The following is a 72,089-nucleotide window of genomic DNA, read 5'->3' on the forward strand; positions in this document are numbered from 1 at the left end:
TCATTTTCCATATCATGCCGTTGTACGCTAAAACCTTTGGGGTGGTTGCCACCCCATCTCGGGGGTGCGAAGTTATTCTAAGAAAAAAATGTTTAATGTAAAACTAATATTTTTCGAGTTATTCGCGCTTGAAAATAACAGTTTTTCGTCGAAAAAATCGACTTTTTTAGAGGGTTTTTTGAGAATACCTTGAAAAATATGCATTTAATCAAAAAAACTATACATAGATAACAAAATTGTATCTTTTAGTAACAAAAACTAAATTCTTTTTCTATAATATCCTTACTACCAATACAAACCGAGATACGGTATGGCATGTTAAAGGTTTAGTTAGCTTATCTCGTCAAATGCATAATTTCAAATATTCAAAGCCACATAACGGGAAAACTTTGCATTTTTCGAGGAAAACTTAATTTATCTTTTTTCAATTATACAATTACCCCTTTAAAATAATAATAATAAAAAATTTCTAACATGAAAATAGAGCGACTTATGATCAAAAAAAGGTCGGTATGAAAAAAAAAATACCTGCTTTTATCTACGAAAAAATCAGTGAAAATAACCCCCTAACTACCCTCCTGATTAAAAATTGGTCTTTATCTGTCTGTAATTCCTTGTATATTTATATTGTCAATACACCAAGAAGTTTGACCTATTTAAAAGGGATAATGTTAGAAAAATTGAAGTTTAAAGGGAAAAAGATTTTTTGCAATTTAGTATTTTTTACCTTTTACTTCAAAATATCTCCGAAAATACTGGAGATACGAATAAAATGATAGACTACTAAATTGTAGCTTTTTTAATAACTAAAATTACATTGTACATTAATTTTCATTACAGTGAATCAGGGCCCCCGCGTGCGGGACATATTTTAGCGCCCTTTAAATCTACTATTTAAGTATAAAACTAATAAATATTTTTGAAAGATTTAAACGCAGAATGAAAGACTACATTATTACTGAGGCCGATAATCCCTGAAAGCTTCTTTAATGTTTATTTTAATAAGTAAGCGTCGGACTCCACTTGCGATTTGTAGTCGCGCGATTGTTTTGTCGCGAATATTGAACACATTGTTTCAAATACAAGTCAATCCATTTGCGACTAAATAATCGTGGATTGACTTGTATTTGAAACAATGTGTTCAATCTTCGTGACTACAAAATCGCAAGTGGAGTCCGGCGCTTACAGGGGTGAAAATAAAAGAGAAAATTTAGTGTGATTTTTAACCATTACCATTAACCATATTTAATCCAAATTCTGATAGTGTTTCTGATTCTGAAGTGTGATTGAGTTTTTCTGATAAGCCTTTTACATAATATGTTATTTTGTTCTCTTCGAATCCGTTCTTGTAAGTGTTTGAGGATGTTTTTAATACTTTGTTCCTCCACTTATTCTTCATGTAAAATTTTTGATTTGCAAGTGATAGTGAATGACGTTAATAAGTTTTTTCTTCCAAAAACGTTTTAGTGGTCAGTTACAAGATATTATCATAATCACCTTACCAGTATCCGTATCAGGTAGGTATACCTAATTTAATTGATCTCATACACAAAAAACGAATTACAAGGCTAATATAAAATAAAATCATGTAAAACAACTTTATTGTTATAGTATAGTATAAACTAAATTACTACAAATACTATTATATTTAGTAACATATATAAGAATCATTTGGGGGGTTCAGGTATCTCTCAAACGTTTCTTGATTAAACTGGATTAGGACGAGCTCATATGTAATAATTGAAGCAGCAATCTGAAAATGAATTATATTATGGTAGGGGAGCCCAAGCGGGGATTTTTGCAGTTACTTGAGCGCGTCAGATTATCATATGGGGAGAAACCTGGTACCCTGCATATGTACCTCTACCATATATTGGCTCTTAACACAGGGGAGTTCGTTAAGGGGGGCCCGAATAAAAAAATCTATCCCTAAAAAAACTCTAAATTGTCAGATTAAGATAAGGTAAGTTAAGTACATGCAAAAGAGTGTATATTTCAAAAATCTGACCATTTGACCCGGGCGTAAGGAAATGGGCGAGTCCCAAAGTTTCACAAGAAAAAAGCGAATATCTCGCGAAATGAATGACAGATCGAAAAACTAAAAAATACGTGCTCAATATTTTTTAAAAATCTATCGAATAATACCAAACACGACTTCCCACGGAGAGGGGGGGGGGTAAATTTAATATTTTAAATACGAATCCCGCGATATTTCGCGAAATGAACATCAGATCGGAAAACTGTAAAATACACTTATTTAATATTTTTAAAAAATCTATCGAATGGCACCAAAGACTACCCCCACGGAGGTGGGGTGGGGGGTTACTTTAAAATCTTAAATAGGAGCCTTCATTTTTTATTGGAGATTTGGATTCCTTACGAAAAAATAAATAACTTTTATTCGAAACATTTTTTCGAATTATGCATAGATGGCGTTATAATCGGAAAAGACGATTGTTGGAAATGGAAAATTAAATTAAAAAATGCCAAGCGCCCACTAAAATGGAAAATGTTACTTAACTTTTTTTGGTTTTAGGACCTACTCTTCACAACCCAATAGGTCTCCAAAGCGCTCGAGTGACTGCACATTTAGCATACTTTGCTCCCCTCCATATATTGTCATTCAAAAGTCAATAAAATTAAAAAAAGCTAAAATAATGTATTAGTTTATAGATTAAATCTGTAGTTGTGTATTGTGTTAGGTTCAAAATGTCAAAAATAAAAAGGGTATTCATTTATAGTATTTTCTGAGGACTCTACAGGTTACTCTAAAAATCGTGTCGTTTTCTGGACCAATATCAGTCCACTGACTCTTGAAGAAAAAGTTGTTAGAATTTTGAAATTTGGTATATGTGTACAATGAAAAACTCTATTAAATTTATAATTAGTCTCCAAGGCGCAGGCGTCAACGTAAACTTATCCTGGACATGTTCAGGATTTTATTCTTCGCGAACAATTTTCGGATTCGTAATGTAATGACGGGTTGCATACATTAAGGTTAGAGAAGGAAGCCTTTTCTTGTCCCTTTCTTATTTCGAAATTATTGTCAACAAAAAATGAAAATGCAACAAATTTGTATGGCAACAATAACAACGCAAAGAGAAAGAGAATAACAGCAACGGGCAAAAGCAATGGATTAACTTTCTATTCATTGCCTTTCTTAGAAGTTAGAAATTTGATTAGCGTCTTTTATTTCGACAATATCACACAATATAATTTGGTATTTCCACGCCAAAACCCGGCTTACATTTTTGTAGAGAGTAAAAGATTGTTGAGTTACTTGGAAATTGCAGCTTGTTATTTAGATATAAAAATTACCTTCAACTTCCAGGGGGTTGAACATAATCTGAAGGAAGGAATAATTTAGTAAAGCAATCATTTCCAATTTTGATATATTGAATTTGATAGGCTGTGGCATTTTGTTGTGGTTTATTACACCAGAAAAATATTGAAATATTATAACAAGACACAAGAAATAGTTTCAGAATAAGTTTGAAGTGTTGTTTATGTTTCATTATATTCAATAAGAGACTAATTTAACTCATAAATTAAACTGAAAAATAAACCACAAGATTATGTACTTAGGTACATATAAGCTCATCTAGATAGAAGAAATTAAGTAAAAACAGAGTACAATTTATTGTAATACAACCTAGAAAAGGTACCTACTTATTTATAAACATACTAAACCCAGATAGCAATATAAACTTGTTTCAAACTTGCAACAAGTTTGATACATCAAACATGAAAGCTTGCTGCAAGTTTGCCATGGCAATTTTGCAAGCTTGCAGCATGTTTAAATCAAACTTGCTAGTTGGAGTGTGACAAACTTGCATGAAGTTTGTTTTTTCAAACTTGATACAAACTTGCTTAAGGTTTGTTTTGACATACTAGTCACAATTTGAATAAAACAATGTGAATAAAAAATACAATACCATTTTATATAACTATTTATTCAGTAATCACTCAACTAAAATACAATCTATTGGCTAAAATTATTTATTGGAACTTGCATTAAACCCGCTAGCTTCAGATTCCGATGCTCAGTTTTGTCTCCGCTCTGAAACAAATAAAAGAAATTGTTATAAAAGTCTTGCTGTGTGAACAGAATTAATATTTGCTATTAAAAGAGATAAAAACATGTTAAAGTAACAATTTTACAATAAAACCTAAAACTTATTTATAAATAATATATTATAATATGTTTATTTTAGATAGTATGTATGTAACTACAGTTAGAAGCTACGAAAAATATAAAAAAACTTACCTCAATTTCACCAAAGCAAAAAGAATACCAATCTGTACCTAATCACCACAAGCAGGTGGGTCTATGAAAAACTGAAGTAAATAAGCTTCAGCTTAGTAATTAAAGTAATAGTCTCGGAGAATTGTACGGTAAATGTTGTAAAAAAATCAAATAAAAATATCAACATAGGACATACCTAACCACAAATTATCACCGCTTGGCAGGATGGCAGGTTACTTTTCCCGTGTTGCCAGCTGTCGAGTAAGCTTTTTCCCTCAACGTACCTTAAAAATTCCCACTTTTATGATAAAATTCCCTCCTATGCTCCCATTTGAAAAATCTGTGAAAATATGTTGAATTATTTTCAAATATTTTGATTTTTATAAATATTTTACAATTTTGACTGGAGCAAAGATTACCTTATAAGTTAACTTTTTCCCTTTTATGTTGAAAATTCTCGCAGAAAGGAAAATTTACCACGGGTGGCAACACTCTCGTTTTCGTAGGCGTGACATCAGTCAGGTTAACGAACGAAACCGAACCGACCGTAACGTGTATATGTAAAAGTCAACCAAATAGATGGCACGCGTGACGTGGCTTTGCAACTGTACGCTTGCAGCAAAGTTGTTACAAACTTGAACCATCATCTTTGTCATAACAATATTGCAGCAAACTTGACACAAACTTGCCTCGTCATATTTGACGCAGCAATTTAAAATCAAAGAAGAATCAAACTTGCCACAAGTTACATGTTATCTGGGAATGGAAAACATAGACAAAAACAACTAAAAAAGCTTTAATATAAAAAATATTAAAATTTGTTTGAAGTTTGAAGTATATTTAAATGATACAATACTTTACATAATTTCAAAACTTTAAAAACCAGAATCTGCATCTACAAGTTGTTCACCAAAACAATATTTTAGGTTAAGAATTGGAGGGAGTAAGAACAGAAAACAGAATGGTCAGAATTTCAAGTCAGGAAATTCTTCCCAAATATTTTGGCGCCTGTGCGAACTTAAAATCCGAAACAAAATCCTCGAACGTCGAGATCGTATCCCGGACACGTTCAGGATCTTTTTTCTGTACTATGCGAACACCGAATTAAAAATCCGGAGGGTGTTCAGAGGGAAAAATTCGACCTCCGCGAAAGCTCGATTTTGTAATACGCAGGCGTTCTCTCTCTGGGTAGGTTCAGGTTGTCCAGCGCGAATAGAGCTAATGAGAGGTCCCGCTCCCGGTCCCAGGTCTAAACATTTATCTGAAGGGCACGCCAGGCTTCCTCAACACGACTCTAGCTTATCGGCAGAGTCTAGGGATGGCGGTTTTTGACAAAACACCGGTTTTCGGTTATACCGGTTTTTTTGCTTACGGTTTAACCTGGCGGTTATAACCGGCCAAAAAAAACCGGTTTTTGGAAAAACCGGTTTTCGGTTTTTCTAATCCAATAGGTTACAAAGTTACATTTACAATACACTTTAGTTTGCGATACTCCATTCGACTCGATATCAATATGATCAAAATTAGTATTATACTATCGAAAAAACATGTATTACTTTTAACACGTTTGTATATTTGTAGAATAGGTACATTTTAACTCATTTAATACTTCCTGTATGAGTGTATCGTTTTGAAAACGTGGCGAAATTCTTGGAGATTCGTATTCGTAATCAGTAATTCGATATTCATAGTCAGAGCATTATTTTTGGTAATCAGAAAAAGTCATTCACCCACTTTCAATGTCAAGAGTTAAGTGTGGAAAATAGATGATGTTTGCGTCTAATTTAACCAGATCACTTCTTATGTAAATATTATGATTACAAATACCTTTTCAAGGAAATATAATAAAACTTAATAATTGTTTCTGGCTGATGTGAGAGTTCACTTTCAGTTTGCTTCTGTATTTTATAAAATAAAATAAAATTTGAATTATGGTTTTGTTTGGAATAATTACTTGAGAATAATAATCATGATTGGGATCCAAAATAATACCTAACCTAATCCTAATCACCGTAAAACCTAATAACCGGTTTTTACTTTAAAAATAAAAAACCGGTTATTACCGGGACAAAAATATAACCGGTAAAACCGGTTATTGCGAAGTAAAAAAACCGGTTTTAGGTTTAAACCGGTAGGTTTTTCCCATCCCTAGCAGAGTCTACGAGAAGTGTACGGTAAATTGAAGCTGTAATTACAAAAAAAGAAGTATGTCTTTGTACTCACTTTATAACGCTCAAAAGATGACGGGCTCTGGATTTCAATGCATATTTTTTTTATAATTCTCGGATCAAAGTTACGCCTGAAGTTAGTTGGAGAAACATGGGCGAACCAAATCTGAAACTTCTCGTGGAGAAACTTTCTCGTAAAATCCTTAATCTCTGTATTTACCGTTTATAAGGCAAGGAGACGACGAATAAAGAAGACGAAAGAGACTCTACAATATGCAGTCACATTCCGTCTATTCGTCTAGGAAAAATTCCAACAAATTCCTAGACAAATAGACGGAATGTGACTGCATATTGTAGAGTATATTTCGTCTTCTTTATTCATCGTCTCCTTGCCGCATAAATTGTAAAAACTTCTGTGCCTGACTTATTTTCTTGCCACTGCTTATATAGTTTTCTCTTCTTCGAAGTTTTTTCGATATCGTAATATCTATATATATAAAATTCTAATTCGCAGGCTTTGTTACCGTACTCCTCCGAAACCGCTTGACCGATTTTCATGAAATTTGGCAGGTGGACTCGACCGGACAGGGAGTAGGTTGTTATCTATATTTCATAGCCGTACGTTATAAGGGGGCTTTGCCCCCCCCTAAAATTTTTTTTATTTTTCGACAAACCGATTTTTCTTAATTGTATATGATTCACAAGCAAAAGATACATATAATCCTAAATTTTCACTTTTCTATCTTTAACCGTTATTTTTTTAAAAAAATTTCGTGGTTTAACATCTATATATATAAAATTCTAATTCGCAGGCTTTGTTACCGTACTCCTCCGAAACCGCTTGACCGATTTTCATGAAATTTGGCAGGTGGACTCCTTGCTTAACTGCGAAAAAAACGGCGCATACATCGTCTCTCTAGCTCAATTAGTTTCCGAGATAGCAAAACGAGGCCGTAGGACAACACGAGAGCACTAGAAACAACACTAAGCACACGAAACGAATGAGCGAAAATTGTACTAAAATCCGTGAAAATATAAAGTTTTTAACTTTACGATTACTATTTTTAATGTACAAAAAATATTTTAAAACTTTGCCGAAGGACCAGATCTCTGGTGTAAGAATCAAATTTTGGCGGAGGCGCAAATCTGGTATAATCAAAATTTTGGCGGACGCTTTTGGTGGAGGTTTGTAGTTGCCAAATTTAGTCGCGTGTTGGCTGCTGTACGATACGATATCTGAAATTTATGACGATTTGTCTTTTGTAATAAATGCAAGTTTATTTTATCTTATATTAAAGAAAAAAAGAAACACAGATATTATATACATCCCATCATAAAAGAACGAAATTATAAGGAATTTTGTTACACATTATATAACGAAATTAATATAATAAAGGCCCAGAAAAGTTTTTTAATTTTACAAGAATGTCTAAAAAATATTTTCAGGAGTTATTAGTAAGTATAAAAGAGCCGTTTTCAAGAAATAACACCATTATGAGGGAAAGCATATCACCTAAGAAAAACTATTTATAACGCTAAGAGGCTGTCCATTCAATGGTACGCCACTGAGCAAATACATGTGTTAAATTGATGCCCCTCTATTATACCCAATTTATTGGGAAATAGTGATGTTTCACAAATTATTATTAACAAAAAATTATTCAAATTAAAGGCACAGTACTTATCGAGAAAGACGAAAACCAGAATATACAAAACCGTAATAAGAGCAACAGTCACCTGCCGGATGTGAGACATGGGTGCTAAATAAAACAGAAGGAGAAATGATAAAGAGTTGAGAACGGAACGTACTGAGAGCTATTTTCAGGGAAAATATTACAGATACGGAAGACGGCTGGCATAGAAGCAGCAATCAAGAATTAAGGATGCATTACAAGGAACCAAGTATAACAAGATAAACAAAGTCATAAAGAATCAGATGGGCAGGTCATTTTGAGGGGATGGATAAGGAAATAATGCCAAAGATGGTACTGCTAAGAAGACCAGTTGGGACTAGGGACGAGGTAGACTAGGACTGCAAAAAAGTTTCAGGAATATAATAGTATCGATGAAAATTATACACTGGAAAGGAAAGGCGAAAAATAGGATATAGTGGAGAACTAGAGAACTGGAAAACTATTTTACATACCTAGACATCAAATAAAATTATATATAAGTTATTAGTATAAACTGTATTGTGTAAAATTTGAAAAAAAATTATTTTTAGTAGATTACTTTTTTCCAGATAGAAATATTGTACCTAATTAAGTTGCTCTTTAAGCTATAAGATAAAAAATTAAAAATAAAATGAGTCCCATATAAAAATAATTTGATATGGGAGTAAAAAATTCAAGGCAAAATATAGTTCAAGTCTGTAATTTCCATCATTAAACAAGCTTTGGTAACACTCACAACAAAATTCGCTAGAAAACAGCTCAAACGTCTGTGTTATACCACGATACACGCATTTATGATATGCCGTCGAAGTCGTAAAACCGATTGGCGACATTAAGGCGAGATATGGTTTCTAGGATGGGTCGCGGTAACGCCGCTGCAACGAAAATTTTAAGAGCGCCTGGTGTGTGTCACTGCATCAAAGTATAGTAAGGGATGCGTCGCTTTCGACATTTTAGCGGGAGTTCAGTCGACGTACGCCGTTCCGTCTGTGTTAGCGCATACTCCCTACTGAATTCCGAACATAATGGTACTATTTTTTTTTGTCTCTAGCGCCGTCCGTTTCCGAAATAGCGAACCGTAAGCAGTAGAAAAATTCTGAGCACAGAAGAAGAACGAGCGGGAAATTTTATAAAAGAAAAGTGCAACAGTTTAACTTTTGAACTCAAATTGAACAAAATATGAATTTCAAATAATTTGTCCTATTAAATGTACCTTTTCGTCTAATTTTTTTCTAATTTCCGAATATCATATAATTGTCCTATTAAATGTACCTTTTTTTATATACCTACAAATTTTGCATTATTGTGAATAAATATTTAGACATAATTTTATTTTTAATTCGAGGAATTTGTATTTCAATCAATTTTTATGTCGAGCAATTCATTTTCGAGCAGTTGATTTTGAGTAAAATTATGACACATTATCTAATTCTGACACACTATCTAAGGTGCAACGAAGTTCACCGGGTCATCTAGTAATATTATATTTTTAAATGATTTAACCAAATATTAACTTAGTTTAAGGAATTTGTAAAAATCAGTGATTTTACAAGCAATTACAAAAAGGCTTACACTAAGAACTAATCCTTTTGTGATAAAAAATAAATTACGGCCTGACAGTGATGGACTGTTGGTGTAGATCTGATTGATGAACATGGCGACCTGAAAAGAAACTGCGTCTTACAATCCAGAGCATCTTGATATTCTATTTTATTTACAAACAGAAAACTATTTAATTTCATTAATTATTTAATTAATTCAGTGAAATTGCACTTGCTTATTTGTACATATTTATTAATTATGTAAGCAAAAAACCTAATAGGTCTGATAGATTGATATCTTTATGAACTTTCGGTACTTCATAAAATCTGTCTCATATCATATAATTTAACTTCAAACGCTATTTCTTGAACTTTTTTATTTAGTTTAAAATAAAATTCAAGCGATTTAGGGCTGGTTGTTCGAACGCTAATCAAAAATGGAATCAACCGATCATTATCAAATATTTAATTACTGTCACGAACTGTCAATGTCAACTTTGTTTGGGTTAGTGAAAACATAATTGATTACAATTATGAGATTTATTAATCAATTATGTTAATAATTGTTATGTTAATTAATAATAAATTAATCAATCAATTATGTTAATTATCATAATCATAATTAACATAATTGATTACAATCAACTGATTGACGTACAAATGAGGGGTGTTGTTATTTGATGGTTGTTAAGGGGACCTAATTATAATCAACTTCTTTATTTGCGTTCGAACAACCGGCCCTAAATCTTTAAAAAATAAATTTTTATCATTGTAAAACAATGAGAAAGAAGTTTTAGATTTAAAAATCCAAAAGTTTTAACGTTGTAACCAAATTTCGGGTGAGAACATGAATTCGTGCCTTACAAAATTGTGAAGGCAAACGAACGATGAATAAAGCAGTCTAGAGTCTAGGGGAATCTTAAGATTTCATTCCACGACCCTTAAATTCATCTAGGCAAATTTCCATCGAATCTTGGTTCCTTTTTCTCAGATCAGATAGGAGTAAAACTAAAGGAAAATGAAAGATAGTTAATATTTAATTCCGTCTCAGAGGCAACCACCATACTCTGCGTACGTTTCACCTTTTTGGGGTCTTCAGAGAGGCCTGTGGTCTGTTCTGAATCGTAACGAAAACCAACTGTCTTACCAAACAATATTCTATGAAATAATTCGATGTTATGGCGTTATAGCGACATCTACTGTGACGGGTATTTCTTTTAGAAAAGACCTAGGAAAACACAGGTTCAAATAAAATAAATATATTAAGGATATTTATATACAGTTCAAAATTAAAAATAAAATATAATTCTATATTCGCCCCGTTCCGGAGAAAGCTCCCTAAGCGGACGTCTGCAAAAGAAAAATGAAATTGTATTTATAACTATCATCAAAAACATAATAACAATATAAGAATAATACGATACACATCTCAGTATATACAACAGCAATCGCGCTACAAGGAATCAATCTATCTACATAATTACACATTCAGACCCGTAGCTCATCACACTTCAATCCAGTGTGATTATAATTATCGCTCACTGCGGTTACAATTCCGGCGGAACGCCTCTTCACTACAGAGGGTGTCCACCTCGGTTGAATTACAATTCATTCCATTGCATGTCTGCCGTTTGATTTCTTCCAAATTCAGTACACCGCGAGGAACTGATTTCATGATTCTCCTTTCTCGTCTTAAATACACTCTCGGTAGCCATCACTCCAGATCCTCTGCTGTTGATGTCGATCTTGATCTGCAGGAATCATATCATTAGACTATTTAAAATAATAAGAAGTTTTACATCTAAAACTTCTATGGAACCAATTTTCTGGTGTGAACCTGGATTCCTGGAAGGCAAACGAACGATGAATCGAATTTTCGGATCTAAAACTTTTCATTGATTTATATGTCACTACAGTGCCTCATAGCGAATTATTTTATATAATTTTTCTTACTCAGACGGTTGTTTTCGTTACGATTCAGACCAGACCACAGGCCTCTCTGAAGATCCCAGTAGGGTGAAACGTACGTAGAGAATGGTGGTTGCCTCTGAAACGAAACGAAATATTAACTGTCTTTCATTTTCTTTTAGTTCCTTTTACTCCTATCTGAGTACAAGGAACCAAGATTCGATGGAGTTTTACATATATTCTGTTGGGGTGTATAAGACGGGTGTAAAATAAGTGTACCGACGAACAGTAATATATTTATTTATTTAGAGTGAACAAGCGGTGTGTTTGCTTATATCTCGAAAGAGGGTTGATTGTGCGAGCCGAGGGTTTGTCTGCATAGTTTGCATGCTGTGTAGAGACTGCCCTGCCAGACCACCAACTTTATGTCAACTAGTTTTGCGGTTTTGCTATAATGGCCAGATGGCCCATAAATTACTGCCTCTGCCTTTTAAGAGATGAGAAGCTTTTTTGTATTTTAAGAAGTTGACATAAAGAGTGTGGCGATCTGGGGCATCGTAACCTATTGGTATTTCCTTGAAAGAAACATTAATCTTACACAATCTGTTTAAGGGATAACCTTTCGTTTCTCGAAATCAACGGCATATGGTTTGTATATCACATGTGGATTTTAACCCAGGAAGATCACACCTAATTTTTTTTTAAATAAACCGCACACATGGGTGTCAGATACCCAATGATTTTTTGTGAAGAAATAAAAAAAAGTAAATATTTTATGATTTCCAAAGACTCTCTAATCACTATTGAATACATAAGAATAATTAAATCAATAATAGTATTTTCTCTCTCTTAATTGTAGTAACACAGAAAAAATATTAAAAATACCTAAAAATAATTAAAAAACATTTTCTAAAAAACCGGAAACATAATTCAAAATATTTTAATTTAATTTAACAACAAAATGGTCTTTCTAACTAAAATATAACACCTTTTGATTATAGAACTCATATTCATTCTTAGCCAGGTATTTCAGTTTCACTCATTTTAGTAACTACATTCATAAGACAGTGTGGCTCTATGCTCCATGCATTATGCTTTATAGCAAGCCGAGCGTGCACGGCTGCTTTGCTTATCCATCTTTGCCTTTGCAGAAATAACACCTATTAGTTTGTTTTGCTAAATTTGGGGGATGTTGTGTTGTTAGGTCATTAACTTGAACGCACACTTGACACTTGATCGCAAACCTCACACATGGGTGCTACATACCCTAGCCTGTATTCAATAAATTCTCGTGATTGGAAATATTGCTCAAATGAGACCGCAACTACACACTTGTCCTTGGCAGACTAGAGAATGAATTTACATAAAGCAGCATTACCATTGAAATGCAGCTGCGCAAGATACATGCAGTTAAGTGTCGCACGCAATGGGTATCTCACACCCAAGTGTGACCTTCCAGGGTTAAATGACCAATGCCGTTTCATTTTGAGAAAAGTTATCAAAAATTAAGAAAATAAAATTAGCAAAAATAGTAATTAAATCGTACCGCTATACCTACATAAATTGACGGGTTGTGGAATACAATCTTAGATTCTCCGTAGCCTTCTTTATTGATCGTTCGTTTACCTTGCAAATTTTAGAAGGTACGAATTCAAGTTGTTACTACCAAAAACTTGGTTCCAACGGTAGAAGTTTTAGATTTTCAAATCTAAAACTTCTCATTTTTTTAATAGATGTCGCTATAGTGTTTAGCAGCGAATTATTTCATAATAATTTTGTTTAATAAGACGTTTGGCGTTCGTTAAGATTCAGAGCAATGGAAGAATCAGAAGAATGGAAAACAGCTTTCATAACATCGATATATAAAAAAGGTAACAAATTAGACTGCAATAACTAACGGGGGCTATCAGTAACGAGTACGGTAAGTAGGATCTATGATAGAATAATCAGAGATATGATCGAAGACGAATACAAAAACCAAGAGGAAGAGGAGCAGAGCGGGTTTCGAGCTGATAGATCTTGAACAGACAACGTGTTCTTCTTGAAACAAATTATAGAGAAGAAACTAGCACGGAATATATCAACACACCTTACATTCATAGATTTAGAAAAAGCATATGATAACATACCTATCTCGAAACTATGGCAGGTACTCCAGGAAACTTCAATCAATCATACACTCATAAAGGCTGTTCAGAATATATACAAAAACTTGGAAGCCCAGATAAAATTAGGCAACAGAATATCGGAACCATTCAGAGTCAATAAAGGCCTACGACAGGGGTGCTGCATATCACCGACACTTTTTAAAATCTACATTGGTAAAGCTCTCCACCAGTGGAAATCGAAATGCAAAGGAATGGGCATACAGGTGGACGATGATACTTGTTTGTATTCCCTTCAATTTGCCGATGATCAAGTAATATGTGCAAATGACAAAGAGGATCTCGAGTACATGACGCGAAAATTGAATGAGGAATTTGAAAAATGGGGTTTGATAATGAACATGGAAAAGACGGTGTACCTCTGCGTAGGAGAGGAAACTACTGACCTGCAACTGGAAAACAATAAAACAATAAAAGGATGTAAATGTAAACGACTGTAAATACCTGGGATTAAATTTTAACAAAGAAGGAACGGGGGATGCAGAGGTAAACAGAAGAATAAATAAAGCTAGAAAATTAATTAAATCTCTGAATGGAATATTATGGAGTACTGAAATAGGAAAACAAAGAAAATTGAGAATATATGACAAAATGATAAAAAGCACACTGCTGTACGGATCTGAAACTTGGCGTCTGAAAGAACATCAAATAAGGAAAATAGAAGCCACAAAATGGATGCACTAAGAAGAGCAGCTAGAAAAACGAAACTTGATAGGGTTCGAAACAACACAATTAAGGAAGAAATGGGACTAAAAGAAACTGTGACCGACTGCATAGATATAAAACAGCTTATATGGTATGGGCATGTTCAAAGAATGCCAGAAGAAAGACTACCAAAGAAAGTAGCAAAATGAATACCACCGCGGAACACAAGAAACGCGGAAGATCAAAGAAATCGTGGATGGAAGAAGTTCGAAGATCAATGAGCCAACGAGGATTGACAGAGGACGCGATGGCAATTGGGCATCGGACAACGTCGCAGGACGTTCTGACCCGAATCTATATATAATTCAGAGACTACACGACCACAGGCCTCTCTGAAGATCCCAAAAAGATGAAACATACGTAGAGAATGGTGGTTGTTTCTGAGACGGAATGACATATTAACTGTCTTTCATTTTCATTTTATCATTGTATAATAAATTAGATATTGCAAAAGATCTGTAAAATACTGATAATATCGCTACAATACAAATAAATCTTTCTTTATCTTATCAAATGACTATTAAATATAAAAAATCACCTGAATAAAAATCCAACGGCTCATCGCTCAAAAATTGAATAGATGATTGAGGAATGATGTCGTTGTGATAAAAAAAATCCAGTAGATAAAATATATAGTGTCTTTATCAAGAAAAACATAAAATCCGAAGAGAAAAACCAACTGAGATTTATATAATCTCGACAGATATAAAACAAAAGTAAGCAACTGCAATATTTTAGAAGTGATCTAAATAGCCCTTTTTCCTTTTTATTTGATATTTCGCAAGACGCCTTCGAGTGTAGCTAAGAGCCTTTTGAAAATGTTTATGTGTGTTGGAGAGAGTAAAGTAACGATTATGAATTTAAATTGTGTAGAAATGTTTTTAGGAATTATTACTTTTTATGAATGAGCCCATTTTTTCTCAACTGTTCTCTTTCTCTTTTTTCTTTGTTTAATATGTAAGTGGATACTTTGAATTTCTGAAGCAAATAGTAGCACAACATTGGCAGCTCTTTTCTTTTTTATTATTTTTGTGCATTATTATTATCCAGATTTAGCCATACGGCTCACACTCCCTCTAAGGGGAAAATTGACTCATCCCAGATACCTACGGTATCAAAAGGATTGAGCTCTGGTGGGACTCTTTCCATGTTATCGAGCCCTAGGTGACTTGGTATGCAGGTGTATCTCCCAAAAATTTTCGTACACATCTGGCCGTTGCGAGTAGTACTGCTTTCTGCATTGTCTTATAAAGATGTTCATTAAGACCCAGCTTTTTTAAGCTTTCGAGGAGGGTCTTCGGAATGACTCCAGTAGTAGACATAATAATCGGTATCGTCTGGGTACTTTGCATTCTCCATTGCCTTCGTATTTGAATTTCCAGATCTCTGTACTTGGCGATCTTTTCAGTAAATTTACTACGTAGATTATTGTTGTTAGGTATCGCCACATCAATTAGTGTTGTTTGTTTTGTTAATTTATTAACTAGTACGAGATCTGGTCTATTATGTGCCACTGTTTGGTCTGTGAGCACAGTGCGGTCCCAGTATAGCTTGTAGTTGCCATCCTCAAGCATACTCTCAGGGACGTATTGATAATACGGGAGATGGTCCGTTTGGAGAAGTCCCAGCTTGATAGCTATCTCCTGATGAAGGATTTTTCCCACTGCGTCATGTCGTTCCTTGTATTCAGTTGCAGCAAATGCCTGGCAGCCCCCTGTAATATGTTGGATGGTTTCTTGGGCTTGACATCCATATCGGCATCTGTCGTTTTGAACCTGAGGGTCTTTGACGATATATTTCAGGTAATTTCTGGTTGGTATAACCTGATCCTGAATGGCCAGTAATGAACCCTCCGTTTCAGGGAACATCTTTCCTGATGTCAACCAATAGTTCGACGCTGTATTGTCGACATAGTCTTGGCTGACCTCATTGGGATGTCGCCCGTGCAGAGGTTTACCCATCCAGGTGCGCATTTTTTCGTCTTTAGTGAGGTGGTTTATGCGCATTTCTAGTTCCCTCAGTTTGATCGGTGTTGTGTCATCTACTGCGCAAATAGCGCGATGTAGAGTAGATGTCTCAGCTTGCAACTGAAAATAATTTCTTAAATTAGCAATTTGTTTATCTAATTGCTCAGCTATATCCATAAGTCCTCTTCCTCCTAGATTCCGTGGTAATGTTGTTCTTTCTACTGCACTTTTAGGATGGTGTTTTTGTGCCTTTGTGAGGTGTGTTCTTACTTTTCGCTGAAGATCCTCTATGTCCGTTTTTGTCCACTTAACAATGCCAAACGAATAGCTAAGCGCAGGTGTTTAGTGCCTTAAACAAATTTCTACTGTTAAGGTGTGAGCGAAGCAGCTGTTTTACCCTTCGCATAAACTCTGTAGTTATCTCTGTTTTCATTTGTTTATGGTCAATTTTCCGCGCTTGCTTTACTCTAAGATATTTATACATATCGTTTTCACCCATGGCCTCGATGTTCTGGCCATTTTGCATATCGAATCCTCCGGGCTGTACTTTTCCTCTGACTATATTTAAAATACGGCACTTGTCTAGTCCGAAGTGCATACTAATATCATTAGAAAAAGTTTCTACAGTTTTTAGCATCTCATCTAGTTGGTTTCGAGTGGAAGCCATTAATTTCAAATCATCCATGTACAATAAATGATTAAGCTTCGCCACTACATTGTTGTTATTTTTGATGCTAAAACCTGCGTCTGTGGAGTTCAATAGCTGAGATAGTGGGTTCATAGCTAGACAGAACCACAGAGGACTCAACGAATCTCCTTGAAACAGGCCCCGGCTGATTGCGATATTTTCAGTTTCGATGTTAATTTCACCAGGTATTTGAAGGTGAATTCTAGTTTTCCACTCTGTCATCGACTCTATATATTCTCAATATATCTATAAGCCATTCATGCGGCACTGAATCAAAGGCCTTCTTGTAATCAATGAAGGCAGTAAAAAGATTCCTCTTTTTGGAATATGCCTGGTTAGAAATGACCGAGTCGATGATGAGTTGTTCTTTGCAACCCATGGAACCCTTAGCGCATCCTTTCTGTTGAGGCTCTATGATATTGTTCAGAGCACAGTGTTGATAGATACGTCGGGCTACACAGGATGTGACCAATTTATACAAAGTTGGAAGACAAGTAATTGGGCGGTATTTGGCTGGATCTTGGGTGTTATTTTGATCCTTCGGTATTAAATAAGTGGTACCCTGAGTTAGGAATGCTGGTATATCCTGCGGATTAGAAATAACATGATTAATTAATGTTGATAAGCATTCATGAACACTCCAAAACTTCTTGAGCCAAAAGTTTTGAACTCCATCTTGTCCAGGAGATTTCCAGTTATGAAGCTCTTTGATGATATTTGAGACTTCTTCAGTAGTGAAGGGTTCGTAAAGGGTAGCAATGTAGTGTTGGCAGTTCTGTGTCGTATCTTCTATCCATCCAGCATTGTTGTTAAGAGCAGCTGGTGTGGAAAGTTGATTTCTCCAAAACTCATGAATTTCTTTATTATTATTATCCAGATTTAGCCATACGGCTTACACTCCCTCTAAGGGGAAAATTGACTCATCCCAGATACCTACGGTATCAAAAGGATTGAGCTCTGGTGGGACTCTTTCCGTGTTATCGAGCCCTAGGTGACTTGGTATGCAGGTGTATCTCCCAAAAATTTTCGTACACATCTGGTCGTTGCGAGTAGTACAGCTTTCTGCATGGTCTTGTAAAGATGTTCATTTAGACCCAGCCTTTTTATGCTTTCGAGGAGGTTCTTCGGAATGACTCCAGTAGTAGATATAACAATAGGTATCGTCTGGGTACTTTGCATTCTCCATTGCCTTCGTATTTGAATTTCTAGATCTCTGTACTTGGCGATCTTTTCAGTGAATTTACTACGTAGATTATTGTTGTTAGGTATCGCCACATCAATTAGTGTTGTTTGTCTTGTTAATTTATTAACTAGTACGAGATCTGGTCTGTTATGTGCCACTGTTTGATCTGTGAGCACAGTGCGGTCCCAGTATAGCTTGTAGTTGCCATCCTCAAGCATACTCTCAGGGACGTATTGATAATACGGGAGATGGTCCGTTTGGAGAAGTCCCAGCTTGATAGCTATCTCTTGATGAAGGATTTTTCCCACTGCGTCATGCCGTTCCTTGTATTCAGTTGCAGCAAATGCCTGGCAGCCCCCTGTAAGATGTTGGATGGTTTCTTGGGCTTGACATCCATATCGGCATCTGTCGTTTTGAACCTGAGGGTCTTTGATAATATATTTCAGGTAGTTTCTGGTTGGTATAACCTGATCCTGAATGGCCAGTAATGAACCCTCCGTTTCAGGGAACATCTTTCCTGATGTCAACCAGTAGTTCGACGCTATATTGTCGACATAATCTTGGCTGACCTCATTGGGATGTCGCCCGTGCAAAGGTTTACCCATCCAGGCGCGCACTTTTTCGTCCTTAGTAAGGTGGTTTATGCGCAGTTCTGCTTCCCTCAGTTTGATCGGTGTTGTGTCATCTACTGCGCAGATAGCGCGATGTAGAGTAGATGTCTCAGCCTGCATCTGAAAATAAGTTCTTAAATTAGCAATTTGTTTATCTAATTGCTCACCTATATCCATAAGTCCTCTTCCTCCTAAATACCGGGGTAATGTCGTTCGTTCTACTGCACTTTTAGGGTGGTGTTTTTGTGCCTTTGTGAGGTGTGTTCGTACTTTTCGCTGAAGATTTTCTAGATCCGTTTTTGTCCACTTAACAATACCAAATGAATAGCTAAGCGCGGAACAAGCGTAGGTGTTTAGTGCCTTAAACAAATTTTTACTGTTAAGCTGTGAACGAAGCAGCTGTTTTACCCTTCTTATAAACTCAGTAGTTATCTCAGTTTTCATTTGCTTATGGTCAATTTTCCGCGCCTGCTTTACTCCAAGATATTTGTACATATCGTTGTCGCCCATGGCCTCGATGTTCTGGCCATTTTGCATATCGAATCCACCGGGCTGTACCTTTCCTCTGACTATATTCAAAACACGGCACTTGTCTAGACCGAATTATTATTATTATTATTATTATTATTATCCAGATTTAGCCATACGGCTCACACTCCCTCTAAGGGGAAAATTGACTCATCCCAGATACCTACGGTATCAAAAGGATTGAGCTCTGGTGGGACTCTTTCCGTGTTATCGAGCCCTAGGTGACTTGGTATGCAGGTGTATCTCCCAAAAATTTTCGTACACATCTGGCCGTTGCGAGTAGTACAGCTTTCTGCATGGTCTTGTAAAGATGTTCATTTAGACCCAGCCTTTTTATGCTTTCGAGGAGGTTCTTCGGAATGACTCCAGTAGTAGATATAACAATAGGTATCGTCTGGGTACTTTGCATTCTCCATTGCCTTCGTATTTGAATTTCTAGATCTCTGTACTTGGCGATCTTTTCAGTGAATTTACTACGTAGATTATTGTTGTTAGGTATCGCCACATCAATTAGTGTTGTTTGTCTTGTTAATTTATTAACTAGTACGAGATCTGGTCTATTATGTGCCACTGTTTGGTCTGTGAGCACAGTGCGGTCCCAGTATAGCTTGTAGTTGCCATCCTCAAGCATACTCTCAGGGACGTATTGATAATACGGGAGATGGTCCGTTTGGAGAAGTCCCAGCTTGATAGCTATCTCTTGATGAAGGATTTTTCCCACTGCGTCATGCCGTTCCTTGTATTCAGTTGCAGCAAATGCCTGGCAGCCCCCTGTAAGATGTTGGATGGTTTCTTGGGCTTGACATCCATATCGGCATCTGTCGTTTTGAACCTGAGGGTCTTTGATGATATATTTCAGGTAGTTTCTGGTTGGTATAACCTGATCCTGAATGGCCAGTAATGAACCCTCCGTTTCAGGGAACATCTTTCCTGATGTCAACCAGTAGTTCGACGCTATATTGTCGACATAATCTTGGCTGACCTCATTGGGATGTCGCCCGTGCAAAGGTTTACCCATCCAGGCGCGCACTTTTTCGTCCTTAGTAAGGTGGTTTATGCGTAGTTCTGCTTCCCTCAGTTTGATCGGTGTTGTGTCATCTACTGCGCAGATAGCGCGATGTAGAGTAGATGTCTCAGCCTGCATCTGAAAATAAGTTCTTAAATTAGCAATTTGTTTATCTAATTGCTCACCTATATCCATAAGTCCTCTTCCTCCTAAATACCGGGGTAATGTCGTTCGTTCTACTGCACTTTTAGGGTGGTGTTTTTGTGCCTTTGTGAGGTGTGTTCGTACTTTTCGCTGAAGATTTTCTATATCCGTTTTTGTCCACTTAACAATACCAAATGAATAGCTAAGCGCGGAACAAGCGTAGGTGTTTAGTGCCTTAAACAAATTTTTACTGTTAAGCTGTGAACGAAGCAGCTGTTTTACCCTTCTTATAAACTCAGTAGTTATCTCAGTTTTCATTTGCTTATGGTCAATTTTCCGCGCCTGCTTTACTCCAAGATATTTGTACATATCGTTGTCGCCCATGGCCTCGATGTTCTGGCCATTTTGCATATCGAATCCACCGGGCTGTACCTTTCCTCTGACTATATTCAAAACACGGCACTTGTCTAGACCGAACTGCATACTAATATCATTAGAAAATGTTTCTACAGTTTTTAGCATCTCTTCTAGGTGTTCTCGAGTGGAAGCCATTAATTTCAAATCATCCATATACAACAGATGATTGAGCTTCGCTACCACAGTATTATTGCTTTTAATGCTAAAACCTGAGTCAGTGGAGTTTAATAGTTGGGAAAGGGGGTTCAAAGCTAAACAGAACCACAATGGACTCAACGAGTCTCCTTGAAATAGGCCCTGGTTGATTGCGATATTTTCGGTTTCGATATTGTTTTCACCAGGTATTTGGAGGTGAATTTTAGTCTTCCAATCTCTCATTATATGCCTTAAAAAGGTCACTATGTTATCATCTACTTTGTATATTTTCAATATATCTATTAGCCATTCATGCGGTACTGAATCAAAGGCCTTTTTATAGTCAATAAAAGCAGTAAAAAGATTTCTTTTTTTAATGAATGCCTGGTTAGAAATGACTGAGTCGATGATAAGCTGTTCTTTGCAACCCAGGGAACCCTTAGCGCATCCTTTCTGGTGAGGCTCTATGATATTGTTTAGAGCACAGTGTCTTTATTATTATTATTATTATTATTATTATTATTATCCAGATTTAGTCATAGGCTCACACTCCCTCTAGGAGGAAAATTGACTCAGCCCAGATACCTACGGTATCAAAAGGGTTAAGCTCTGGTGGGACTCTTTCCGTGTTATCGAGCCCTAGGTGCCTAGGTATGCTGGAATATCTTCCAAAAATGTTTGTACACATCTGGCCATCGAGAGTATTACAGCTTTCTGCATGGTCTTGTAAAGATGTTCATTTAGAATTTAGACCCACAGACCTACAGTATTAGTAGATAATATGTATCGTCTGGGTACTTTGTATTCTCCATTGTCTTCGTATTTGAATTTCCAGATCTCTGTAGTTGTGGTAGGGGAGCCCAAGCGGGGATTTTTGCAGTTACTCGAGTGCGTCAAATTATCGTATGGGGAGAAACCTGGTACCCTGCAGATGTACCTCTACCATATATTGGCTCTTAACACAGGGGAGTTCGTTAAGGGGGGCCCGAAAAAAAATATATCCTTAAAAAAACTCGAAATTGTCAGATTAAGATAAGGGAAGTTAAGTACATGCAAAAGAGTGTATATTTAAAAAATATGACGATTTGAGCCGGGCGTAAGGAAATGGTTGAGTCCCAAAGTTTCACAAGAAAAAAGCGAATATTTCGCGAAATGAACGACAGATGGAAAAACTAAAAATTATGTGCTCAATATTTTTTAAAAATCTATCGAATGATACCAAACACGACTTCCCACGGAGAGGGGTGGGAGGTAAATTTAATATTTTAAATACAAATCCCGCGATATTTCGCAAAATAAACATTAGATCGAAAAACTGCAAAATACACTTAATCAATATTTTTGAAACATCTATCGAATGATACCAAACACGACTTCCCACGGAGAGGGGTGGGGGGTAAATTTAATATTTTAAATACAAATCCCGCGATATTTCGCAAAATAAACATTAGATCGAAAAACTGCAAAATACACTTAATCAATATTTTTGAAAAATCTATCGAATGGTACCAAACACGGCGGTGGGGTGGAGGGGTTACTTTAAAATTTTAAATAGGAGCTCCAAATTTTTATTCCAGATTTGGATTGTTTCCGTAAAAACTTTTATTCGAAATATTTTTCAAATTATGGATAGATGGCGCTATAATCGGAAAAAACGATTGTTGGAAATGGAAAATTAAATTAAAAATGGACAAGTCCCCATTAAAATGGAAAACTTTACTTAACTTTTTTTTCTTATTTTGGGACCTACTCTTCACAACCCAATAGGTCCCCAAAGCGCTCGAGTGACTGCACTTTTAGCATACTTCGCTCCCCTACTATTGGCGATCTTTTCGGTAAATTTAGTACGTATATTGTTGTTGTTAGGTATCGCCACATCAATTAGTGCTGTTTCTCTTGTTAATTTATTAACTAAGTAAGTATAGTACGGGCCCAGTATAGCTTGTATATAGTTGTCATTATCAAGCATACTCTCAGGGAAGTATTGATAATATGGGAGATGGTCCTTTTGGAGAAGTCTCAGCTTGATAGCTATCTCTTAATAGCTGCAATATTTTAGAAGTGATCGAAATAGCTCTTTTCCCTTTTAGTTCAGAGAAATAAGGAAAAAAATATCCTGTTGGTGACACAAACCCCTCCAGCCCGAAACCAAATTTTTTGAGTAGTATGGTCATCTATATTAATAACCTATATGTTTCCCGCAGTCGATTTTGATGATATACATAGTTATAAACAAATGAAGATCAATAAACGGTCAATTTTCGCTTTTTTCGTCTATACCCCAAAAATTAAGTATTTTAAACAAATTTGAGAGTGAGAAACTCATAAATCGTATAAAATATTTCAATATGGCGTTCGCTGAATATGTCCATCCTTATTCGTTGCTTAGAAAATTGCAAAATAAATCATAAATTTTGAGTTTTTATAAATATTCATAACTTATATAAAAATTAACTTAAAACGTTCTTATTACACGAAATGCTAAGACTTCCGGTGCTTAAATCATACCCTAAATTTCAAAGCAATTATTGGTCAAATAGTTTAACAGGTATTTAATTTGTTAATCCCAAATTATTTTTTTGCAACGCTGTAAGTCAGAAAATGATGAAGTCACAGTAATACTTTGGATAGTTTTTGAAAGAAGAAGATTTATACTATTAATTTAATTAAATAAAAATGACAAAAAATAATTCTAAATACTGCAAAATTATTTTGCAAAAACATGTGAATTAAAAAAAGGGGCAAACTTCGTACCTAATTGTCCTAGGACAATTGTTTTTCTTTCTAAATGTGTATAAAAATTCAGTCTTTCCAAATATGAAAAAATAATTTTTCTACGGGTAACGGTTAAAAAGTTATTCTAATTGTTTATAAGTAAGCAAAAAATCGACGTGTTTTTGCAAAATAATTTTACACTGTTTAAAATTACTTTTTGTCATTAATGTCTTTCGGGACGCCTAAATGTACCGTATTTGCGTTGGGTAGATTTTTTGTAGCTGACTATATTTTCTTTCTTCAATTTCGGCATTTATCTTCATTCTTATTTCTCGTTTTTTTGTTACATTGCGGCCCAATATTATTCCCATTATTTTTCATTAAAATTTCAGAAGGCTACCTTCCTCTTTCTTGTTAATCGTCGTTGTTTCCATCCCATATGTAACAACAGGTCTTATTAAGGTCTTACCTATATAATAGGGTGAACACGACTTCCCACATAACTGGCCTATTAGAAATATCTCGAGAACCAAAGGCAACAGAATCATGAAAATTGGAATAGAGGGGTTTTGAAGGATGATCTATTAAATGAAAATATTTTCATCTCTTTGCAACTTCCGGTTATACCGGAAGTTGCTTATAACTTCGTTTTTTTTTAATGGGACACCTTGTATATTTTCACATTTTTGGATTCTCTTCGATGTCTTCTTTCTTAAAATATGAGATTTTGTAATATTATACAGGGTATTTTAAAAGATAATTAAGTTTTTTTATTAATTTCGTAGCAAAATTAACACCCTGTAGAATTGTAGTAGTTTGACATCTAAAACGCTACTTACATTCAAATGATTTTTAATATACTCTACTATTGTTAAGAATTATTAGTATAGCTAAATTTTTAATTTTAGTATACAGGGTTGGTCAAAACTCGGAATGAGTATTTTCTGAGTTTTCTTAAATGGAACACCCTATATTTTTGTATTGTAATGAATTGATATTTTATGGTACTTTTTTATTTCTTAAGCATTCCCTATACCTAACTGCTTTAATTTGTGAGTTATTGGTGATTCAAGCTAAACATTAATTGCAACAGAAAATACGTAAAATTTTATTAGGTTGGCCGTGAAAATACTCAATCCCAAATAATTTTTCAGAAATAAATACATATTAATCCAGACTGGTCCCTAAAATTACCAATAATGGTTTAGCTATCAAAATACCGTAGTTAAGATTGTTGGTGCGATTAACAATTAAGCACAAATTAAAGCAGTTAGGTATAGGGAATGGTTAAGAAATAAAAAAGTACCATAAAATATCATTTCATTACAATACTAAAATACAGGGTGTTCCATTTAAGAAAACTCAGAAAATACTCATTCCGAGTGTCGACCAACCCTGTATACTAAAATTAAAAATTTAGTTACAATAGTATATACTATTTACAGCTACAATTTTATATACTAATGATTCTTAACAATAGTAGAGTATATTAAAAATTATTTGAACGTAAGTAGAGTTTTAGATGTCAAACTACTACAATTCTACAGGGTGTTAATTTTGCTACGAAATTAATAAAAAAAGTTAATTATCTTTTAAAATACCCTGTATAATATTACAAAATCTCATATTTTAAGAAAGAAGACATCGAAGAGAATCCAAAAATGTGAAAATGTACAGGGTGTCCCATTTAAAAAAACGAAGTTATAATACCGGAAGTTGCAAAGAGATGAAAATATTTTCATTTAATAGATCATCCTTCAAAACCCCTTTATTCCAATTTTCATGATTCTGTTGCCTTTAGTTCTCGAGATATTTCTAATAGGCCCTTTATTTGCCTCACCCTGTATAGGTTCATATTATACTTAGAGTCTTGCTTCTCAGCAGACTTCTATTCATTCCATGTGTTTTTCTGACTTTCAAAATTCTTTCCTCTCTTCTCTATTTTCCGGTTTTCCCTATTGTTACTCTCAAGTAGCTAAAGGTGGATACAGTTTCAAAGGACACCGCACACATCTTATGGAAAATATAATGTCACTCAAATGAAATAAAATTTACATGAATAGATGCGTCCTGAAATTTCAATAATTTGATACCATTGCGCCAACTCTGTAATTTGATTAACAAGAGCGTAAATTGATAAAAATAAATCTAAAATCAAATAAGAATGTACGTGTGTCAAAGAGAGAAAAAAGATCTTGTGATTCGCTTACTCCATAAATCTTTCTGAGAGATTAAGGCAATTACTTACTCTTATCTTTTCCTATTATTATTGATAATAAAGTAGGTATAATTTGGTTAGTTGTACCGCCTCTAATCGTCTTAAGCTAGGGGTAATAGACTGTTTTCAATAGCCTCTAGAGACTAATATTATTTACGAATGCCAGTTTTATGGACTTCAAAATGCGATTTCGATAAACTTTAATTACAATTAACGCCCTAATTAAGCAAAATAATGGTATCAAATTATTGAAATTTCAGGACGCATCTATTCATGTAAATTTTATTTTATTTTAGTGACATTGTATTTACCATAAGATGTGTGCGGTGTCCTTTATGGTTCTGTGTTATTAGATATTTCTGAGTTGGTTGGGTCATCCTTCCCTGTCGTCATGTATTTTGTTTTGTGATGGTTTATCTCTATTCTCTTCGCTTCCTTATGTAATTTTCCGACTGCTTTTATAAGTGTCATCTATGCCTTCGCTATGATGACTAGATCATCTGCATATGCTACTTTGAAGTTAATCTGTAATAATGTTTTTGTTTGCAAAGTCCTCCTCATGATTACTTTCAATAGCAGATTAAATAATGTCGGGGAGATAGAGTCACCTTGTTTCACGTCTTTGTTTACATTCATCTCCTTAGAAGTTGTTCCGTTGAAACTGATCCTTGCTCTGCTGTTGTTTAGGCTCACTAGTTTTACTGTATAAAAATGCAATTTTTATCACAAGGGAGCCATTTTTTGAGGTAGTAGCCGAGTTTTGCCGAGGTTTAGTTGAGCTGTGGTAGTAGCCGAGTTTTAAGGTCATGGTTGTATTTTTTTCTACATTTTTTATAGGCACCAGAAACAATCAGCGTATTGTGATCAATAACCAGGAAATGGAGAGAGTGGTGGAATTTGAATATCTGGGCAGCATAATAATTGATTATAACGGTGGTAAATACAGGTAGTTATTTAAAGCGATAATAATACAAGGTCAGACTCTTACAAAAGAAATAATATTGACCATCACAGGTCGTGAATAAATTTCCAAATACAGGTTACAGCTACAGGTACAGGTACAAATTATAAGATAATGAATAGACCACAAACTAAATACCTCTCTGGTTTTTGGAAAGTGGTTTGTGGAATAGGCGTTAAAAATATATTAAAAACAATATAATTTAACAATACGCCGCTAGTTGATTGATTGTTATATAAAATAACGGCATAAATGAATATTAAACACGTGATAAAAAGGGGAAGATATGAATATGTATATAATAAAATAGTTATTTATGAAACAGTTCGTGAAGTATGCTTTTTGCCAACGCACGCGATATTTAGAGCACGAGCGACAACGGAGCGAGTGCTATACATCGCGTAAGTTCGTAAAAAGTACTTCACGCACAGTTTCATACAATATTTTATCTACTCTTCGATAAACAAATAAAAAAACTAACTCTTCGTGACTTGAATTGATTTCTATTCTACAATTTTTAGAACTATGACATTTAAAAATCCTAACTACTTTCAAACCACAAAACTGTCAAAAATTTTGTTGTAAGTCATTGCTCATATTTTCATCACCATGAGAAAGCGAAAGTTAAGGATATTTGATTATATGAAAGTGTGCCAAAAAACCCATTGAAAGTGTGCGAAAAATTAAATCCCATTTAAAATACATTGTTACTTCACGCACACTTTAAACCCTTCACGCACTGCTATCTATAATGACAGTTTTCACAAACTAAAAACTGATACATACTATGACATAGAGTAGATAAATACAGTTAGATACTTCAACTGATAATACAGGGTAAAATACAGAGCAAACGCGGAACAGGAAGAAGACACTCGTAGCTTCAAAATTTACGCCAATGATTTGGACTAACATCGATCGAGTTATTCAGTAGCGCCGTAAACAAAATTAAAATTGCTATGATGATAGCCAACGTCCGCAACGGACAAGACACATGAAAAAGAATTGTTCTCTTTTTTTCTGCGAATCACTAATTTTACTCTAAACTATTTATATCTAATTTACAGTAAACATTTGGGATTTTGCTGCAAATTATTTTTGTAATGCATTCCATCTATATAAACACCTATACGGCTCTCAATTTTGCCCTTAAGGATCAGTTGTAATATTTTATATCGATTTCCCCTCACTATAATATGTCCCATATAGGACATTTTCGTGCGTTTAACAGTCTTTAGTAGTTCTCTATCTTTGTTGACCATCCTTAGTAACTTCTTGATTAGTTTTAATTGCTATCCAAGATATCTTCATCATCCGTCTATGAATCCACATTTTCAATGCTTCAACTCTGTTCATGATCGATACTTTCAGCGTCCACACTTCTGCACTATACAAAAGTACAGTCCAAACAGCACTTAACCATTCTTTTTCTCAGTTTTAAACTGAGATGATTATTTCAAAGAAATGACTTTATTTTCATAAAAGTAGTTTTACTCATTGCTATCCTACGTTTTATTTCTATGTATGGATCTAGTTGGTCCAGTTAGTTAAATTCTTTAGCGTAGTTTTTCTGAGACATTGCAATGAAAGTAGAAGTCAGCCAATCATTGGGTACTTCCTCTTTTTCGTAGAATGTACAGTGGAACCCCGATAAGTCGGCCCCCGATAACCGATAACCCGGAAGTCCGGCTAACCCGGATCGATTTTCATCAGACAAACATTTCAACAATAGCAATGTACCTATGTAATATATGTATGTATATAATATTTGAGCAATGTATGTATGTATATAATATTTGAGAGATAATGTGTATTTGTGTAATTTGAACTATACCTACGATAGTAAAAATGACTCATGGCACACGGTGGCAGAGCGACGTTCATTGTCTCAGATTGTCGAAAACAACAGGCACCTGTATTCCTTTATTTATTTCAAACTGTCTTAGCATTGTCCAAAAAAGACTAAAAGACTATTTAAAAAATGATTTTTAAACAATGGTCTTAGTCTCCACTGTTCTTAAATAACATAACATTGTTCCGATTGTGACCGTATTGTGTGTAGTACAGTCGTATTTTTCGCTTCCGTTCTGTAATCGTGCTTCAGATAGGTTTGTGTTTGCGTGTTTTTTGTCTACGCATGAGTTTTTTACCAAGAAATGAACAATACTCTATATACAACTACATATATACGTAATTTAAATGTGTACTGTGCATATATATTTCATGTTATTTCAATTATAACGAAGTTTATCTGTAACTTACTTTGTATACGTAATTTAGATGTGTACTGTGCATATATATTTCATGTTATTTCAATTATAACGGAGTTTATCTGTATTTTGTATACCGTATTTTATTAATTTTTACCATATTCTCCGGCTAACTCGGATTTTCGATAACCCGGACCGGCCGCAGTCCCGATTAATCCGAATTATCGAGGTTCCACTGTATTAAACTTTGGTAAGCACAGGTGTATTGTCATCTCGTCGGGATTAGGAGCTTATGTGTTACCTATTCATATTTTTGGGTGCATATAGTACCTCTTCATTCTTCATTCATTATCATACTTTCTTTTAACATTCTTTCTAACAAAATATTACTTACGGCTTTTTTTAATCATCTGTAATCACAATATAAGAGTTCGTGTTGTTTGTACATCAGCTTTTGTTATGTTGTTTAAAACTTAACAACGTCGACTTAAAAAAAACTTTTAAAATATATTATTTACATACATCCACAAATAAAAACTTCTCCACCGCAACAACGTCATTCTTTATGCTTGTCGTTTAATTTTTTTATTCGAAAAATAGCTACACGACATCGTGCGCAACAACTTTCGGGAAAAGTTAAATTAGTTTTCTACTACAAAGAGAGGGTGGAAAGAATAATAATGTGACAAGAGGGGCGACATTTTATTAAAATCTACGAACAAGCTGTATACAAACAACAAAAACAACAGATTAGCCATTGTTTTAAAGAAAAAAATAAACAATTACCCAAAAATTTTTACTTTTTTCTTTAATTATAGCGAATATCGGTATAGCCATCAGATTTATAGATATATGTATAATATTTATATTCCGCTGTATTTATGCAGTGTGTTAAATAAAAAAGCTGATATGGCCATTCCACGAACATACGCCTGTTTTGGATTACTTCGACAACGAATATTTTACTGTGCAACATAAGAAGTACGAAAGTAAATGGCGCTAATAATTATTCCAATAAACAACAATGTAATTTGCAATTTACTTTCGTTCTTCTTATTTTGCACAGTAAAATATTCGTTGTCGAAGTAATCCAAAACAGGCGTATGTTCGTGGAATAGGGTATATCGAAAAATGCTTGAAACCGTTTCTAGTTTCTAGGATAGTAAGGGGGAACTAAAATGACATGAAAGAGAATTCACCCCCATCAACCACCAACCACCTAGGCCCCACCAACCACAACCAAAAAAATTTCAATTGCAAACCCCTACTTGTGATACATCATTGAAAAGACTATAAAAAATTGGGTCCCGGTGAATTCGTAACTATTTTAATCCCCCCATCCTAATTACAGGCCAATTGGTAACTCTGACCCTCAGGTAATTTTTCGGTAACCAATCAACTACCGGTGAATTCGTAACTAAATAAAGGTATAATCTTTTAGACTTGAAATAAACATATGGAAAATCTGTTTGCTTTTAAATTATCAGATGGATTTAAATAATTTATCATTGCTAAACATCTAAATATTGAATTTACAATTACTTGATAAGAACCAAGCTCGTGTAGAGCTATACTTCTATACTTGATGGAAATAATATTATTAACACGTGTTAATGAAACACTATAATATTGTTTCAATTATTTTATTAAGATATTTCAATTTTTGCTATTTTTTGTAGGTACATATAATACAAATATAATGTTTTTAAGCAGACCAAGAAACATTCGGTTTAGATTTAAGGTATTAGATTTAATCAATGGTTTCGAATTCACTTGAAGAAAGTTTCGAGTTGGCAGGTCAGGTAATAGAAAAGTTACGAATTGGCCGGTGTACATTTTGATTTGAAAATGTTTGTCACTAGGTCTTTTCGCGGTGCACATCCTGAATGTACTCTGAACTTAACCTGGATACAAATATATGCGCAAGCGTGTCTCCGAATATATTCTGAATTTGTTTCTGCACGAACAATTTCCGGATGTTTTTTGGGTTGCCTATGCCAATTGCCTAATTCTTTATCTTTATCTACGACATAACATCGACAATCGACACCTCGGAGACAGAAAAAGTAATTTTACGTATTTAAAAAAAATTTGCATTTTTTGGAACATTTAAAAGTCCTACAATCTCTTCCAAATCTTCATCACTTGAACTGAGGTTCATCATCTAAAAAGGTTTTAAAAATAAGAAACTGAAATACATAATACAATTTAAAAAACCTTCCCTTTTACAAAATTTTTATTGATATGATAACACAACAATTTAAAATCTGTTAGGTTAGAAATAGAATCTCTAAAACAAAATAAATAAATTCGTCAAATCAACTTCTGCACATGTGCGGACAATAAATCCTCTCTTTAATCCCAGAACTTGTTGAACGCATTCCGAATACGTTCAGGACAAGTTGTTGCGCTCCGCGAACAGAGAACTTTTTATTCAGAGGAGGATTTTTCAACACCGCGAACAGCCAAAATTCTAATGCGCAAGCGTTCTTCCTCTGAACACGTTCAGGATGTGCACCACGAAAACACCTATTAAAAGTTACGAATTGACGCGTGTTCAAAAAATTCTATCCAATGGTATAAATAATAATTATACAGGGTGAAGCAATAATTGTGAAACTTTGGCTTGATTGGAAAATTCAATGAGGTTTTTGTTGAATTACAAATTTGTTAAAAATGTCAATTAAGTTAATGTTTAAAGTGGGTTCTGTTGTTTTGTAAACAATAATACAGTCTATTTTCAAATTCTGCACGAACTTTGGCAAATATTGTTTTAATAATAGCGCGACATGGTTGCTTAATTCTTTCTCGCAATTCCCCAAGTGACGCAGGTTGAGTTTTATAAACAACTGACTTGAAGTAACCTCATAGAAAAAAGTCAGGTGGCGGTAAGTCTGGTGACCTCGGTGGCCACTCAATAGATAGGACCTCTCCTTCCAATCCATTTGTTCGGATAATTAGTATCCAACCAGTGCCTAACTGGAACTGCATAGTGAGGAGGTGCTCGATGTTGGAAGTGCAGCAAATCTTCGTCTAGAGCTAGGTTGCCTTGGTCGTCCCTTTGGTTCTCTAATTCATGCACAATTAAAGGTTCGATGGTGTTTTCCAGCATATCGAGATAAATGTCGCCACTTTAATTGCCTGGTATGAACAAGGGGCCAATTATAGCATCGCCTAATATTTCTGCCCAAACATTCAGTTTTTCAGGATATTAAATGTGACCTTCTCTAAATCGATGCGTGTTCGCATCATTCCAGTACCGACAGTTTTGTTTATTTATATTACCATTCAGCATAAAAGTATGTACATTCATCAGTGAAACAAATATTTTTTAACATTCTCGGTTTAACGCGAATTTTTTCAGTCATCATATGTCATGAGTTCACAAAACTCAATTCGTCGGTCTGAATCATCATCGCCTAGTTCTTGCAGAATGTGTGTTTTGTACGGATGAAACTTATGTGATTTCAACACCTTTCTAACCGACAAGTCAAAGTCCTGTGTCCAGCTTATTCTTAACAATCGGCGGTACATCCACATTTCGAATGAATTCAATTTGTTGACGTCATACTGTTATAATGTCCAGGTCTCACAGACATATAGTAATAGAGACCACACATAACACTTTTGTGTTCTCAATCTTATTGTGACTGATAGCTTGGGGTTACAGAGTATTTTACGCATGTTCATGAAACCAGGCGTCTAGTTGACTATTTAGCTTTCTGCCCAGAAGCTTTGGGAACTCTGAAGGGTGATTCCATTTATTTGTATGTTGAGTGTAATTTGTTTATGGGGGTTCTTGTGTATTACCATAATTTTGGCTTTGGAAAAGTTAATGTTTACGCCCAGCCTGTGACTTTCTTCTGATAATATGTTCATCAATATTTTTAGTTGGTCTTCTCTTTCCGCTAATACTACGGTTTCATCGGTATATCTTAGATTGGTAATGATAATTCCATTGACTCTGGCAGCCTCAGAGCGATCTTCAAGAGAACCTCTGATTATATGTTCGACATAGGTATACATTAACAAAAAGGGGAGGGGGCAAAATGCACCCTTGACGCACTCCTCGTCCTATGTTTATGTAATTGGTGTTTCCGTTCTTTGTACGAACGCATCTTTTGTGGTTTCAGTATGAATTACTTATGAGAGCTATGTCGTGTCCATCCAACCCTACTTCTTTTAGCACCTCAATCAATTTTTCGTGTTTGATATGGTCGAAGGCCCTTCTATAATCGACAAAGCACACATACAGCCGTTTTTGAACCTCAAGATACCTTTCTGTCATGAGTGTTAATCACATGTATCTACTGAATGAATAATAATAGGCATTTAAGAAGACTTAGCTTCATTTAGAGACTAACTAAGATGTACGTTAAAATCTACAATCTAAAAGCTTATACTTTTTGTATTACCTCTTCGTTGTATAAGTCACAAGGAACAGCATTTAACATAGGTAAAGCAGCTCTTCCTGATTCATACAGCCATCCGCCATATATAGATACCATTACAGTTCTTGTAACGACGAATACGAATGATCCGAAAAAGTATAACAGTTCGATGACTTGTTCCCTCCTCCTAAAACCAATACAAATTTATAAAATATTTACATTTTACAATGATACTGTATTTTTCTCTAGAAATTAATATGGATTCATCGATAATTCTTCGCCATGGCTCTGCAACACTTGCTGGTTTAGTTTTATAAATTCTACTTTTCATGTATCCCCAATAAAAATAATCTGTAGGATTCAAATCAGGTGAAAGAGGTGGCCATTCAATACTACCTAGTTTACCAATCCATTGTCCGGGAAATGTCTGATCTAAATAACGCCGAAGATGTACACCAAAAAGGGCTGGTGCTCCGTCTTGCTAAAACTACAACTCATTAAAATTGGCTCAAAACTTTATTTTTGAGTACCATTATTATAATTATCGCTACATCAAATAAGTTAATAAATTTTGACTTACCTTAAACTAACAAATAATTGGATTAATATAAATAGCAAATTGCAGGCATATGTGAAGAGTATTATGTCGTTAAAAAATGAGCTAGACTTAAAGCACATAGCACATATTTTGGTGTAGTCGTCCCTGACATCTTTCCAAAATTTGTTTATAGTCTTCTAAAAGATATGAAAATAGAAATTTAATATGTGAATCATATAAATCAATAACAAAATGTTTCTTTGATTATTTTTTAATGATTTTAATTTCCAATCGTGTAGTAAAATTTTTTCATCACGTTTTTAATTCTGTCCAATCAGATTATTATTACAGATTTGTTGTGTTTTACGTTATCGAATGCCTTCTTATAATCTATAAAACATGCGAAGACGTTCCTCTGCTGATCAAGACTTTTTTATATCAATATTTTTATTGAAAATAAAGCATCTCTTGTGTCCATACCATTTCTAAAATTGAATCCTAGTAACATCCAAAAATAATAAACTTAAAGATAAAACCCATAACTAAATTAAAATTCATGGTGACGTTTCAATTATTACTTTAATCATCGTCAGAATAATAAGTTTCTTGAGCGGATGCTTTAAAATAATTTTAAAGGAACAAACAATAATTAATGAAAACGTAAAAAATGACATTGACAATCATTGGGTTAAGTCAATAATTTCAAACACGCCATGTCTTGTTGCGTGTTTAAGGGTGGCTTCAAAAGAAATATGGATAATGCCTCCTTGATGCTGAGTTCCGTTGGAGAACTTGCATGACCAATGATTGAGAAGTTCTTACGACTAATAGGGTGGTCAGAATCAGTCATATGTTGGAATACCGCTGAATTTGGAACTGTTCTTGATCGTCTTCCTAAGTGAGGAGTGACACCTAAGTGTTCGCAACATCTGACATTAAAGTGACGTCGAGTCTTCCCGACGTACGTAGCTGCACAGCTACTACATTTGAACTGGTATATAATGTTAGATGCGAGATCACTAGGAATCATGTCTTTCACATGGAAACGAGATCCTATCCTTTCCAAAGTCGTGAAAGCAAATCTTAATTCTATAGAGGGAAATGCTTTTTTAATTGTTCTACGGATGTTGCGTCGGATTTGTAAGCTGTGGTAACCAGTATATGGAAGTTTGATATAGATCTTTTCTTTGATTTCTTCTACTTTGCTGTTTGGTTGGAATTTGTTATTGAAAAAACGTCTGATGTATTTTTCTAAGAAGTTCAACGAAAAACCATTTTTACTTAAGATCACCTTTATGTTTTCTAACTCTTCATGTAGGAATTGCCACGTTGAACAGATAGTGAAAGCGCGGTGAACAAGTATATTGATTAAACTTGTTTTGTATTTGTTGGGAATGAAGCTATCTGCATTTATATACAGGCCGGTGAAGGTTGGTTTTCTGTATATTGAAGTGGAAAAACCTGAAGGTGATCTGAAGATGTTAATTCCTAAGAAGGGCAGATTTCCATTGACTACGTCGGGAAGACTCAACGTCACTTTAATGTCAGATGTTGCGAACACTTAGGTGTCACTCCTCACTTAGGAAGACGATCAAGAACAGTTCCAAATTCAGCGGTATTCCAACATATGACTGATTCTGACCACCTTATTAGTCGTAAGAACTTCTCAATCATTGGTCATGCAAGTTCTCCAACGGAACTCAGCATCAAGGAGGCATTATCCATATTTCTTTTGAAGCCACCCTTAAACACGCAACAAGACATGGCGTGTTTGAAATTATTGACTTAACCCAATGATTGTCAATGTCATTTTTTACGTTTTCATTAATTATTGTTTGTTCCTTTAAAATTATTTTAAAGCATCCGCTAAATAAACTTATTATTCTGACGATGATTAAAGTAATAATTGAAACGCCACCATGAATTTTAATTTAGTTATGGGTTTTATCTTTAAGTTTATTATTTTTATCAAGTTTAATGGTGTGTCCTTATCTACAAACATCCAAAATATAGATTGTACATCGCAGTATAACGTCTTAGATTGCACAGTAAAAAAACTTGTGTATAATGTCAGTGTGTTCATTAAATGCCTTCATACTAATATAAGTCGACCTCATTTCCTTTAGAAAGAATCCTTATGCATATATAGAGATCAAGAATAAAAAATAGACTAAAGCAACCAAATGGTACCTTTTTTATTAAATATTGCAAGCAATAATAGTGATTAACCCATCCTGAAATACTTGCACGCCCCTTGAGAAAGACATCGTGAAATTAAGTAAAGCATAGTAAAGAACCCACTCACGAAATCAAAACTGGTGAGAAACTGCAAAGATCTCCCCAACAACCTGGCATTAAGTGTCTTTAATATGGGTACCGCTTCATGAAGGGGTGCCTGGGAAGGAACGAGCAGAAATGTTGGCGATACAAGGCTCGAGAAACTTTTGAAGGCCCAGAGCCTTTCTATGGCATTACTAAAGATGCTACAAAAAACGAAGTGTAGAAATGACTGATAAGGAATAATAATTAAAAGAAATGCCGAGCCACTCAAAAGTAAATCCAGACTAAAGAAATAATCAGGGATATTAATAAAAAACTCTCGAACAGTTTGGTGAACCTCAGCAAACGAGAGATCAAAATGGTCACTGAAATGGTGACTGGACATTGCAAGAAACCAACTGTACAATGTACAAACTAGGTGGATGAACAATGAACCATGGTGGAAATGGAGGAAGAGACTGCCATACACATGCTATGCCACTCCAGTATGCTAAGTGATGCAATGCAAGGCAGGCATTCACTGGTCAACTGATGTTTGAACCAGAAGAGAACCTAAAACTACTAATAAGAAAACTGTTGGCTTTCGTTGAGGCCACAAAACTTATCAGAGTTCAAGGAAAAAACAAGGTATGGTACAAAGGCCTTATTATGACTAACTAGTCTCGCCTTGGGATGGCAACGATGTATCGATAAATTAGATATATCGATATATTTTAAAATTTTCTCGATGTTTTTATATCGATTTTCAACTTTCAATATATCGGAACATATATCGATATTAGAGATTCAATGTATTGCCCACATAGGATATATTATATACCTATACATACCTATACACAAAAAAAATATGTTGGAACATGAAAGGAAGCCCTAATACAATTTGGAGAAAAATGGCCAGTAGTATTAGAGAGACTGCTATTGAAATACTTGGGAAAACGTCAGGAAAAAAGTTTGAGGATAAAGAGACTTGGTGGTGGTCAAACGAAGTACAAGGAAAAATAAAAGAGAAGAGAAAATTATATAGAAAGTGGCAAGAAACCAGATCCGACACAGATCTTCAAAACTATATGGTGGCGAAAAAGGAAGCGAAAGTAGCAGTAGCAAAAGCCAAAGCAGAAGCATATTCAAACCTATACGATCAACTTGATACCAGGGAAGGCGAAACAAAGATATATAAAATAGCCAAACAGAGAGCAAAGAAAGCAAAAGATCTTAATCAGATTAGATGTATCCGAGATGAAAATAATAAAATACTAGTTCACGAAAGGGATGGCAAAAAGAGATGGAGAAAGTACTTTGACAGCTTATTAAATGAAGAATTTGACAGACAGCCTGTAGAGTCAACGGAGACAGTAGCAGCAATGGTCACCAAAATAACAAACGAGGAAGTGGCTCAAGCGCTTCAAAAAATAAAGAAAGGAAAAGCGGTAGGACCAGATAATATTCCTGGGGAAGTATGGAGAGCATTGGGAGAGACAGGAACAAGGTGGCTAGTAGGTCTATTTAATAGAATTATGGAAGTTGGAGAAATGCCAGACGAATGGAGAAGCAGTATACTAGTACCTGTTTACAAAAACAAGGGAGATATACAACAATGCACAAATTACAGGGCTATAAAACTGCTTAGCCACACCATGAAAATATGGGAAAGAGTAATTTATAGACGGATACGTGAAGAGACCGAAATATCCGAGAATCAATTTGGCTTTATGCAGGGCAGATCAACAACAGATGCAATTTTCATTATAAGGCAGTTGATGGAAAAATACAGGAGTAAAGAAAAAAACGCTCATATGGTATTCGTTGATCTTGAGAAAGCATATGATAGAGTTCCTTGAGAGATTCTGTGGTGGGCACTCGATAAGAAAGGAGTCCCTGGTGAATATGTAAAGATTGTGAGGGATATGTATGAGGGAGTAACGACTAGTGTTAGGACAGGTGTGGGAGAGACTGATAAATTTCATGTGAAAGTAGGATTGCACCAAGGCTCCGTGCTTAGTCCGTATTTATTCTCATTAGTTTTGGACCAGATAACAGCGAAACTACAGGGTAACATTTCATGCTGATGATGTCGTGTTAGTAGGAAATAGTGAAAGAGACTTAGAACAAAAACTGGAGCAGTGGAGGCAAGCTCTGGAGGAAAAAGGTTTAAAACTTAGTAGGACAAAAACAGAGTATTTGAAATGTTCATTTAAAGATGGAGTTCCTACAAATAAAATGGTATCTTTGGATGGTGAACTGATTGTAAAAAGCAATAGTTTTAAGTACCTTGGATCAGTATTACAGAGTAATGGAGAAATAGATGGAGATGCATGCAGTAGAATAAGGGCTGGATGGATGAAGTGGAAAGAAGCGAGTGGTGTGTTGTGTGACAGAAAAATTCCAATAAAGCTGAAGGGAAAATTCTATAAAACAGCCATAAGACCGGCTATGATGTACGGAACTGAGTGTTGGGCAGTGAAGAAGAAAGAGGAACAACGAATGCATGTGGCGGAAATGAGAATGCTTAGATGGATGAGTGGAGTGACAAAGAAGGATAAAATTAGAAATAAGTATATTAGGGGAAGTCTAGGTGTGGCACCAATTGATACCAAAATGAGAGAGCATAGGTTAAGATGGTTTGGTCATGTTCAACGTCGAGACATTAATCACCCAATACGAAGAATAGCTGAAGTGCAGATTCCTGGAAGGAGTAGGAGAGGAAGACCAAAGAAGACCTGGGGGGAGACGATAAGGCAGGACATATTGGTAAAGGGGATTGACATTGATATGACCCAAGATAGAACTGTGTGGAGAAATGCAATTAGGGAAGCCGACCCCGCATAGGGATAAGGCAAAGAGAATGATGATGATGAAGGATAATTATATACCACATTGTCACAATATAAAATTATAATGAAATCTTAAAATATAAATTACGTAAATCCTTAAATTTTTGGAACGCTCTGTATACTATCGTTACTATACAGAAGAAATAATCTGCAATATAGGTAGGTAATACAAACAATGAGTTTTCGACCAGTCTACATCCTATGATTTCCGGAATTTCAAGTGGTAAAATATGGAGTACCGTTGTAGTACTACAATAGGACCAACTGTCTGTCTGAACCATCATAAAATTCACATTTCTGTGAAATTTTATAACTGCATTGTATTATGTTTTCATTTTTTAACATCGACCATCAAGGGTTTGTCCAGGTACCTATTGAGTTTTATTTCCTCTATTTATTTGGCATTTTGGGAACAGTGTGAATATTGTGTCGTAGCATGTCGTGGTTAATAAGTTAATAAAACGTTAAAGCGGTTAAAGAATAATGGCTCCACCCAAAAGCAATGTTTGGTTGCATTTTAATAAACTTAATACATAAATAAATCTACTTTATAATGTTATAATGTCTTGAATTGTCAATAGGAATGAATCAGATAAAATTAAATAATTAGAGACGATTTTTTTACCCAGCAACAAAAACAAAATTTGTTTAATTTATTAATGTTTTGTATTTTGATAACGATTTCCGGAATGGAAATCGAAACGTCAAATAAATTTAATTTTAAACTTAAATTGTGGCCTGTTCGCAACTAAAATAGTAAATAATTGCAGAAGATGCCACAAGAAGATAATCTTCACAAGAGCTATTTTATTTGTTAATCAATTATACAAGGACACATCGATATATTGCATATATATTGTTAAGATATGTAAAATTTGAATTAATATGGTTTCGATCTTAATATTTTAGAAAAGTTAAAACATATAATAAAAATATACCAAAATTCATTTCGAAGAAATGAAAGTCAATTATCTTTGGATGGCCGTAGGTAAACAAAATTTAAATAGGGATTAAGTATTTTCTTTGTACAGTTAGTATGATAAGAAAGTGGTTATGTGTTTGGACAATGAGACCGGGTTTCCCAAATGGACTTTTGCGGCGAGGGAATAATTGTATTTAGAAATTTAAATGAATGTAATCTTTGTTTAGATATTAAGAAAGGAAAAAAAAAACCGATTGGCATGTAATTAGTTTTAGGAAATTTCTAATGGTAGGGAAAATTGGTGTTTGTTATCTGAAAGGTAGATGGGGATAAAATTGAGGAACTCGGATTGGTGAAGAAGGAAAAAGGAGGGGCTAGGTATGAAGAATGGGAGTTTAGCGAAATGTTAGAGGGTGGAAGAAGAGTCAGTTGTTAAATGATCGTTAAGTCGACTAGTGGTGATCTCTAAGAGTCTCCTGAAGTAGTAAGGCAGATAAGTGAATAGTTGTGAGTTTGTTGAAATAAGTGTCCTGACGGAAGCTCATCACGTAAAGCATTGTAAGTTATATTGTTCTACTTATATTCCAAGAGTCACCGTTGCATGCCGGAACGAGAAATAGATTCAGTTTATCGAGAGGAGAAAAGGCTAGCATTGTTTTTTGAAAGATACGTGCATCTGTAGGGGGTCATTAATGACAATAGGCTTGCAATAATTTGTTGCGAGATTGCTGACTACATAGGGGGCTGCTAAGAGTAAATTGTAGGCGACCAGAGACAAGAATTTGGACAACTCATCATCCGAGAGACAGTTTTATTTTTTTTGTAGAATTATTCATAACGCAAATTTCAATAAGTACTTTAGATAGTGGTAGGGTTATTTCAATAATCAGAATAGGAGATATTATTTTTAGAGGATATTTTGAGGGTGAATTTATTTCAATAGATGCTTTTGTACCATATATGTGTTTTATTCCGTTAATCTTTGACCTTATTTATCATATGTAAAGCAAAGGAGATATTGAAGCACGAGAATATAAAACCCTGAGATTAGAGCATTAAATAGTGTGATTAAATCATAAGTGCATCATTAAAATTAAATTTAATTAATTAGTTAATTATCTAATCAAGTGCTTTGAGCACACCGATCTTTGAATATCACATTAACTGGAGCCCAGAACGTGGTGGCTTAAAAATATCGTAGCTTTGCATTTGATGGTAGGGAAAGAGATAAGGAATAACTACAGGTGATCCAGAGATAATTTGACAATTTTTCCAGGTGTAAAAATAATTTTGATTTATGGATTGATCGTAGGTATTGGATATTTACTGCCATTGAATTATTTGATTTTTTTTACCAATCGTACATTTGATATTTATTTTGAAATTTACTGATTGCATATTTGATATTTGTGGCGAAAATTTATTAAATTTGGGGAGAAATATTTGTCGTGTTCTGCAACTTATAGAGTGTTGTAAAATTTCACATTTGGCGGGGACAAAGAAAACAGTAACGAAAAAAAACAACATGTCGACCACAAGGAGGCAAAGCAAAATGCAAGAAAACAGAGAAGAGGAAAAAATTGTTGAAGAAGGATTGGATAATGAAGGAGATACAACGATTATGGAGAGAAAAGAACAGGAATTAACAGGAATAGAGAAACTATTGCAACTGATGCAACTCCAGTCACAACAAATGGATAGAAATCAACAGGAAACAAAAAGGACAATGCAAGAAAATCAACAGGAATCAAAACGAGCCATGGAAGAAACACAAAGAGAAATATCACAGAGAATAGAACAGAAATTGGAAGAGAATGATGGCAAATTGAAAAAGCGTTTGGAAAAATATGAAAATGAAATGAAAGCCTGTTTAGAAAAAGTTAGAGAAGAAACAGAAAGGAAACTGGAGATGCAACGAGAAGAAATAGAAACTAAAATGAAGGATATTAAGAATGTGCAGAAGATGGAATTAGAACAGTTAGAAAGCAAATTTGAAAATGCAATACAAGAAGACAGGCGAGAAATAGAAGAAAAATTTAAGCAAAACGAAAAACAAATTGCGGAACTCAAGAATCAACAGAATTGTGGAGAAAGAAGGGAAATGATTATCCATGGTACAAGCGACGCGAAAATACAATTTGGCGGGGATATTAGAAAAACACACCCAGTACCATTTGTTAAAAATTTGAGAACCAAATTGCAACATATTAGATATTTTGACGACTGCAAAGAAACAATTAGAAACCATCTGAAAGAAGGAGCAGCGTTATGGTATGAAAGTAAAGAAGATGAGTTTGAAAATTGGACAGATTTCGAAAATAAATTTCTCAACTATTTCTGGGGGAAAGTTAAACAGAGGGAAATCAACCAAGAGCTACAGAATGGAAGATATCACGAGAAAATGGGAATATCGGAGGAAAGATATGCTTTGCAGATATATAACAATTCCAAATATCTAGACTACAAATACTCTACCGAACAACTGGTAGAAATGATAAGCAGACATTTCGAAGAAACGCTGGAGGACCACGTGATTTTGAGAAACTATCAAGATATTGATAGTTTGTGCCAATTCCTTCAAGTAAGGGAAGCAAAACGAAGAGAAATGCGAAACAGAAGACAACATGAACAATATAATGGACCGGCAAGAAGGTATCAATCAAATTATGACCAGAGAAACCGACATGCCCAATCAACAAACGAAGATAGGCCGAGAGAATACCAAAATTACAATAGACAACAAAATTATGATAACAGGAATCACGCAAAAAATAGAACATATGAAAATCACAACAGAAACAGAGATGCACAAAATCCTCCGACTAGGAATACGAACGAACAAAGGGACGGTAGAAACAATCAGAATTTCCAACGACAAAATAGAAGGGAGATGAATCATGTAACAATAGAAAACGAGGAAGAAGATATATGCAATGAATCCAGACAGGATTTTCAATAAAGCATCCACTGAACAAACATAAACAACTCTCCGGTATATTTTGTCATCCGAGAGAGTTTATACAGTTGGCGGGAAATGAAAGACAAAGTTCTAATTCCAATTTAATATTCTTAGATGCATTTATAAAACATAAAGCGATTAAAATTTTGATTGATTCTGGATCGGAGATATCGTTAATCAATAAGAAACTAGTAAAAGAATTAAATTTGGACAGATTTGTGTACAAAATTCCTAGGGTTGTTTTAGTGGGTGCAAACAACAAAAAATTGACGACAGTAAATGAAGGTTTGGGAGTGCGGATCAGAGTGGGAGACAAATACTATATTATGCAATGTGTGGTGATCGAAGATTTAAACCATGATATGATAGCGGGAATTGATGAATTGAGTGAAAAACACATCACCATAAATTTTTCGGAGAATAAACTGGAAATCAGAGCAGAACCAGACAACATAGAAGAAGAAACGGAAATAGAGAGGAAAATAATTGTTGAAAAGATAAATGAACAGGAAAAACATAAAGAAATCAATATGACTGTAGAGGAAAAACCGAAAGTACAAGAAAAAAATCAACCAGAAAAAAAAAAGAAGGAAGAAAAAGAAGAAGAGTTCAAAAAGAAAGAAGGAAAACACGGTGGATACAAGAGAAAGACAGGAAATCGAAGATACGGAAGAATTGTCGGCAATCGACGATAAAACAGAAAGGAAGCAGGAAGAAAAGGAAGTTCTCATAAGAGAAATGAAAGCAGTAGAAACATGGTGCTCGGGATACCAAATGGAAATTGAAGATAAAAAAAAACAGAAGAAGAAATAAAGGATGAGGACAGAGAAGAAATGGCAATAATGGACGAGAATCCAGAATTTTATGAAGAAATATTATGGACAGTGAACACATGCGAACAAAATGAGGATGAAAGAAAATTAAAATGTGGAGAAAACATGGAAAAGGAAGTAGAGAAGATTCTAGAAAATTATGGAGATTTGATTAATGAAGAAAGCCGAGTGGCTAAAAATTATGAACATTCTTTTAAAGTTAAAAACTTAGAAAATTTTAAATCCAAGACATATCCAATCCCGTATAAATACAGGCAAAGCGTCGGACAGGAAATTGAAAAAATGATCGAAGACAAGGTGATAGAAAGATGTGACTCTCCATATATCAACCCGATAGTATGCGTTAAAAAATCGAGTGGTGATTTGCGATTATGTTTAGATGCAAGAAACATTAATTCACACACAATCGCGCAATACGAAGCGCCTTTGAACATCGAAGCCATATTTGGACGAATCACAGGGTCACACATTTTTTCCAAAATTGATTTGAAACATAGTTTTTGGTTAATACCTTTGGCAGAGAAATGTCGAAATTATACCGCTTTTTCGATCGACGGAGTGGTATACCGATTTAGGGTGGTACCATTTGGCCTACAGAGTGCATGCGCTGCTTTGGTTCGCGCATTGAACACAATCTTAAATAGGCATGAAGAATTTGTTGTACATTACATAGATGATTTATTAATTTTCTCACCGGATATAACAAGCCATCTACGACATATTCACACTGTGCTAGAAGAACTGGATCAAGCGGGATTGAAATTAAATATTCAAAAGTGTCAGTTTTTCCAAAAGGAAATACTGTATTTAGGATTCAAATTAGACACAAAAGGGATTCGTCTTGCAGAAGATAGAATCGAAATTATAAATAACTACGCTAGGCCAACCAATTTAAAAACATTGCGGGGATTTTTGGGAATGGTAAACTATTTCAAAAAACTAATACCAGACATCAGCACAAAAGAAATACCGTTGATAGCATTACTTAAGAAAAATGTTAGGTGGAAATGGGGAACGGAACAAGAAATGGCTTTCAAAAATTTAAAAGGAGCTTTCTCCACAGCTGTAAGAGTACACCACCCAAGATATGATCAACCTTTCATTCTCCGGACCGATGCTTCCATAACAAAATTCGCAGGGGTGTTATCACAGATCCAAGACGATGTAGAGGTGCCAATCTGTTTTGTCTCCCGTGTAACCAAAACATATGAGAGAAAGTACAGCGTTACTGAATTAGAGTTCGCCAGTGTGTTATTTTGTGTAAATAAATTACGGTTTTACCTACTAGGGGCAAAATTCACCGTTGAAACAGACCATGCAGCTTTGGTACATATAATGAAAAATAGGCTGGTAAATAATAGAATTCATAGGGGCATTCTTTTACTTCAAGAGTATGATTTTGAATTTAAATATATCAAAGGAACTGACAATATCTTGGCTGATGCGTTGACGAGAGATGAACAATTCCGCAAAGAGGACCACAAAACTCTCCACGTTGGCATGAACATAATGAGAGAAGAAGCAGGCTTATTTTCTTTGGCTCAGATCAGGGAAAATCAGGAACAACTGGATGAAAGAGAAAAGCAAAGGGCCGAACAAGAAGATAACTTATATTTTAAGAGGGTCGATGGTAAAGAACTATATGTAATCACGGAACAGATGGCAAAAGAAGTTTTAGCAAAATTACACTGTGACAACGGACACATTGGAAGCAGGAAGGTGTGGCTTATGTTCAGGGAGAACTACATTTGTCGACAGGACTATACAATAGCCAAAGAGATGACTCGAAATTGCGAGACATGCCAAAAGTGTAAAAGTAAGAATTTCAAAAACGAAAACATCACAAAAAACGTCATAGCTCGGAAGAAACTGGATATTGTCGCCATTGATATGTTGAGCGATTTAATAACAACAACACAGAGGAATAAACACATATTAGTTATGGTGGATGTTTTCTCAAAGTATTTAAAACTGTACCCATGTAGAACCATGAAAGGAGCTGAAATACTTCGGAAGATAGACGATTTTATCGAAACAGTGGGAAGACCAGACAATATTTTGTTGGACAATGCGACATACTTTAGGAATGACCGTTTTAAAGGGGAATTAAGAGAGAGAGGCATAAATACAAAATTTGTAAGCATCCGACATCCACAGAGCAACCCATCAGAGCGTTTTATACAAGAAGTCACAAAATTTCTAAGAATTGCTGCGGAAGAACATCATCGACATTGGGACAGAAAAGTGTTTGAAATAGAGACGTATTTGAACTGTGCACCAAATACGGTTACCAAGGAGACGCCTTTATATGTAATGAAAGGAACAATGCCTACGAGACCGTGGGAAGACACCGCCCCCAGACAATACGAAGAAGTGATCGAGGTGGTTCAACGAAGATTGAGACGAAGTGGAGAGAAATATCTCCAAAGGCAAGAGAGGACCCGAAGAAGAAGGCCGGTTACATTCCAGAAAGGGGATAAAGTTTTAGTGAGGGCACTGAGGGTGTCCAATTTACAAAATGGTATTTGTGCTAAATTGATGCCGGTATTTGAAGGTCCATATAGGGTCAATACGGAAAATGGGGTAAATAGTTATGAATTAGCGCATATAGAGACAGGCAAGATACGGGGTATTTTTAACATTCACGACATTTATAAGTATCATGAGTAGAGTTTGGTAACATAATGGAATAATTTGATCCTAAAAAAAAACTTGTGTCATTTAAATAAATAACAGAATTTTTTCGGCAAATCAAATGGCGGGGAGTTGTTAAGATATGTAAAATTTGAATTAATATGGTTTCGATCTTAATATTTTAGAAAAGTTAAAACATATAATAAAAATATACCAAAATTCATTTCGAAGAAATGAAAGTCAATTATCTTTGGATGGCCGTAGGTAAACAAAATTTAAATAGGGATTAAGTATTTTCTTTGTACAGTTAGTATGATAAGAAAGTGGTTATGTGTTTGGACAATGAGACCGGGTTTCCCAAATGGACTTTTGCGGCGAGGGAATAATTGTATTTAGAAATTTAAATGAATGTAATCTTTGTTTAGATATTAAGAAAGGAAAAAAAAACCGATTGGCATGTAATTAGTTTTAGGAAATTTCTAATGGTAGGGAAAATTGGTGTTTGTTATCTGAAAGGTAGATGGGGATAAAATTGAGGAACTCGGATTGGTGAAGAAGGAAAAAGGAGGGGCTAGGTATGAAGAATGGGAGTTTAGCGAAATGTTAGAGGGTGGAAGAAGAGTCAGTTGTTAAATGATCGTTAAGTCGACTAGTGGTGATCTCTAAGAGTCTCCTGAAGTAGTAAGGCAGATAAGTGAATAGTTGTGAGTTTGTTGAAATAAGTGTCCTGACGGAAGCTCATCACGTAAAGCATTGTAAGTTATATTGTTCTACTTATATTCCAAGAGTCACCGTTGCATGCCGGAACGAGAAATAGATTCAGTTTATCGAGAGGAGAAAAGGCTAGCATTGTTTTTTGAAAGATACGTGCATCTGTAGGGGGTCATTAATGACAATAGGCTTGCAATAATTTGTTGCGAGATTGCTGAATACATAGGGGGCTGCTAAGAGTAAATTGTAGGCGACCAGAGACAAGAATTTGGACAACTCATCATCCGAGAGACAGTTTTATTTTTTTTGTAGAATTATTCATAACGCAAATTTCAATAAGTACTTTAGATAGTGGTAGGGTTATTTCAATAATCAGAATAGGAGATATTATTTTTAGAGGATATTTTGAGGGTGAATTTATTTCAATAGATGCTTTTGTACCATATATGTGTTTTATTCCGTTAATCTTTGACCTTATTTATCATATGTAAAGCAAAGGAGATATTGAAGCACGAGAATATAAAACCCTGAGATTAGAGCATTAAATAGTGTGATTAAATCATAAGTGCATCATTAAAATTAAATTTAATTAATTAGTTAATTATCTAATCAAGTGCTTTGAGCACACCGGTCTTTGAATATCACATTAATATATATATATATATATATGTATATATATATATCGATATATTTTTTCCAATATATATCGTATATCAATATCTTCATTCGATGTATCATATGATACGATAAATCGATATATAATTTGTTTTTGCCATCCCTAGTTTCGCCTAAGCTAAGAAAAAGAAGAAGAAGCAACGCATATGCATACCTACCTTTGTTTCATCACATCTACTGGGCAAAACAGTTTTGCGTTTCTTACGTGATTTTACGAAAGTTTGAATTCTCTCATTTATTTGGTTAAATCTGTTGGTATAGATTATGCTTATGCATATAAGTACAATATCACTAAAGTTCCAGATAAATATCGACAACCAGCTTAATACCTGAAATAAAGAACAAAAGTATAACTTATTGTTATCAAAACGTAAAAAACAAAAAAAAATGGTGAATAAACATGGGCAATACATCGACTGTGCAAGCAATAGTATGAAAATGTCGGAAATGCGATGTGCGGCTTAAATTTAAACTCCATTTATTTCGGAAGTTTCAATATTTCGTTGATTGTTTATTTTTTCAACTTCATCCGGACTATAAAATTAACTAAAAATTAAATATTAAATATAACATTAACAATATTTTCAGATATGAAATGTTCTATTTTATTTTGTGTACAAAACAAAATACAAGAAAAGTATGTAGAAATCTTGGCAATTATTATTACACTTACCAATAACCATATTCCGTTAACGATATTATAGTCAAAAACATAATAGAAATAATGAAATTGTTTTCTTATATAATGTTCAAATCCTGTTGCTTCATTGGTGCAATCGCGAGACATTACAAAGTTTGATATTGCTAAAGAATGCTCAACTAAAAGCAAAAAGTCAGTTTTGATTATTGTTTACTTAAATTAAAGCATTTTAACCCTTAACTACTGACGTAGATGTTTCAGGAAGTAGACTCTGACATGCGGTATGTCATACCGTTGCCTATTCTCCTTTGTTTTCAATAAGAATTTGTCTTATATCACGGTATTTGGTTTTTAAATCAACTACAGAAGGATTCTTCACACTGCTTTAGAATAAAATACTGCTCCAAATAAAATAAACTTTATTTTTTCAAGAAAATTATGACGCATGATGCATAATATTAAAAACATGGTGGAGGTTCTTTAGAAAATCGTTTATAAACTGAAATACAAAAAAACTTGAGTGTTGGTAACTAAAAAGTATTAAAATAATGTCAAAAGCACATGAAACTAATTATTAGAACAAATTGATGAACTTGCTGATAAAATGATGACATACGGTAGGGGTGACCTGGGAGACTGGCCACTTTTTACATTAGGAACCCTGAAATCCCTAAAAAAGCTTGAAAAAAAAAGAGCAATCAAAATTATTGCAGAAAATAATCTACCGTGCAGCTTCTATTCTATTCCATTTTCTCCTCCAACCGAGGAGATAATGACTAGAGTCAGGGAGAAAATGGACAGTGGAAGTATATTAAAAATCTTTATGTTTTAAAGCGAATATATATTTTTCTGTTAACTAAACCTAATCACAAAAAGTATATAATAAATAAAAGTAAAAAATATTGATCTTGGGTAAAAAATATTATTGATCTTGATCCTAAAATTCAGTGAAACAAGTTATTGCAAACTGAACTCCGTCAAATCAATGTTAAAATAGACCATCCCTTGAAATCTTGGCCTCTTGTCCTCAATTGGTTTTGGCAGTACAGTCACAACTTCTTTGATTGAAGCCAACTATAGCCGCGGACTCGGAGGTAAAACTGAATCTATTTGACGGCATATTTCTCTTAAGAAATCTTACTTCATATCTCTTCTCAAATAGGTATGTCATCAACAAGTGCAACGTATTTTCGAACGCAAGCTTTCCCATAAACATTCGCAACTATATAGTCACCTTTAGAAATATTCTATCCTCCCAATCTTCTTTAGAGTGGAAACTATCTCTGAAGAATGATCTGCGCATTCTAACAGATTGCTTTCATCCTCAGATGATTCATCCTGCAAAACTTTCCTTGTAACAACTTTCTTCTTTTTTGCTTGAATCTTATCTTCTTATTTTTGTTTTATCTTCTCTTCAAGTAAAATTTTTTTTGGGGTGTCCGTTGCACTCATGCATCGGCCGGGTTTTCTTCCTCTATTCGAATTTCCTTTCTAGCAGGCGCTTTTGGGAAAGGCTGAATGATCTCTGGAGACAGGGTTGCCAGATGAAGTGAAGCAAAAATCGTGAAACTCGACTACTGAAAATCGTGTAAAATCGTGTAAAGTCGAAAAATGCTTAATAAACCGTCCTTGAATGGTTACGAGTCTGCGTAGTAACGAAAACTGTGTTACTGCGCATAATTATTCGCTATCGCGCATGCACGTAACTATTCAAGAACGGTTGGTGACTGGCTACTATTTATACCTTCCTAATATTTTCAGGGGATTCCCCTATATTTTACTTTAGTGTAAATGAGTTAATGAGTACTTAACTTGAGACTGAGACTCTTCCAATGATGTTTATGTTATCATTATGGTATGTTATGATTAGCTATGAAAGTATAGATTACAAATTCCGAGAATTTCTCTTTCTTTGCAAAGTAATTTTTAAACAATACAGGGAAGTATTAAGTGAACTTTAATAAAAATGTATTAAAAATACTACTGAAAATTTTTAATGGTAAAAATCGTAAGATTTCCTACTTGATTCGTGTAATCGTGTAAAATAGGAACAAATCGTGTAATTACACGATAATTCGTGTAATATGGCAACCCTGTCTGGAGATATGAAGGTACGTTCGGCTTGCTTTGAAGAATACGGTGTTACGTTGGGTGATTCATTCTCTGATCGCAGTAGGACTGAAGTAGTTAGGGACCTGTCATTCGAATCCAACGTCGCCTGGTGGTCCATAGCTGTAGTTGCAGAATGTACATTAACAGGTTCAGATATCGGGCGATCCGTAACTGCAGAAGACAAAAATTCCTCTTCGCCGAATATGTTTCGATCAAATGGAACAATCCTCGTGCACCTAAATCCAGACTTGATGTTCACTGGATTAGCTGTCCTATCCCATGATTGAAGACACATCAGAGGCAAATCGTATATAGCTAAAGTTTGTCCTGGATGAGACAACATCCAACAATCTGCTGCTTGGTTGAAAAAAGTCTTAAATGGGTCAAAAACTGTCCTGTCCAACGGTTGGAGTTTGTTGGATGTGTACGGTGGGAGGGTGAGGCTGACAATCCCATTATCCATGCAGAACTGAACGGCCTTCAGTGCTTCACAAAATGTTCCAACACCTTCAGAAAATTGTCGTAGGTCATCCAGCCACTGGGATATGCTAACCCCATAGGCCATCACTGGAAATTCCTTCATCATCCTAGCAGTGTCAAACCTATGGCGCGGAAAAATCCATACAGGTAATAGAGCTCTCCCATCTGAACCAATTATCCCAACAGGAGTCATTAGTTTACCTCTCTCTCTCTTTCTAGAAATCACTTTTCCGATCTGATGCTCGCTTTTTTTCCCACGATCTTCTGAACCCTCTACACAGTTGTGGCGCCCGTCTGAAAGAGAAAATAAAATGACAATATTCTTTTCTTTATCATGAAAAGTCGAAATTACCTCATTCGAATAAAGTCGAATACCGACTGAGGACATATTGTAACTTGTGTTGGAAAATTTCCACATTAGTCTTGTTAAAACTGGTCATTCGAGCCAAACTGGTTACCTCGGGCTTTCTCACTGATAGCTTCGGATGTCGGCGCATAAAGTTAGTGAACCAAGACTCTGAGGCGATCTTGTCCACTTCCCATTTGTTAGGTACTTTTCTCGAGTTTATAGAAGCATATTATTCAAATGCCAGGCGCCTCACCAATTTGGGCGTGAGGCCATAAAACATTGCTGCAGATTTGAGTAATTATTCTTCTAATGCTGTCTTCATATCAGAAGTGAGGATTTGGCTTTTACAAAAGTCTGGTTTAAATTCCATGTGCTCGGTACCAACATATTTTGCCCTTTTTACATACATAGCAAGTCTGCTTTTTTTAACTTCATTATGCGCTACGCTTTTCCTTATGCTCATGTTATTAATTAATACATCATTGACAGCTCGTTTCATAACCTCCGGATCGAGATCTCTTTCTGTTTTTTTCGTTTTTTTACATAAATGTTCGGCATGTTGAAATTATTAAATCTACAAAATAATAAATAGGTAAATGGCAAGTTCGCAGGAGACTTTGGACACTGTCCATGTCCACTGTCTACTTTGTACGCACAAAATATTACTTCAAAAATAGTAGTCAAGGTGATGTATTTGAGCAGTTATTATCGCATAACCTCAAACAGTAAACATTTAACCCTCGTAAGGCGGTGCTTAGATTCTTACGTAAACAACGGTGCGGGGTGCATTTGCACCATATCTGTATATCCATTTTTTTATATGTGAACATCGGGAAAATTGATTTGAAAGATAATCTTGTTTATTTCTACTATGAAACATAATTTTACAATTAAAGTACCCATTTCTTAAAAAAAATTATTATCGTTGCAAGACAAACTTGACAAACACATGTATTTGTCACAGAGCGAGCAACACAAAGTTTTTACACACAATACAGTTATGCCGGGACTTACGGTCTTTTTGCTCTGACATAAGTATTTAACACCGATCTTGTCCCGTAGATCTGTTAGCTCCAGGTGGAACATCAGAAACGCCCAATTCAGGATATGAAATTTTCACCATTTGCACCATACACTCATTTTTCCAAAAAAAAACACGTAAACGCAAAGAGTTTTAAATGCTGTAATGGGTGGAATGTGTTTAGAATTGAATTTAATGCGAATAAAAAAATGGACAAAAATTAAAAAAAATATTAAAAAAGATAGGTGAGAAAAACGAGGTCTGGGGTGCACTTGCACCCCGCACCACCTTAAGAGGCTTAAGGAGCACCGTACAAAATATGAGATGTCTCCCTATACCAATGATCAAAATATGCCTTGCAATACGAGAATCCAAAATTACATCAGACTTACCGAAAACAGATATTATTTTTTCACAAATTTCTCCAATGTCGCACGGTCGATCGGCATACAGTCAACAATGTAACGGCTAATGCGCCATATATAAGGAAGGAACTAAAATTCACGTGCTACTAATAGAGCGGGAAATATGAATGCGTCCATTGTCTCCTCGTGTCCAAAGTCTTCCAGGTCTTCCATACATGATACCTCAAGAAAACTTTACGTCAACGAAGCTCAAAGACTAAAATACTAAAACTGCATCAGTTGAGAGTAGGCACAAATTACACACCACTTGAAGGTACCTACACAGATGGTGTTCTAGGAATCTTCTATAAAATACGTTTTACAACAAAATATATTTTCGGTGCGGTATGGCATACCGCGTGTCAGTGGTTAAGGATTAAAATTGGAAGTACATGTTAATGCCAAGACAAAAACAAAAGAATCCTGCGAAAATAATGTTTGCACTGTAATCGTAAAAGCTAAATATTACAAAAACTGTAAAAAGCTCCATACATAAAAAATAACAAAATGCAATACTTTCTACAATTTTTATAAAATATTACCTGTGACACATAGAGTTGAAAAAATAATAACCAAATCAATTTTTCTTCTTAAATTTATACTTCTGTATTTTTTTAAAATCGTAACTTCTATATCGTTGATGTAATTAATATAAGTTGGCCATTTTCTTGAACCAAAAATACTCATTATTGTGACACCACATACATGAAAATGAAACAAAGGAGATACTAAAAAGTAAGAATAGATATACATCTATGAACAAATTTAAATGTAACAAAATTTTAAAAATAAACATTAAGAAAATTTTGAAGGACTAAAGGATTGCTGGGTAAGTGTTTTGTAACGATATATTACTTTTCCCGTTTATATGCTGTGACTGTACTTTCAGTACCTTGGTCAGTACTGAAGGGCACTCCAATCACAGGTTCTTGTCAGGCAGGCAGAGTGTGTAAACCCTGTCTTGCCAGGGCGTGAGCGCGTTCGTTCCCCTACAGACCTATTGACCGTTGATCAGTGCATCATCCAGTGCTCTCTTATAGCCAAGAACCAGCTTAGAGCTAACTTTGGGTACTTCCAGACCTAGAACTGCTTAACTGTCACAGCAGATAGATATGGTTCTGCCTGAGCCTATTATCTCTTGAGCACATATTAGAATCGCAAAGATCTGGGTCTGAAAGATTGATGAATGGGAGCCACGATCCTGTCTAGATTCCAATACGACCCCGTTACAATATTTTCTGGTAGTCCGAACCAAAAAGAAGGACGGGACCTCAAATTTAGGGGTCATTCTGTTCTATATCATAAAAAGCACACGACAAAACTCGAAGGCTTGTCTGCTTGTCTCCAAATGTTACAATGGCCCATCCGGCCAGTCTTTTTTTTTTTTTTTTTTTTTCCCTGGAAGCCGTCTGTTGTGAACCGGTTGTACTGCAGCCACTTGGCTTATTGTACATCTTCCATTGTTTATGAAACCCATTCCAGAATTCTGGAACCCTGTACCAGCTTGTACAGGTCTAGTGGGTGGGTGCCATATAATTTTGGAGTCATTTCGATGTCTCCGAAAAGTGTTTGCCGCCTCCGATCCAATGCCTCACAGTCATGCAAAATATGGTTGACTGTTTCAGGTTCTCTGTTACAGAGTCTGCAGCTCAAGTCTCCATGAAACAGCCCCATTGTATGCAGGTGACCCTTAACTGGCGCATGTCCAGTGAGGAAACCTGTTATGACTCTGAGCTGATTCCTGCTTGTTTTCAGCAGTAACTCAGCTCTACTAGCACAAGTCCGTCCGATATACATCTTGCCATGTGTTTGACCGGGTACACTCTCCCAGTGTGAGTTGTGTTGGCTTCGGATCCAGGCTTTTTTTCGTTCGCGGACGGTGCTTTTTGGCACTCCCACGGCCGGCTCTGGACCCAGGTATTTTGTAGCTGATGCTCTCTTGGCAAGTGCATCAGCTCTTTCATTGCCGTATATGCCCCGATGACCTGGAACCCATACCAGTATAACACTGTTATGTTGTGCCAGTCTATCAAGTTCTTGTCGACATTCCCACACCAGCCTAGAGTTCACCTTAGGGCTTATAAGAGCCCCAATGGCTGCTTGGCTATCTGTGCATATGTTAACCCGCTGCAGTTCGAATGCCCTCAGGTTGTTTTCTCTTGCACACTGCAAGATTGCAAAAATCTCTGTCTGAAATACGGAGGTACATTCTCCCAGTGGAATAGAAATGTTGAAATTTCCACCACTATAGAATATTCCTGCGCCCGAACCGTCTGCAGTTTTAGACCCGTCCGTATACCAGGTGCAACCCTGCAGTCTGGGTCGAGAGTTTCCTCTGTCCCATTCGTCTCGTGGGCAAATGTCCACTTGAAAAGGTACTTCAGGCATATATCTTGATGTCATATGGTCAGAAATCATCATCCATTCGGCATCATTAATTTCATTCGTTATTTTACTATGTCCTGATTTAACTGGTACGTTGCTCAGGTTTTCTCGCAGTCTATAATAGCCCATTCTCGCCTCACCTCTTATTGTTATATGTAAAGGAGGGAGATCCAGTAGTGCCTCCATAGCTGCCGTAGGTGTGCCCCTCATAGCCCCCGTGATCCCGAGACAAGCAAGTCTTTGCACCTTGCTTAATTTGATGATGGCACTTTTTTGCTGCACTTTTGGCCACCATACCACTGATGCATATGTAATTGTGGGTTTTACTACCATGTTATAAGTCCAATATACCATGTCTGGTCTCAAACCCCACATTTTTCCATGAGTACGTCTGGCTACCATTAACGTAGATACCGGCCAGTCTTTCTCCATCAGTATCTACAGAAGTTGGGCCCAAAGGCTACCATCATGGTTTCTTGCCTCACAATAAGATGTAGAGGAGGTAAATCAAGGGCCGATAAATTTGATTCAGACTGCGAACCAGAAGACACAGGACGCTTTAAATCAGACTGTCATAAACAGTGTGATGTTAATGCCTTCTGGTTCTAATTAATTAAAAAGAATAAATACATCTTCGATACATTATATTTTATTCACTGGTACGACCAATATGTAAATAATAACACTAATGATTCATAGCGCCTCGACCTCTACATACTACGTTAATAATTATCTGTCTATATCCATACTGATTGCTCAACATGTTTTTATACCGATCTAAATCATAACAAATATAGTTCAAGTTCACGCATAATAAACATGTGATACAAAACTATAAACTATTGTTTTTATATCTGTTCAATACCCTAAAGGTTAATAATCTTATTTAAATTATGATTTATACAGAGGGTTCATATTATAATACAAGACTTTCAATATAAATTATATTTAAATCAACCTATTACGTACTTGAGTGGATAAATATACTTAGTACTTATGACTATTAGGTAGTTACATGACCCTTTAGGGTCAGTTACATGAAGGGTAGTTACATGAAGCCTTGGAAGGACAATGTGGAGTTCGAATCGGGGGTGCAACTATTAACAACATCAGATATGCAGACGACACCGCGATCATGGCTGAAAACATCGAAGATCTTCAATTCCTTATAGATCGAGTCACTAGAGAATGCTCCAATAACGGACTTAACATAAATGCAACAAAGACAAAGTTACTTGTGGTTAGTAAACAAGACGTCGGCCCTATGCAACTAATTGTCAGTGATGAATCAATAACAAAAGTTAACCATTTTAAATACCTAGGATGTTGGATAGACGAGACACTAAATCCGGATGAAGAAATTAAAACTCGTATAGATATTGCAAGAGGAGCATTTATGAAACTTAGATCTATTCTGAGCAACTCTCAGCTGAACTTACAACTAAGAATCAAGTTCCTAAAATGTTATGTGTATCCTGTATTACTATATGGATGTGAAACCTGGATCATGAAGGTTAACATGATGAACAAATTAGAAGCCTTTGAGATGTGGTCATATCGTAGAATGCTCAGAATATCTTGGATTCAACGCATTTCTAACAGAGAAGTCTTAAACAGAGTAGGTCAAGGCGAAGGTGACTTAATGAAGATGATAAAAAAGAGAAAACTTGAATATCTGGGGCATATAATGAGAGGTAGCAGATACAGGATGCTGCAGTTAATACTCAATGGAAAGATCGACGGAAAAAGAGGAATTGGTCGAAAGAAATATTCATGGCTCCGAAACCTTCGTCAATGGACTGGCTTATCAGCAGATCAATTGTTACATGCCGCACAAGATCGAGAATGATATCGGCAAATTGTTTTGGAAGCTACCCACGCCTAAAAATTTGGGCACGGTACTTAAAGAAGAAGATGACCCTTTAGTGGAACTGGGTGGCGCACATAGCTAGAATGTCAGATAAGAGACACAGTACACAGAGATTGATATACTGGAGACCAAGACAAGAAGCATATCGAAGTAGAGGTTGCCCGCCAACAAGACGGTCTGATGACATAAAACGGATCGACAAAAATTGGATGGAATCAGCACAAATCGCGAATATATGGAAAATACTGAGGAAGACCTATATCCAGCAGCAGGGTCGGTTTTAGGGTTTTGAGTGCCCCGGGCGAAACAAAATTTGGCGCCCCTTTATACAAGAATATACAGAAAAAAGGCAAAAAATCCAAATTACACAATAGAGAACTGTGCAAAAATGTATTTATTTAAAAATTAATACAAAACGATACATCAGTATCAGAGTGCACCATCTCAAAAAACTTAGTTCTTCACAAATCAACTTTAACTTATTTTTTCTGAGGCAAATATTTTTAATCTGTTGTAAATAGTCCATTTTTTTTTCAAATGGAACAATATTTTGGAAATAGATGTTTATTTTATGGTTCTTTTAGATGATAATTTTTAATTATTATTCTTTTTAAAGAATTAAGATTTTTTTTGAGTAGGTGCGCTATGAAACGGTCAACACGTGATTTTTTTAATAGTTAGTGCGTTTGGTATAGGGTATTTGTATGGAAATCAAATAAAAAATTTTAAGTATTTATTTATAAAATAAAATTTATGGTATCAAAAATTATAATAAAATCAAAATTATTCCGAATTGTCAATTTCTTCAGCAGCGGCAGCTGTGGCAGAGGTTGGTAAGTTCTGGAAAACCTCGCAGTGAATTCTGGGTATTAGCAGAGCGACAATAAATCACGTTTTTTTAAGTTCTGGCACACCAGGAGGTTTATTATAAATAGAGAGGATGAGAGATGGTTCTTCATAAGCCACTCTTGTTCTATTTTGTCGAATATTTATGACCTTATATTTTTTATCAAAATATGATTTCTTATACATTATTTTGTATGGCTGGTCTTTCTCAAATCTTAGAATTTGCATTTCGCTCCATTTTACATTTTACTACATTTTACTTTGTCTCCGGCTTCATTTACAAAATTTTTCCCCATTTTTTGTAAATTTTTTGCTTCATACATTTCGGCTGTTTCTTCTGTAGTTTACGGCCGTCCAGTTTTCTTAGCCAAGCTAATTATCGGTACCAGTTGCGATGGAATATAGAGCGGGTTTCCCTTCAGGTATCTTCTTTTTTCTTTTTTTATGAGGGCATGCATCGCATCAACCTCATTTTGAGTATGCCCAACTACTAAGAATTTGTGGGTTATGCTTTTTATTGATAGATTTTGACAGCAATACAAAAACAAGCTAGCAATGAACTTGTTTTTGTTTTGGCCCGGGCAATTATCAGAATAAATATGTGCTCATATTGAGCTGCGTGGTTCTTTAGATACTACCAAAGACACGTACCTATTTCATTCACACCTCTGTTTGCGATACCTTCGTGCCACAAAAAACTATAGCCATGTTTATGGGAAATATCAAAAATAGTAAAGTTGTAACATGATAGCCGCCACATATAAAAAAATCACTCCGATTTCCTGTTGGTAGTGACAATACAGCTTGGAGATCGAAGTAACAAACTACAGTATTTCCATCTTCCTTTGAATTATTGATATCGAACTCCTTCTCTAACCGACTCTGATTTTTTTCTGTAATATGTGCATCATAATTAAGTTGTTCTAATACTTTTTCATCTGCTGTTAGATTTTGAAATGAGTTGCAGAAACAACACTGGTCCTTTTTTGACTGAAAAAAAGGAAATATTAAATTCCGTGTTAAAAATCATAGTGTAGTAATGGAGTTTTACGGGAATTTTCTGTTCTTCTCTACATTTTTCTTGATATATTCTGTACATAGTAGCTAAATTTAGAGATCAGTCTTAGGTACTGTTTGTTTGTCCTTGCTCTGCAATAATGAGAATCAATTAGTGGAAAAGATTTGATGTGGCACCTCACGAATTCTTTTTCATCATTTAGCACCCTTGGTCGCCCAGCATTTTCTTTTCCTCCGCGATTGTCATTCTGTACAAACCCTAACTCTGTTTTTTTTTCATTGCGGTAATTATTATTCTATTTGAAATGTTTAAAGTGTTCATAAAGAAAACCTTACATACTCTAATTTTTTCATTTTTCACCTCAAAGTAATAAGCTCTATTTTCACTTCTAAGACTCCCTTCTTTCTTAAATTGATATTTTGGTCTAACCGGCATTACACTTTTAACTATAAAATTTCGGTGCCTATTTACATCACTAAGTCCCCAGTAGTTTTTTAACAGTTCTTCTCTTTCTGTATCACTAATTTTTTCTGAACATTTTATTTTGCAACGGTCAGTGCAAGCAGCTTTCACAGACCGTGCAGCGTTTTCGTTGCCTTTTTTATTTTTATTAAAATCGCTCGAAAAAGTTGATCAACTAATATCACCTCGTGAGCACTTGTGTTATCTATCTATTGAAAACTTGTGTAACCACAAATATATATAGAAATAATTGCATGGTAGATACTTACAGCATCATCACTATGTCCACCACGTTCTTTCATACATCCATTTGCAACTTTTAACATATATATTGTTCTTTTGATTCCTAACTTTTTCCATGGCTGAATATTCATTATGACGTTACTATCTTAGTTTTCCACGCATATTATAAACTTCAATTTCAATTGTTTTTCACGTAAAGTATATTTATAATCATACACAATATAAAATAACTTCCAAAAGAGGCACCGAACACCTTAAATACAGAGAATACTCGCACGAATGACAATGAAGATGCAGATTTTGCAGATATTAACCGTTTCATACCGCACCATTATCAGTTGGTAGCTGACAACAGTTCTACCGATCAAGTTTCATTACGCACTATTTCACATGATGCGGTATGAAACTACGACGGTGTTAACAAAATATTCGATTCTGTATGTTAACAAGTCAAAATTTTTTTTATGGTGTTGGAATTTTTAAATGGTGCAATTTGAAACTGATAAATAAACATCTTTTAACCATTTCCTCATACTTATCTCAATATTGAAAAATTTTGAGTTGGTGCACTCTGATACTGATGTATCGAAAAGTTGTTTACATGCAAGTAATTCAACATAATATGGAACAGCATAACGACCACATTTCGTCGGCGTACTGTGAAAAATCCGTAAGTCCAAAATATTCAATTTTAGGCTTTTCATAGCTATATGTACAGCTCTGTTTTCTTCTAATATACTTTGCTAGATTTTGCTATATGCTATATGTACAGCTATATGTACAGCTATACGTACAGCTCTAAAAGCTATATGTACAGCTCTGTTTTCTTCTAATATAGTTTGCTAGATTTTGCTACAATTGTGAACATGAAATCTGCGTAAGTCTGTTAATGTTGACAACCATATGAAATCTGCACAAGTTCGCTCTTGTTAGTGAGTAAATTGTTCATTAAAGTAAATTTCTGCTTTTTAGCTGTTTATAAAATATTTTTTTTTTGAAAACGGGTGAGTACCTACAGGTTAGATTGACACAATATATTGTTTGATGATTAAATAAATTGATTATGGACTAAAAACGTCAATTTAAATTATTTTAAGGGAGTTATACAATTTCCACATTATATTTTTATGCATACACGTGGAGTTATAGCTATTAACAGTTGGTTCTTTGTCTTTCTTGTAAAATCAGGTATTTTGGACTTGCATTTTTTTTGTAAGCCGACAATGTAAAGTTCGAGCAACGAAGGCGCCAGATGCATTTTGTATAAAGATCGATTCAGTATCTAGGTATGGTATGTTAAGTAAATGGTTAAGTTCAATTAGTTACCACTATAAACAGCCCGGATTAACCGATAATAGTATAAAAGGCCCGGTTTCAGGTAAAATTTATTTTAGGCTTTATTATGGGAGTACCGTCTAGTCAGTGTTAATTGCAAAAGACCAACTCTGTCTACCTCGGTGGCTTATCGCTCCGGGTGGGTCTTAACAATGGGCCAGGTCAGATAAATTTAATAATATTTACGACCGCACTAATTGAATTCAAACCATTTACTGTTGAACAAACCATACTACTTAATTGAGCTAGCTCTCTCGCGACTACCAAGCTTTTTCAAAACCATTGAAACGATAAGTTTCAAGATATTTAGAACAAGACTGTAATAAACTATCAGCATCATTTAAATTCATTGAGTAGACCTGTAAGCCTCTATGTTGGACATGTAAATTAACGTCACATTTACTAACAAGTTCAACCCACCACAACACCACAATAAACTTATTGTATTGTAGCGGTTATTTACTGTAATTACTTCTAATTACAATAAAACTAGCGGTTCGTAATTTATATACGACTTTATTTTTTTATTTATACAAGTTTACTTTACAAACTTTAGCTTAAGACTAACTCTATTTACAAATATGTCCTATTTATATATGCGATACAGATATTCCAGAAATATCTATATATCTCCAGCTATGTCCATGTGACCGCTTGCACGTCATCGGCGCTGCATCGGCGTATCTCGAAACATCGATAGTGTTCTGTCTGTGCGGAGACGGGAGCTGGTATACGAGGGTAGGTCAATAATTATTTTGTTACACTGCTCCCCTCTTAAGATCTGAGCGTCCCGATCAGCAACTCTAGATGGCCCAGGATGGCGGAATCTACAGGATTCTCCAGCTCTGCATACACCCCTAGAAAAGAAGTAACAGTCTACTGTCTTTGAAGGGTATGACATCTTCGGGTTCATGCAACACACAGTAATCCGTACGCCAGTTTCTCTGAAGATCACTTCCAGCATGCTTCTCACAATCTTCCAATCCAGATTTTCTACTGCATGGCCAATTTTTGGTAAAGCCAAATCTTTGATGTCATAATTACAGACCATTTTCTTCAAATTAGTTAGAGCACGCCATATGTTCTCGTAGCTTGGCGTGTCCGTATAAGACTTCCTGGTCACTATATACAGCAAAGATCGAGGACCATCTTCCAATCGCAATACTCTTCCAATTTTAGGTTGTTGATTCCTTAACTCGTCCAGGCGGCCGAACTTTCTATTGAATACGGACGAGATTCCTTTAGTCATCTCGAGGTCTTGTGCAACACAGTGGGCTAGAGAGACGTTTTCTGGAACACCAAACAGATCTTGCTGAACTTCTGTGGTCACGCCGAATCTAGCACTCTTTCTTTCTGCGTAATTTGACATAAATTCCTTAAAACTTGGCTGTGGTGCATCTTTCATCTCCTGTTGGAGGACTCGGGCTTCCTCTGTTTCATTTGAGCCAGCATATGGTGCAAGACGATTTATGTGAATAACTTTTGGTTTACCGTTTGGTAACTTCTTAATTCTGTATATTACGTCATTTATTTTCTTCTTAACTTCATACGGACCTTCCCATTGTCTTTGCAGTTTAGGACACAGGCCTCGACGACGTTGTGGATTATAAAGCCAGACAAGATCACCTACTTCGAAGCTTTCATTCTTGCAGCGAGAATCATATTGATCTTTCATTCTGTCACTGGCTATCTGGATGTGTTGTCGGGCAAGTTCATGAATGTTGTTCATTCGTAACTTCAGGCGGTCTACGTATTCTTCGCCTGCAACATATTCCTCGGAAGGTCTGCAGCCAAACTCTAGGTCGCAGGGCAAACGAACTTCACGACCCAACATCAGGCAGGTTGGTGTTTGACCTGTAGTTTCATTCACGGCCGAGCGGTAGGCCATCAGGAATAAATGAATGTGTTGGTCCCAATCTCGCTGATGTTCAGATACAACTTTGGACAAGTGTTTACCCATCGTTCGGTTCATCCTCTCGACCATTCCATCTGATTGAGGATGCAGGGGTGTTGTTCTGGTCTTATTGGCACCAATCAATTTACAAACGTTTTGGAAAAGAGCTGACTCAAAGTTTCGCCCTTGGTCGGAGTGGATCTCCAAGGGAACACCAAATCGGCTGAAGAATTCTTTAACAAGTACCTCTGCAACGGTAGCAGCTTCTTGATTCGGTAATGCATAGGCCTCGGTCCATTTCGTAAAATAGTCCATGGCTACCAGAATGTATTTATTTCCAGCATCGGTTTCTGGAAATGGACCTGCAATGTCGATTGCTACTCTTTCCATAGGACTTCCAACATTGTACTGTCTCATGGGTGCTCTCTTTTTACCAACTGGACCATTACCGGATGCACACAGTTCACATTTCCGGCACCATCTTCTTACATCATCTTTACAGTTCACCCAATAGAACCGTTCTCGAACCTTTTGCAGAGTCTTCGTAATTCCAAAGTGTCCACCTGATGTACCGTCATGCAACTGACGCAATACTTCTGACACTTTACTTTTAGGTACAATCAACTGAAGCTTAGATTCTGTACCATCATCGTTCTCAAAGGTTCTGTACAGAAGATCATCTTTTAGTATCAGGCAATTCCATTGGCTCCAGTAGGCCTTGACTTCCGGACTACATGCACTAATGTTTTGCCAACTAGGTCTCTCACCTCGACGCATCCAATCCAATACTCTTTTTATACATGGATCGTCTTCTTGGGCTTCTTGTAACTGTTGTGGCTGCCATTGCTCATTAACGACGGTGGTTCGTCTCACGGGGCAAAATCGTTCCTCTAATTTGGCACAGTGATTACAATTTGCACTGCATGGTCGTCTCGAAAGGGCATCAGCATTTGAATGAACTCTTCCGGCCCTGTGTTCTATCTCATAATCATATTCTTGAAGTCGTTCTAACCATCTTGCCATCTGGCCCTCTGGATTACGGAATTGTATGAGCCATTTTAGAGCAGCGTGATCTGTTCGAAGAAGGAACTTTCTGCCGTACAAGTATTTATGGAAATGTTCGCAAGCCTTCACTACACCCAGCAGTTCTCTTCTGGTAACGCAATAGTTTCTTTCTGGTTTCGACAGGACTTTGCTGAAATAAGCGATGACTTTTTCCTGTCCATCCTGGATTTGTGAGAGAACAGCTCCTATGGCACTGTTGCTAGCATCGGTATCCAAAACAAATTTTCCTGCCTGTCCCGGGTAGCTTAATATCGGTGCACTGATCAGAGCCCTTTGTAGTTGTTCGAAAGCTTTTTGACACTCCTCATTCCATGTATATTCTTTGCCCTCCTCCGTCAACTTTGTTAGGGGCTTGGAGATATTGGCAAATCCTTTGACAAATCGTCGGTAATATGTACATAGGCCAAGGAAACTTCTAATTTCATGTTTATCTTTTGGTACTGGCCAATCTTTAATTGCATCAATCTTTTCAGGATCAGCTGTTACACCATTACTCGATACAATATGTCCTAAGTACTTAACTTCTCGTCGAAACATGTGACATTTCTTCGGACTTAACTTCAAGTTCGCTGCCCTCAATCGTTGAAAGACGTCTATTAGATTCTTGGCATGTTCATCAAAGGACCTTCCAACCACAATTACATCATCCAAGTAAACCAGGCATGTTTTCCATGTTAGACCTCTTAAAACTGCCTCCATTAATCTTTCAAATGTGGCAGGGGCATTACATAAACCAAACGGCATAGCCGTAAACTGCCAAAGCCCTGATCCTATCGAAAATGCGGTTTTCTCCCGATCGGCTGGCTCCATGTCTACTTGCCAATATCCACTTTTTAAATCGAGTGTGGAAAACCAACGAGAACCGGAGAGAGTATCCAATGTATCGTCTATTCTGGGCAAAGGATAACTATCTTTTTTTGTTACCGCATTGAGCTGGCGGTAGTCGATACAAAAACGCGTTGAACCATCTTTCTTCTTTACCAGAACTACTGGTGATGTCCATGGACTGTTCGATGGTTCAATTACCCCTTGTTTGTCCATATCCTTGATAATCTCTTCGGCTTCATCTCTTTTCGCAAATGGAAGTCGTCTAGGCCGTTGTCTGATTGGCTGAGCGTCTCCGGTATTTATTTTATGCGTTACTATGCTTGTTTTTCCCTTATCCTTCGTGTCAATAGCAAAAACATCTTGATACTCTATCAGCATAGATGTCACTTTTTCCGTTCGTTCATGATCAAGATCTTGGCATCTTTCAATGATCATCTCAACAAGCTCCTTTGGATACTTCGCCTTCGATGATTTCTCATTGGTATTCACAGAGCAAATTGAAGCCACGGGAACACACTGCCCGATCAAAGCTCCTCTACTTAACTTGATAGCAGTTTCCCTTAAATTCATAACTCTTACAGGGATCGCATCTCGAACTTTTACCAAAGTTTTCGCCGTTAGGAACTCGACATTATCCACATCTTCGACCATCCTTAAACTTCCCTCTCGGCAGTGTCCATCAAGCATGGTCATCAGAATTTTCTCACTATTACCGGGTATGGTTACGTCGCATGTAGTAAGTAAGCGGATGACATCTTCTTTGTCGTCGTGAAAGGGCAACTCTTCACCATTGATCTTGAGAACTCCATTTTGAACATCCAATATTGCCCCCACTTTCCTTAGTACGTCCATCCCCAATATGAATTCGTCGGAGATCTCGGCAATTAATACTTGATGTTCAACTGTGGTCTGGCCAATGGATACTGACATATTAGCCTCGCCATATGTATTAATTAGCTCACCAGTCGCTGTTCTAAGCTTTACTGTTGCAGGTGATAATTTATTATGGTCTCGTACTACATCTGGACGTGCGATAGTTCTCGTTGCACCTGTATCCACCAAAAATGATCTACATCTATTACTGATACGACCTTCGATGTATAAGTTGTGGATTCCACCGGAGGACGTAAGGTTGACAGTTACTATGGGGGCTCTAGTTCTCGAGGTCGGCAGTTGCCCCTTGGTGTCGACCCGCTCTAGTTTTCCGACGGCTGTACGATCTTCTTACAATTACGACGAATGTGGCCTACGTCTCCACAATTCCAACATCTAGGCTCGCCTCTCTTTGGCATCTGATTACTTAATACTCTCCGTATAATTTCCTCCAGACGTTCATCGTTGTGTTCGTCACTTTCTTCAATGGTTCTTACTCTATGGCCTCGTGAAGTTTGACTAGCCGTTTCGTGTTCCAATGCAATAGCAAGTGCTTCATCTAAAACTTTCGGTCTTGCTAGTCGTAAAGCTTTCTGTAGTTCATTATCTTTCAGCCCATTGACGAAGGTATCTACTGCAATTTCTTCTAAAACGCTGTCTGGCACCTCTGGATAAGCCAACCGCACCACACGAGCCACATCTGCTTCAAATTCTTGCAGATTCTCACTTGCTCGTTGACTTCTACTTCGCAGTTGTGCTTTGTATACTTGTTGTAGATGGGCATCTCCATAGCGTTTTTCTAGACGAGTGAACAAGGTCTGGTAACAATTTTCTTGACCCTTGGGAATTGACCTTAATATATCTGCAGCATCACCTCGTAAAGCAGCAGTCAAGGAAACAGCCTTTTCTTGTTCGGTCCAATGATTGGCGGTCGTAATAGCTTCAAATTGTTTAAGGTATATGGACCAAGAGGACTTTCCATCAAATGGTGGTAATTTGAATCTCATATTATGCGACGTTTCGTCTCTCGGTAGTTCATCTTTCACCACAGGATCTAACGCTGCTGCATTAACTGATGGTTGTACTTTTGTATCGGTTATCATGCTCTCTAGTTGTTTGATCTTTTCTTCTACGGTCTCTACACTTTTCTGCATCTTATCGAATGTTCTAGAAACTTCTTCAAATTTCTCGTCGTTCTGTCTACAAACTTCTTCAAGTTTTTCGTTGTTTTGTCTACAGACCTCTTTAAAAGTTTCGTCAATCTTTTGCGAAACACTTTCGAATTTCTCATTGTTTTGACTACATACGTCTTTAATTATTTGAGAAGTCTCATCGAATCTTTGAGAAGTCTCGTCGAATCTTTTAGCAACATTTTCGAATTTATCGTCGCTTTTTCTAGAAGTTTCATTGATCGTTTCAGAAACAGTTTTTAATTTCGATAAGATTACTTGTTCTGCTGACTGGAAGTGGAACGTCTCTGGGTCATCTCCGTTCTTCGTGAGGACATCCTTGAGTCGTGCTTGTAGGACTATCTTGCACCCACTGCTGTCTAATTCGTACTCTTCTAATTGTTCACGGAGCTGTTTTATGGTCAGTTCTTGTAGCAACATCTTTGGTCGGCACACACGTACTTTTCAAAATGTCTAAGTCTTTCCGAATACCGAACAATCAACGCACTTCAATTATTCCCGACGAATAAAGTTCAAAAGTCTTTCCGAATACCGAACAATTAACGCACTCCGATTATTCCCGACGAATAAAGTTCAAAAGTCTTTTTTTTCACTTTTCATTTATTTACACTCCACACCGTTAACACCACTGTAGCGGTTATTTACTGTAATTACTTCTAATTACAATAAAACTAGCGGTTCGTAATTTATATACGACTTTATTTTTTTATTTATACAAGTTTACTTTACAAACTTTAGCTTAAGACTAACTCTATTTACAAATATGTCCTATTTATATATGCGATACAGATATTCCAGAAATATCTATATATCTCCAGCTATGTCCATGTGACCGCTTGCACGTCATCGGCGCTGCATCGGCGTATCTCGAAACATCGATAGTGTTCTGTCTGTGCGGAGACGGGAGCTGGTATACGAGGGTAGGTCAATAATTATTTTGTTACAGTATACATTTTTATATAAATTAAAATAATACATTATTTTTAGTAAAAAATTTATCGGATGAACCACGAATTTAGTTCAAATAATACATCTTCTTGTTGTTTTTGAAGTTATACTTCTTTACGCGCGATATGAGGGTGAATTTTAATAGGATTAAAACCTTTGATCCCGGCGCAGTCGCATTACAACTTTGTTCTGATTAGATGTTCAAATGACATGACAAAAAGTATCCAATATGGCAGCTGTGGGACTGTGGTTTGGTTATGTATGGTTGTTGCGTTTTAAAATTTGTAGGAAGAGAAACTCCTATTGGACTTATTAATATAGAAGAGATGGACTTATTAACATAGAAGAGATGATTGTTGCATGCCAATGTGAAAGCCCATCAAACTGTGACTAGTATGAGTGCCGCAAAATTACTGATAAAAAACCTATTAGCTCGAAGGCGTAGAGAACTGTGGATAACAACAATCAACCGGGACGATCTACGATCTCGCTTATTCAAAGCTAAAGAATCTTACACTGGTAAGTGTTTTAAAAATAGTTGATCAAATTTTGTTGATGTTTGAACATAGCCACTTTGCACGATGCAAGTGATTGCGAAATTTATTAGTCGTTATACGGGCTCTGATTGGGTGTTGAAATGATCTGTCAATAATAAATAATTGTTGAATATGAAGGTAAACAAATGTATAATATATTAGTTTTATTGTTGTGAGGACAGAAACAAAAAAGTTTATAATTGTAGTGATTTTTAAATAGTTTTTAAAGCAACAGGTACGAAATAATTGTAAATGTATCATAGGTACCTACCTATTTGAACCTACCAAAATACATAGTATGTAATACTTTTATTTATATAATTTGATTACCATCAAAATTTCTATCAATATTCACCTAATATATTGTTTTCTTACTCTATGTTTTGTTGTATTTTTTCAATTCTAAATCATTTCAATTCAAAATCAAAATAATTTTATTTACATAATTCAAAAATGTCAAAAGTTTAATCCGTTTAGTTAGTCGATCTTCGCACATAATAACACACTGTCTCCGTGGCGAAGCGTTTAATGCGAGTGAACCCCAATACAACGCCAATACCAGCCGCGCTGGTAAGTTGGTTCGAATCCCAATAGAAACTTTTATTTTTTTATTTTTTTTATACATTTTATGATTGTAAGTATATTTATTATATAATTTTATTTTCAGAAAATACGTATTTAGTTAAAAAATTGTCCGACAATTAATGTTCAGAAATCATTTGTGGCATTTTTAATGTGTTTGTGTGTGTTTTATTCTTTTATTATTTTAATTTTTGGCATTGTTTTAATAAAAATGTTTGAGAAGTACCTAGTAAGTATAAATTAGTTTTATATTTAAATAAAATATAAATAAAAAGTATATTAATTTCGTTTATAATCATATAATCATATAATAGAAGTATAACTTCTTACGTGCGTACAAAGTACACACATTCTTTTTTTTACGATTTTGATACCCTGATAATTTTTTTGAAAACTAATAGCACTTTTAGCCTGGAATTTTATTAATATTATGATTTTTACCATAAAATTTATTAACCAATATTATTTATTACGTGGATACCTACTTACCGAAAATGATGTAACTTAAAAATAATAAAAATTTAAATTAAGTCAACGAAAAAAATCTACCTATTCAAACTTTTTTATATGTCACTTTAAAGCACGTGTGTGTTTTATACTACTTCATGCAAAGTTTACAAAAACCATTACGGCGTATGACAGGCGCCAGTATCTAGTATCACTGACTATTCATAATTTGGTTTAAAAATGTGATCGTCTATGTTTTGAATAGATGGTTATGATACGTGATACTCATACTCCTTACAAATTATTTAAAGAAAGACTTTTAGAAATTAAAAAGCATTTGTCTGCAACAATGTTGTGTGATAAAAGCCATAAAAATCGTAGGTTTCATTGTTTTTATAGTAAATTTTTGTTTTTGTCCGTTAATATTATTTCAGGTAATATGAATTCTCACTGTACAAATAGTTCTCTTATAAATAATATAATAATTATTCAATCAATGTCTCATTAAAAATGGTCAATTTTAATTTACAAAATCTAAAAACATAATGAATGAAAAAAAAACTTTATTTCTACATCGGCGCCCCTCAAAATTTGGCACCCCGGGCTCGCCCGGCTTGCCCGCCCCTTTAACCGGCGCTGTCCAGCAGGAAAGATCCGTGTTGAATGATAATAATGATGATGATGATGGTGATGATGATGATGATGACGACGACGATGATGATGATGATGACGATGATGATGATGATGGTGATGATGATAATAATTACTTACTTAATCGATACATCACTAGGTCACTAGTAAAGACCTTGAAGGACGATATAAAAAAACAAAGAGTGCAGCTTCCCACAGTCAGTAAGGCATAAATCATTTTAAGGCTAACAAATTTAAACGATATATTTCGTGGGCTTTTATCCGTGACGCGTCTACAAGACAAATACCCAGGCATTTACCAAACAACAATAGATGTTTTAAACAATAATGCGTAGTCATAGTTTCCGTTTCTCGATCAGTTTCTAGCTGCATTGTTTTAATATTATTTATCGAAGTATATCAGTTCGGAGTGCACTAACGAAAACAAAGCATTTTTCCTTTAGATTAAACATATTAAGCCGTTCTCTGGGAAAACAAAACGATTACCACTTCGTGCTAAACATGGTTTTGTTTCCTTTTAGGGTATTATTAAAATATTCAGTGGTGTGTAAAAAACAAGCGGCCAATATTAAATACACGGTTTTTAATTAACCAACAACCAATTGACAGGGTGGAACGCTACACATACCCTGGAACCAAAATAAACAACCAATGGGACCACTCTACTGAAATAAAACAACGCATAGGAAAGCAAGCTTTTGAGAAGTCACGATTTACCACTTGGTTACCAAAATTTCCATCGTCAGATGCTAAGTATTTTTACGTTATTATACGGAATAGAGGCCTGGACATTTTATGAAGCTTCTTTAAGAGAACTCGAGGCCTTTTAGATGTGATATTACATACGCATTTTAATAATTTCATAGTGTGTCTAATGTTGAGGTCCTACATAGAATCGGTAAGGATGGCGGGATTATTAACACAATAAAAGAGAGCAAACTGGAATGGAATATTTTAGCCACGCTATAAGGAATGAACAAAGATATGACCTGTTGCAACTCATTTTTAGGGCAAGGTATTTGGTAAAAGAAGACCAGGGAGAAGAAGAATATCTTGGCTTCAAAACTTCAGAAAGTGGGTCAATAAATCTACAACCCGACTATTCCTAATAGCAGCTAGCAAAGTTAGGATAGCCATGCTGATCGGGTAGCACCGTGAGAAGAAGAAGATGTACAGAGAATGAGAGACCATTGCGTACTGTAGTAAATTACTGAATTAGCAGTCACCGGAGCGAAACCAAAAATAAGAAAGAAAGACCGAAAACAACACGGGAATGATGGAGTCCTTGTTCTGGAAATGGATTTTTGGCGCAAATCAGCAGGTATATCCAGAATGATGCACGTAACCAATGAAATCATCTCTGCAAAAGAAAAATAGATTTCGCGTAAAATTTTCCACCTATCTCATATCTTGAACTTCTTGCATCTAATTTGTGATGATGCACTTTATACCGCCTGTTCTTCTAGTTATCTAGTCGGTGGTCATCCTCTGCTTCGATATACCTCTTGTCTTGGTCGCCATTCCAGAGTCTTTCTGGTCCATCCATCATCCGTCAATCTGGCAACATGTCCAGCACAAGCACACTTAGCCACAGCTATTCTTTCAACTGCGTCCGTGACTCCTGCTCTTCTTCTTCTTATGTATATGTTTGGTACTTTATCTCTGATGAACAAAACAAATGAAAGAATGAGACAAATTATGGACAGAACAACCACCATTAGGTATAACAGAACTAAAGCAAATACAGCTTATTTGGAACAGATGTTACAGTTCAAGTTGATTCTCAGTTAGAGTTGAACTAAAACGAGCAGTAAAAGTTGATTTGAAAAATTTAATTCAACTTTTACTAAATAGTTAGAGAGTTGACTATTCCTGGATCGATTCAGTAAATGTTGATTATACGAGTATAATCTCACGTGCTTTTTTGATGACTGTGACTGTGCGTCT

At 35.5% G+C, this 72,089-nt stretch overlaps 1 protein-coding gene across 1 annotated transcript; it reads right to left on the bottom strand.

Moving 5' to 3' along the window:
• Positions 1–1,584: 1,584 nt before the first annotated feature.
• LOC126885590 (gustatory receptor for sugar taste 64f-like) lies at positions 1,585–53,706 on the bottom strand. Its single transcript, XM_050652188.1, has 7 exons — positions 53,512–53,706; positions 48,637–48,782; positions 48,122–48,292; positions 34,161–34,315; positions 33,605–33,767; positions 9,660–9,749; positions 1,585–1,753 (listed from the first exon to the last, which is right to left on the bottom strand). Exons 1-7 carry the CDS (start codon positions 53,654–53,656, stop codon positions 1,649–1,651), a joined length of 975 nt encoding a protein of 324 aa, XP_050508145.1. The 5' UTR covers positions 53,657–53,706; the 3' UTR covers positions 1,585–1,648.
• Positions 53,707–72,089: the final 18,383 nt, after the last annotated feature.

This window comes from Diabrotica virgifera, chromosome 5 (genome assembly GCF_917563875.1).
Source record: "Diabrotica virgifera virgifera chromosome 5, PGI_DIABVI_V3a".
NCBI classification, from domain to species: Eukaryota; Metazoa; Arthropoda; class Insecta; order Coleoptera; family Chrysomelidae; genus Diabrotica; species Diabrotica virgifera.

What these genes read in the sequence shown, in the direction of transcription:
- LOC126885590 (XM_050652188.1), bottom strand. Translation starts at nt 53,656, where the DNA reads ATGAGTATTTTTGGTTCAAGAAAATGGCCAACTTATATTAATTACATC. An exon ending in TTCAACTCTATGTGTCACAG is followed by an intron (nt 48,783 to 53,511) that starts GTAATATTTTAT and finishes TTTTGCTTTTAG; the next exon opens with TTGAGCATTCTTTAGCAATA. An exon ending in CAAAAGGATTAGTTCTTAGT is followed by an intron (nt 1,754 to 9,659) that starts GTAAGCCTTTTT and finishes ATTCATTTTCAG; the next exon opens with ATTGCTGCTTCAATTATTAC.